Source organism: Mesoplodon densirostris, chromosome 17 (assembly GCF_025265405.1).
Source record: "Mesoplodon densirostris isolate mMesDen1 chromosome 17, mMesDen1 primary haplotype, whole genome shotgun sequence".
Classification (NCBI taxonomy): Eukaryota; Metazoa; Chordata; class Mammalia; order Artiodactyla; family Ziphiidae; genus Mesoplodon; species Mesoplodon densirostris.
The window spans coordinates 77,523,227-77,590,079 of record NC_082677.1 but is presented as its reverse complement, the minus strand read 5'-3'; the positions used below and the strand labels follow the sequence as shown (position 1 = coordinate 77,590,079).

General features: G+C 58.5%; 2 protein-coding genes across 2 annotated transcripts; both read right to left on the bottom strand.

The window, feature by feature from the left end:
* Positions 1–10,178: 10,178 nt before the first annotated feature.
* On the bottom strand, positions 10,179–42,219 carry TMEM255B (transmembrane protein 255B). The gene is made up of 9 exons (XM_060080243.1): positions 42,165–42,219; positions 35,829–35,971; positions 32,702–32,764; positions 25,679–25,768; positions 21,339–21,419; positions 19,460–19,545; positions 18,258–18,417; positions 15,004–15,147; positions 10,179–10,346 (listed from the first exon to the last, which is right to left on the bottom strand). The coding sequence occupies exons 1-9, from the start codon at positions 42,217–42,219 to the stop codon at positions 10,179–10,181; spliced, it is 990 nt and encodes a 329-aa protein (XP_059936226.1).
* Positions 42,220–52,643: 10,424 nt separating this feature from the next.
* GRK1 (G protein-coupled receptor kinase 1) lies at positions 52,644–63,928 on the bottom strand. Its single transcript, XM_060080142.1, has 7 exons — positions 63,230–63,928; positions 61,465–61,592; positions 59,397–59,554; positions 58,595–58,678; positions 56,099–56,223; positions 54,036–54,237; positions 52,644–52,942 (listed from the first exon to the last, which is right to left on the bottom strand). Exons 1-7 carry the CDS (start codon positions 63,926–63,928, stop codon positions 52,644–52,646), a joined length of 1,695 nt encoding a protein of 564 aa, XP_059936125.1.
* Between the last annotated feature and the right edge of the window lie 2,925 nt (positions 63,929–66,853).

The following is a 66,853-nucleotide window of genomic DNA, read 5'->3' as shown; positions in this document are numbered from 1 at the left end:
AGGCCCCAGGGCCCAGCAGGGCTGGCACGTGCAGCCGGGGTCGGCCCCTCCCATGGCCACCCATGTCCTCCTGCCAGCCTGAACCCACTTGTCTGCTGCCCGGCCTGCCTCAAACCGTGTGTGTGTGTGTGTGTGTGTGTGTGTGTGTGTGTGAGGCTGTGTGAGGGGCTGTGTGAGTGCAGGAGCACGCGTGTATGCGTCTGGACCCCTCCTCTGCCAGGCCAGCCGTGGGCACGCTGCACTCCTTCAGGTGACCCTGAACCTCAGTGGGCTGTGGGTGAGAGTTCTGCTGACTCAGGACTTCAGGAACTAGCCCGAGAGTTCTTCAAGTGATTTGCACAGAAGGGCTGGCAGGGAGGTCAGGGGACTCGGCAAGCCTGGGTCCTCGTGTAAAGTCCACCTCCAGCCAGCCTCTTCCCACAGCACCGTGGAGCCCTCCCCTCCATCCATGACCGGGGTGGACGTGTGGTCTGGCTCACAGCCTAAGTGGACCCCAACCCAGGCCCCTGTGCCAGCTCCAGGTTGGGGACTGGCCTGGTGGGCTGAACTGGTCAGGCTGGGGCCTGGAGCTGTAGGACGTGCCTCAGACTGTCCGTTGGGGGCTTGAGAGCCCAGTTCCTGGGGACTTTGATGTTGACCAGGAGGACCATGCACGGTGCCATCAGCTCAGGGAGCAAGGGTCTCACCGGCCGCCCATGGTCTCCCAGAGCCGCTGAGCACAGCTCTGAGAGATGGGGGACACACAGTCCTTCCCGCGACACCAGGAGACCCCCTGCTGCCCACCCTCTGGCTCCATGTGACCTCAGGAGCCCAAAGCCACTCTGGGGCCTGCTCTCAGCCCAGTCACCACAGCATTCCCGCCATCCTCCCTGGTTTTCGTCCACTCCGGAGGCAGGTCTGGAATGTTCTTACGGAATGCTCCCCAGGCCAGCCCCCACCCCCTCACAAAGGCCAGGACAGCCAGAGAACAGACAAGACACATGCTGAGCTCTGGGACTGGAAACTCTGGCCTCACGGACACACGGAGTCGAGGCCAGCTCTCAGGGGCTTTCTGACCACCTTGGGTTCATCTTCTCTCTGGGGAGAGCGAGGGCCACATCTGTTTCCTACTGTGGTTTCCATAGACTTCCACTGGGCGCCAGGGGTTATTCTAACTACTGCCAAGAAAAAGTTTATGGCCAGAGCAGAGCCAAAATCTGCAAGACATTCCCCAGCTGTACTGGCCAGATTGGCGTCCTTGCTGCTACCCAGTCCGGGCCAGACTGCACACGAGGCTGGGGCAGACGGAGAGTTGCATGTCTTCTGACTGTGCCATGGAGATGGAGCTGGGATGGGTCTGACTGTGCGCCATGGAGATGGAGCTGGGATGGGTCTGACTCTGCGCCAGGAAGGAGGAACTCAGGTGGATTATGCTGCTGCCACTTGTGGTCTGCGTTGATCTCAGAGTTTTGCTTTTTTTGTTTTAAATAGAAGAGCTGTATTATTTGTTTGTATTTAATTCTTTTGTTTGTTTTTCAGATACTATCGATTGATTGATAATGGTTCTTTGTGTGAAGGGCTGTTCTGTGCCTTTAGGGCATTTGGTGGCACCCCCGTCCTTGCTGCCAGTAGTCCCCCAAATGCACACACATAGACACACACACTTGAGACATCAAAACATCTCCAGACACTGCCACACGTCCCCTGGAGCAAATCATCCCTATTGAAATCTCTGCATTAAAGAAATAGGAAATTTGACCCCAGCTCACATGACACAAAAAATTAACTCTATGTACAGTATGTATTTAACTCTAAAGGTAATCTATAAAGCATTTAGAAGATAATGTAAAACTGTAGGCTGCGGGCCCAATGTGATGCACCCCTGTTCTTGTTAATAAAGCTTTATTGACACACGGTCACACCCGTTAACTTATGATTCTCTACAGCTTCTCTCCTGCTACAATGGCAGGGCTGAGCAGTGGCTTCACAGCTACGGACCCTCAAAACCTGAACATGTACTATCTGTTCCTTCACAGAGAAACTTTGCTGACCCCTGTGATAGAAGAGTATTTTCAAGAACTAGGGTAAAGAAATACTGCTTTAAAATAGAAAATAAAACAAAACGCTCTCATGATAAAGAAAAATATTTTAAAATTGGGCTGCATAAAATTAAGAACTTCAAGAAAACAAAGTTGGAGGAAGCTACCCGACTTCAAGTCCTGCTATGAAGCTACATCGGTCAGTACAGCCTGGTGTTGCCAGAAGAATAAACAAAGAGATAAATGAACAGAACAGAGAGCCCAGAAACAGACCCACAAAAATAGAGTCACCTGATCTTCGACAAAGGATCAAAGGTAACACAATGGAGCAAAGACAGTTTCTTCACAAATGAGGCTGGAACACCTGGACTCCACGTGCAAATAAACGAATCTAGACACAGACCTCACACCCTTCACAAAGTCAACTTAAAATGGATCTCAGATCTAAAGTAAAACACAAAACTATAAAACTCCTAGAAGATAGCACAGGAGAAAATATAGATGGCCTTGGATTTGGGATAACCTTTTAGATACAACACCAAAGGCAAAATCCATGAAAGAAATAATGGATAAGTTGGGCTTCATTAAAATGAAAACTTTCTGCTCCGCAAAGACACCATCAAGGGGATGAAAAACCAAGCCACAGATGAAGAAGAAATTTGCAGAAGACATATCTGATGAAGCACTGTTACCCCAAATATACAAAGAACTCTTAAAACTCAACTATAAGAAAATAAACAACCCAATTAAAAAATGGATCAAAGACCTTAACAGACACTTCACCAAAGATACACAGGTAGCAAATAAGCACATGAAAACGTGCTCATATGTCAGGGCGAACGCAAATTAAAACAATAGTAAGATGCCACAGCACACCTATTAGAACAGCCAGAATCCAGAACACAGACAACACCAAGTGCTGGTGAGGATGTGGAAAAGCAGGAACCCTCAGCATTGCTGGTAGGAACGCAGGATGGTGCAGCCACCATGGAAGATAGTTTCTTACAAAACTAAACATACTCTCGCCACGTGATTCAGCAATTGTGCTCCTGGGTACTTCCCCAAAGGCACTGAAAACTAATGTCCACATAAAAATGTACACACAAATGTTTATAGCAACTTTATTCATAATTACCAAAACTTGGAAGCAACTAAGATGCCCTTTAGCAGGTGAATGGATAAACAAACTGTGTTATGCTCAGACAACGGACCATTAGTCAGTGATAAAAAGAATGAGCTATCAAGTCATGAAAAGACATAGAAGAAACTTAAATGCATATTGCTAAGTGAAAAAAGCCAATCTGAAAAGGCTACGTAGTGTATGATTCCAGCTATCTGACACTCTGGAAAAGACAAAACTATGGAGATAGTACAGTAAATAGACCAGCGGTTAACGCGGGTTAGGGGAGGAGGCATGAGAGCGTGGAGCATGGGGGGTTTTTAGGGCAGCGAAGGTGCTCCACGTGAGACAGTCATGTGGACACGGGACATTAAACCTTTGTCCAAATCCACACAATGTACAACAACACTGAGTGACCCCGAATATAAACGACGGACTCTGGGTGACGGGGACCTGTCAGTGTAGGTTCATGGATGGTAACGAACGGCCCCTCGGGTGGGGGATGGTGATGATGGGGGAGGCTGCACCTGAGTGGGGCAGGGGGCCTGCGGGAACTCTCTCTCCCTTCCTCTCCATTCTGCTGTGAACTTAACCTGCTATAAAAACTAAAGTCTATTAAAAATAAACAAGCATATCCATCAGTAGATACATCAAGAACATCTGTTCACCAAGGTACCACAAAGAGGGTGACGAGACCAGCTCAGAACAGAAGTTACTGGGGACCACATGAACCCGCTAACATGGGTTAACCCAGAGGGGGAACGAGTTCTTCCTGCAAATCAGTGAGAGCAAGTAATGACCCAACGAAGAACGGGCAGAAGACCAGGAGGGCTCTGGACAGAACAGGAAACACCAGCGGACGATTTGTCTGTCCAGGGGGCCCCGCTTCACTAACAAGGAGGAAATGCGGGTCACAGACACCACAAGAAGAAACCACAAGGAGGACCCACTGCACCCACAGCTGTGAAAGGTTCTCAGATGGCGCAGGACCAGATCTTGGTGGGTTGGAGCAACCGGACGCCAGGTCCGCAGCTGAGACTGAGCTGGGCCAACCCCACTGACGCTGGCCGGGCGTCGTCCTCCAAAGTCCGCCATGTGCTCCAAATCCAAGCCAGGGGCCCCGCATACACACAGGGGCCCCGAGATCAACCGAGGCCTGCCCACAGCCAAAGGGGCAGTCACGGGTCCTGGGGTCAGAGGCAGAACCCCACGCGTGCATCTCACAAGCAGGAAGCTCAGTGGAGGCTGGGCACCTGGGCCTACAGAGGACAGTACAGCGGGAGAGTGGGCGCCGGGCGGAGGGAGGGCCAGCCCCGGGGCCGGGTGACTGCCTCGCTTTGCAAATAGTCACCACGTTACACCTTGGTCTCCAGCAGGCTTTCTGCACGTGTATTAAATTTCATAATTAAAAAGTTTTAGCAAATGGGAAAGGGAAATAGGCATGTAATGGTGCCACCCAAGAGCTGCTAACAGAGCGAGGCCTGCCCTGGCTCCTTTCCTCTGGGCTGGACGATGCTCGGCTGGGCACATCCCCTTAATCCAATGGGCACCTTTGCTCCGCCAGCTTTGTGCTCTCTCCCTACACCCAGAGGTGGCGGAGTCGGGCTGCAGAAGGACTGAGAAGGCGGGAGTGGGGAGGGCAGGGCAGTGCGGGTGAGCGCAGGCTGCTCGGACCAGACCAGACTGCTGCTGAGGGTCGTTCTTGTTAACCAAGCACGTACTATCCCCCGGCCCTGCCCTGAGTGTTTTTCCAGTGAGACCCAGTAACATACCATAATGTTCACCCCCTAACAGCGTGCAATTCAGCGGGTTTCAGCACCTTCACAGGGCTGTGCAACGTCACCACTGTCAGTTCCAGAACATTCCACCACGGCAGCAGGGAACCCTGTTCCCATCAGCAGCCTCCCTGACCCCTTCCACCCAACCAGCCTCCAGCCCGGTCCCCGGAGCACCGAGCTCAGTCTGTGACTGAGGATGAGGAAGGGCCGCTCAGCAGAGGGAGGGGCCGGGGGAGAGGCCCCACCAATCCCCACCCCGTGGTGGAGCCCGGCAGAGCTGCAGGGCCGGGCCTCACACACGTCAGGACGCGGGCGGAGCCTGGCCGGGTTCTGCTCTGGGGAGGGCATGGCAGAGAGGGGTCCCCAGGGAACGGCGCCCAGAGCACACTGAGGCCAGCCGGAGTTGGGGGGTCCCGGGGACTGGGGATGGGGGTGCCTGGAAGCCACCAGCAGGCTGGGAACTGAATTGTTCACATTCTTTGTGGCTGGGGTGAGGGATAAAGACATTTTTGTGGGCAGGAGCAAAGTTGTTGGCCTTGGAGTTTGATATTTTTTATCAGCTCCCGGCTCTCGGCGAGATGAAACGACCTGGCAGGGCAGACAGTGTGGGTCAGGCCACGCGGGTGTGGACGTCCGGGGAAACCCTGCGGCCCTGCAGACCCCACCCTGGGTTGTGCTCAGGGGTTGCAGGTCATCCCGCGTCCAGGCCTGCGACCGGCTTCCCTGCCACTTGCTCCGAAGGCAGTCATGGGCCTGCTGGGACCAGGGGCTGCGGCTTCACTCCCTGCAGCCCAGAGCCAAGGTCCCTCCTGGCCCGGGCGCTCGTGGGTCCGGGAGCCACCGAGGGGATCGACGTCTCGGACCACAGACCCCTGGCTCGGTTGGACGCTATGGGTCTTAAACTCTGGGCAGAAGAGGGACTTGCTGCGGGATCCCGGGCGGGTCAGTGGGCCGGTGGACATCCTGACCCTCAGGGTGCGGCTGGGCGTGCAGTCGTCCCTTTGTGCCTGCTGGCCCCGTCTGGTTTCCCCTCCTTGGACCGAGCGGACAGTAGCCTCGAGCCCCGCCGTCACGTGAGGAAAGCGGAGGCCGGGCACCTCAAGCCTTTGATGGACGAGGGGTTTCTGTCTCCAGGACACCCCAGTCCCGGGGCTCGCATCTGAGTGCAGAAACCGTAGGGGGGGCGCCCAGAGACGTGGAGGAAAGAGAATTTCCTCCTTGCTCTTGAGCACGGTCCAGCCTTGTGGATGCAGGGTTTCTGGTCAAGCGTGGAGCCCCCTCCCTCTGGTAGCTCCGAGCTGAGTGCCCACATGAGCAGCTCTGGGGCTCAGCCCCTACGTCCCGTTCAAGTCCCAGCCCCAGTTCCTTTCTCCTCTCCTGCTTTTGCTGGTACGGTTTGCACTGGGTTAAATGCCCCCTGAAGGGCAGGACGCCGAAGCCCCACGGAGCAGCAGCAGGGCCAGCACAGACACGGGGGAGGGCACGTCCTCCCCCCAGAGGCTCTAGCCCAGGGGCCGCAGGGGGTCCTGTGATCAGACAGTATCTCCACCTTGACCGACATTTCTAGGAGCAACAAAGGTGGCTGCGATGCGGGTCTGACCTGGTTGCGGGCAGAGGGCAAGGCCCACGGTCAGAGCCACGGCCCTGCTGCCAGAGGTTGTCCCCAAGCAACACGGCTGCGGGCATTTCAATGTCACGTGTCTTTGCCCGCTGAACCAAAAACACCAAGAACATAAAACCAAGGATCCACTGGAAAGTCACCCAGAGAAGGCAAAATCTCTCATAGATCCCATCAGACTAGGCTGAGGCTTCCCTGGCTGGAAGGGACGCTTGTCCATCCAGTACCGCGCGGCTTGGTTTGTGTCGTCTTTTGACGCATTCAGGGCGGGCATGCAGGGAAAGGCGGCTGGATGGGCAGGCGCTGGCCCCGACCAGGCCGGGCTGGGCACCTCACATGCGGAACCCTAAGTGCCTGTAGGGTCCACGCAGGTGTCCCCAGTAAATGTTGACAAAATCTGTGCCAGTGAGCTCGCATCTCCCAACAGACGCCGCGAGGGAGAAACGGGACTGGCAGGACCTTATCTGACGCAGCAAAATGAACAGATGATGATGTGACGAGGCTGGGAAGGCAGGTTTGGCGTCAAGTCCCCACACAGGGAGCTCTTGGTGGATTTCACCTGGATGAGCCTGAAGCCAGGCCTGGGCTTTGCCGCACCGGCAGGCAGGCTGGAAGGGGGGAAGCCGGGACGTGGTCTCACCCCACTCTGGTCACCTGATGGTTTGTGATTTGTACACTAATATCCTAACATAATTCTCAACATAAATAAGCATCTCAGTGACTCTTAAGTTCTTAGATTTTACGGAAAGTCCCTAAATTTATACGTGTAACTTTTGTAAAGTAATGAGTTTGCCTCTTTGCCTTTGTGATGAGGACTGGCTGTGTTTAGGGGGAGTACAGGAGCTTGTCCTGTTACCCGGCTCCAGTTGGTGTCCAGGCGGCCCCTTCCTGCCCCTGCCTGGCCCCCAGGCCACAGGGATGCCTGATGGGCCTCTAGCAAAGCTGAGGTCTCGAGTGGGCTGTAGAGGGTCCTCCGTGGGAAAGAGATCATCCTCCTTATGTAAAACAAGACCCATCTGGTTCTTACGAGCCTCAGAATGAAGAACCATCTTCCCTGTTCTCTGCACAATCCAGGCAGGGAACACAGTCAGTCACGTGAATTCTCCTTTCATACTCCATTGTTTTACATGATGTTCAAACTAGGTTTCTTTGGTGAAAGATGGTCTCCCCAAGTCGCAGAGCTGAGTTGGACTCGTCCTGCAAGAGCCTGCTTTGGGCACAGGGATGCTGGTCCTGTGGTCGCACTAGGCACCCCCCCACACCAGGTCCCAAATGCCTGCCACTGTGACGGCGAAGCCCCGAAAGGGAGAGCTTAGCCGCAGAGGCTACCAAGCAAAGCTGTGAGGAACTGGGACCCAGACTAGTGAGTCTGGTGACGGGGCGGACAGGTGGAGGGACAGCAAGACCATCGTGTCAAAATCGGGCTAAAAGGGAGACAAAGGATGCTTCAAAAACTAACTTCACGCTGCTTCTCAGTGTGGCCACGGGCTCCATCTCAGCCAATGGAATTACTCCTCCTAAATTCTGCTAGTTTTGTTATTTTTTACGATATGCCCAAAGCAAGTCAAACAATTAGGGAGGATTGGCCACTTGAGAGTTTGGCCTAAAATTCCAAATTGAGGAGGAGTGACTTTGCTGTGCTCGTGGCTTTTAGAGCTGAAGTTCCAGGACAACAGGAGGTGGGGCCACGCCCTGGCCACGGAGGCCATGGAGGCCACAGAGGCCAGGGCTACGCTGGGTCCAGCGGATCAGGCCAGCCTGGAAACACCGGGCTTGCGAGCCCACGTTTAACAAAACACAGTCACATCTCGTTTTACAAATACTGCTTTTTTTTTTTTTTTTTTTTTACAAATAAAGATTTGGGGCGGCCCTGTGCACAACGAGTCTGTCAGCATGTTTTCCTGGTAGCGTTTGCTCACTTCGTGTCTCTGCATCACATTTTCATAATTCTCATGATATTTCAGACTTTTTCATTATTATTATATTTGTAGGGTGATTCGTGACCAGTGATCTTTGATGTTACTCTTGTCACTGTTTTGGGTTTGTTTGTTTTTGGGGGGGGTACACGGGCCTCTCACCGCTGTGGCCTCTCCCGCTGTGGAGCACAGGCTCCGGATGCGCAGGTCCAGCGGCCACGGCTCACGGGCACAGCTGCTCCACGGCATGTGGGATCTTCCCGGACCAGGGCACAAACCCATGTCCCCTGCATTGGCAGGTGGACTCCCAACCACTGCGCCACCAGGGAAGCCCCCACTGTTTTGGTATGTTTTAGGAATGAAGTGTTTTTAATTAAGGCTGTGCATTGTTTCTTTAGCCATAATGCTACTGGCAACAGACTGCAGGATGGTGTAAACATCGCTTTCATGTGCCGGGAAACCAAGAATTCTGTGACTCCCCTCGTTGCGGTACTGGTGGGGGGCGTGGGGTGCTGCAGGGACCACAACAATCTGCATGCTCTGACCAGTGACCAGGTCCTTCCTGCCTCGTCTGCGACAAATAGCCTTCCCTAGGCCAAGGGGCCAGACGCATCCACGCGTGTCCTCCTCTCTAAGGAAACGGTCACATGCTCAGAAAATGCAGTGAGAAGTGGTTCTGAAAGTGAGGGCTGGGAGTATTCTGTCTGTTGGACACAATTGCGTTCCCAGCCAGCAGGGGGAGAGGAGACCGCGTCTCGTTTAGACTCAACCGCTTGCCTCCCTCCCTTCTCCCTTCCCCTCACCTCTCCTCCCTCCTGTCCCTGCTCCGCCATCTCTTTTCCCCAATGATCCATGACTGTAACTCTGTAACTCTGAGACAGACTCCGGTCTGTCTCTCGACCAGGATTTGAGTGGCTCCAAGGCCACGCTCACCTGCTTCCTCAGGTGTGTCTGGCAGTGGGCAGGTGCACATGGGGCCCCAGTTGGTAGCCATTGGTCTGTCCTGGGCACGGCTTCACCAAGGCCATGGCTGCTGGGCCACAGAGGCCCCCCCCCAGGGGTCTCTCAGCAGAGAGGCTGCATCTTAGGGGCACCTGCTCTGCGGGTGGGGTCCCACAGGGGGTGTCTCGCAGAACAGACCAGGCTCCCCTGGATTCTCCACAAAGGCTGACAGTCCGGGGCCCAGACACCGTACACAGGGCACATGCAGCTGCGGGACGCGATTGGAACAGAGTACACGCAGACCTCAGACCATTCGCAGGCCTTGGAAACAGCACTTATATTTGAGCTGGGACAAGTTTTCACTTGAGTGAATGGGTACCAGGAGGGCAGCACTGAGGGTGGCGACCCTGCCCTCACCAGGGACACACACATATAAATACAAACACAGCACGTTCCCTCACACGGGGGCACCTGCCACAGTCCCCTTGACCATCATAGTGATAATGAATTAGGAGGAAAATGAAACTGTTTTGTAAGTGATGCCACCAGAGCAAGGCGGCTCCAGAGGGCATTTTAGCACAGCTTGGTGTGTGGCTTCACACAGAGTGAGGTGGCCTTGACCACCAGGGCTCCCTGCCACGGTCCGGCCTCTCCTTGCCCAGATGTGCCCAGGGAGGGGAGGAGGGCTCGGACGTCTCCAGGAGGTTGGCCGCAGAAGCAGGGTTCGTAAAAGCTGCTCTGTTTTCTAACAAGCCAAAAACTAGTTTTCAATCTCCACCCTCTGCATCATGGCGCGTAGGGGGGAGGCTTCTCCCCGGGGAGGAAGTGGGTGAGGGTGAAGATGGGGGGGGCATTCGGGGGGGGCCGGCAGCTGGAGCCGGGCTGGGACGGAAGCTGCACATCCTCGGACAGAGAGAGGTCAGAGCCAGGTGAGGCCGGGAAGCCACCAGGGGGCTGCAACCAAACAGAAAAAGCCTCCTCAGCCGTTGGGAGCCCAGCACGACTGGCGCTCCTCAGAGCCCGCCCTGGCCCGAACCCCCAGACCCAGGCCCTCCTGGTGGGAACCGCTCCCTGATCACTGTGCGTTCCCAGGGGGCCGCAGGGAGGCCCCGATTCAGCCCCACTGGGCCCCCTTCTCGCCTGTGGGCACCGGTCTTGACATTCAGGAGGGTGGCTGGTGACCACCTGACACCGGGATGCACGGACGTGCAAACGCCGTCTAAGGAAAAGGCTGCCCAGCTCATCTGGGGTCCTGGGTTTACTCAACACTTCATATTTTACAGAAAAAACCAAGAACATCAACATTTTCCACATAGTGTGATGGTGAATTTTATGCATCAACTTGGCTAGACTACAGTGCCCAGACGTTTGCTCAAACTGCTGGATGTCATTTTGAAGGTGTTTGGTATCCATGATGAACATGTAGACCAGCAGATCACCCTCTCTGGTGTGGGTGGGCCTCGTCCAATCAGTTGAAGAGGAAAAGACTTAGGTTCCCAAGGGAGAGGGAATTCTGCCTCCAAACTGACTAGACTCAAACTGCAAAATCTGTTCTTCCTGGGACCTCTAGCCTGTGGACTGCCCTGCAGATTTTGGACTTTCTCCCTCTATATATCTCTATTTGTAGCATCTCCTTCTGTAAATATATCTCTACCTGTGTCTACTATGTGCACACATGCTATTGGTTCTGTTTCTCTGGAGAACCCACACTAATACACATAGACACAAAAAGTGATTCTGCAAAGAGAATGTTGGGGCATGCCACAGACTGTAAATTAATAAAATTTCCAGTTTTCCTCCACCTGCCAACAACCTCTTAAATTTCTTTCTTTTTTTTTTAACTTCTAGAGGTTAAAAATGCCTGCTTAAAACCAACATTAAATAAAGCAAGCAACCCCTCTGTGATGGGACACAGGTGAGTGTGTGCAGGCTCTCGTCTTCGGTGGGGCCAGGTGGTTCCTTGCTTTCTGCTCAGCAGGTGCCCAGGGACCAGGGATGCCAGCCTGCCTGCCCCCTCTCCCTGGAGGAACCCCGGACCTCAGGCTTTGAGAGAGAATTTCCTCACAAGTCAGGGCTCTAGGGATCCAAGGGCCCTGGGCCCCTGCACACCTCCATTGCTTTCTTTCTCTCAAACTCACACTTCTTTCTGACCTCAGGGGACAAAGGAAACCTCCAGAGAACATCCCTCAGATCTGCGGGTCCCCAGCTCCCACCAGGCATGTGTGTGGTCAGTTCTTTACCAGAAATGAGCAGCTGAGAGAACCAGGGAGTAAACCACACTGACCACGGAATAAACCAGTGGGAACCACAGAGGAGACAGCTGGAAATACACGGCAAACCAGCGAGGATTGCAGAATAAACCACCAGGAACCACAGAGTAAACCACCAGGAACCACAGGGTAAACCACCAGGAACCACGGAGTAAACCACCGGGAACCACAGAGTAAACCACCAGGAACCACGGAGTAAACCACCAGGAACCATGGGGCAAACCATCAGGAACCATGGAGGAAACCACCACAGACCACAGAGAGAACCACCAGGAACCACGGAGGAAACCACCAGGAACCACAGAGGAAACAACCAGGAACCACGGAGGAAACCACCACAGACCACAGAGCAAACTACCAGGAACCATGGAGAAAACCACCACAGACCACAGAGAAAACCACCAGGAACCACAGAGCAAACCACCACAGACCACAGAAAAAACCACCAGGAACCACAGAGCAAACTACCACAGACCACAGAGCAAACCACCAGGAACCATGGAGTAAACCACCATGGACCACAGAGCAAACCACCAGGAATCACGGAGGAAACTAGGCTCTGTCCACACAGGCAATCCCATTGGGGGCAGACGAAAAGCCTCTTAGTTACAGGATGCAAGGTCCTTAGTTACAGGATGCGAGGTCCTTAGTTACAGGATGTGAGTTAATCCTTGGCGTGTCCTTGTGCCTGCACTTCCTGACCAGGCAACTCTGGGAATAAGGAAGGTGGGTTTTCTTCTAAGGTGATTGTTCTTTTGACCAACTGCTCCAAACAGCCCCCAAGAGCTGCTCACTCCCTCTCTTATGTGGGAGTGTTTTCCGCTGCTAAGGACTGGACAGGACACTTGCAATATCCCTTTCCTCCTCTGATGGGAACAGAGTCAGAAACATCAATCTGTCGTTTCCCTCCTGACGAGACACATAGCATCATTGATTTGTCAGCTCCTCGAAATCTGATGATTGACGTGTGTGTAATTACGCTCCTACGTGTGCTGGTGATAAAAGCTGATCAGGCCCTTGTGGAGGGAGCCCAGGCCGCCCTTGGGAGGGAGAATTGGGCGCATCTGCTGTTTCTGACGAGCCAGAGGCCCAAAGGTGGATGAGGCTGGAGTACGACACCGGAACAGAGCCACGTGTTCACCAGCACCAGCGGTAAGGAGGGGAGACCGTGCCCGCCCCCTGCAGCCCCGTCTCCCGAAGGAACAGGAGCAGGACGGCTGCCAGTACCTCGGGTCAGGACCCAGAGCAGCAGGCGCCCGGATGAGGTGCTGTCCTCTCCGGGTCCTCCCTGTGGCCAAGCTTGCGGGAGGGTGGTAACAAACCAGCCAAACGCCGGGGCTCAGCCAGGAGGAAGGGCCCTGCGGGGATCGCCTCTGCCCCCAGCCACGTCCCAGAGCTGCCTGGAGTCCCCGTGTGTGGGCGTGACTGTGGGGTCTTGGGGGGGACGCTGGGAGGACTGGAGACAGCCGGCCCGTGGAGCATGCCCGTTCCTCGACGTCTGTGCATTTCCAAGCTGGTGTTTGAGACCACAGGTGGCCAGCCAGCCATGGGTCCAGCCCTCCCTCCAGCTGTGGGTCTCACGTTGTGGGTTCGGCAAACTAAGAAGATGAGGGGCAGAGTACAGCGCCCAGGACACAGGCCACGCCCAGACGATGTGGTCCTTCCCGTGCTGGGGACCAGGGAGGGTGGCCTGGAGGTGGGATGCAGGTGACGCTCCCAGGTAAGACGAGGGCTGCCAAGGACGGCACCTGGGTGTCGGGGAAGCTGACGTACCCGCCCTGAGAAGTGACGCTACCGGGGGTTACTGGCAACCAGCTCATCTCCTGACGCTTGGATAATTCCTTTCCGTGTCTTAGAAATGGGAAGACTCTCGAGCCAGGCCCCTCCCAGACTCAGGACTCAGCTTGCAGGTCCCCATGCGGCCAGGGCGCCTGCTCGGGACTGGTGGGACGGCTAAGGGGTCGGCTCTCATGGGCAGGAGAAGGCCTCCCATGGCACAGCCTCCTCTGGGAATTCCAAGGCCCTCGGAGCCCTGGGCGCACAGCCACCAGCTTCATGTTCGTGGCAAGCGGAAGGAGCCAGGTGCGGAGAGGCAGGGCTTGCGCCTCCACGGGGAGGTAGAATGGTCCCTGAATCCCCGCCCAGCGGGCCTGTCCCGGGCAGGATGGAGGCTCGCCACACCCACTGCGCCCTGGGGCCCAGAGAGCCCACACCCGCTTCCAGCCCCATGAGCTGCCGGGCCTGGGGAGGCCACCGTGGACCTCGCTGGCCGGGCTTGTGCCGCAGCCCCGGGCGACCAGCCGGGCCGAATCTGCGCGTTCCTCTGCGTCATAAGGGGCCGCGGAGAGGGACACCACGCTCTCCTCAGCCCCTCCTCAAGTCTGGCCGCCGCCTCTGTCCCTGAGCTGGTGGATACATACACCTGTCCTAAACAGCCGCTGGCCCTGAAAAGGTCTCACGTCCCGTCAACATCACTTCTCGGGCACTGGGACCCCGAGCTGCAGATGAAGATGTGCGACCTCACAGCAAACGGTCGGGGTCTCAGCACCCCACCTGCCCACACACACAGACGCAGCCCCTCCGGTACCTTGACCCTGCGAACTTCCCAGAACTGCTCAGGGGCTGTTGTCATTAACACAGACCAGAGAACGTGCCAAGGCCACCGTCCCGCCCCCGACAAAACAGAGGCCGACAGGCTGTCTGGGCCAGAGGTGCTCACCCCTGCTCCCCGAGGACACAGGGCAATATCTGGGGACGTCCTGGTCACCACAGTGGCAGCTCGTTGGGCGGGACGCTGCTCTATGAACAGGCTTCACCCCCACGTGCCCCCTTCCACAGCAGCCCCAAGGCCACCAGAGTTGTCCTCGGGTGAAGCCTGTGCACTTGCCGCTCTCGTGAGTGCTGGCAAGCCCTCGGTTGTATTCAGTGACTCTGCCTTGTCACAGGGGCCCGGCAGCTGGCACATCCCTGGTCGCTCTGGCCAGGAAACTGCAGCCAACTTGTGTGGGACCTGGTCACGGGTCAGAAAATCTCAAGGCCCCGAAAGACGTGGCTGGCTGGGTCACCAGGGCCACACGGAGCAGATGCCCCAAATGCCGCCGGGGATGCCGAAGGTCCAGTGCGGGGCCTGGGGTCACCCGCCACATCCCTCAGTCGTCCCACCCCCTTTGCTGGTCCACACCAGCTGCATCACCCCATTGTCTAAATCGGGAGGGGGAGCCATAGACCCCCCTTTTCCTTCAACCCAAGCCCCCACCCCCGTGTCCCACCCGAGCAGCACTCCCTGGATGACAGCTGCCTGGGACGTGAGCACCGCTCCGGCCCGGGGACGCTCGGCCTACCTGCAGGGGCAGCGGGTACGACGAGCAGGTGGGGACAGCCGGGGGCACCGGGCAGAAGCCTGTGTAGGCCAGGATCTGCTGGGCGGGGTTGTAGAGGACCTGAGGCGCTGTGGATGGGCCGTAGGCCAGCTGGGGCAGCGGGACCTGCCGCAAAGGATGGAGACATGTCAGCCGAGCCCTGCTCTGGGGAGCCCCGTCCGGCAGCCGCTCAGGAAGGTGGAGTCCCGAGGGAGAGATTCCGAGTCCTCCCACCAGCCTCTCTCTAACCAGAACTAAAGCCCAAAAGCTGGGTTTCTTCTTGCTTTTCCTTTTCCTGTTTGTTCCGGGATCTGCCGAGAGGCCCAGCTAGGCCCAGGCTCTATTGGGTTTTTTTGGAACAGTGAGGAAACCCCCATCTGTCTGCTCCAGGAGCGTGTGTCACGGGCATCTCCGAGGGGCGCTGATTCCAAAGATGCCCCCGGCTCTAGTCAGCAGGGCCCTCTCCCCACAGGGGCTCCGGGTGGCACAGGCGGGGGTAGGGCTCTGGCCGCAGGGATTTCTGGAGAAGCACAACCAAGACCAGAGCTTCCCAAACTCCTCGAACTCCGGCTTCCTTAGCTCATGGGAGGCTCTGATTCCCCAAAGGAAAACAGAATGTGGGCCCTGATTCTTGACCTCTCTCTCACCTGCCCCCAGAGAGGATGGGCTGTAGGACGGACCCTTCTCCAGCCGCAGGCCAGCCGCTCCCGACGGGGGTTCGGGGTTCCCAGACCAGAGGTGCATGCTCCCCTAAGAGCCCAGAACCTGGATCCCGCCTGACACCCATGGGGCAGAGTCGGGAGGGGCTGCGAGAGCACGGGCAGCAGCACAGACGGAGCGTCTGAAAACTCATCAAGCCCCGGAGGCGCCAGGGCAGCGTCCTGAGGAGGGGGGCCCGCAGCGAGGAGCGCACCAGGCGCCCCGCCCCAGAGGAGAGGGCCGGAGCGGGCAGAGAGCACCCCAGGGCTGCCTCGCCGCCCCTGCCCTCGGGACGCAGGCAGCCCAGGTAGGAGGAGGGCCATCGCGCTTCCGTCATCCCGCAGGCCCAGTGCTCCGCCCTTTCCTACCAGGAGCTCTGGTCTGCGCGTCGAGTCAGTTAAACTCCGAGGAGTGAACAGGCAGCTTGAAAGCAGGGAGAGGACGGAAAACTCAAGACGGGGCCCAAGCCCAGCCACCTCGATGCCTTGATGCCTTATTCACGAACAAGCACAGCTGAGGGCCGACTGTGTGCGCCCCGACGTGGCCCGGTACCACCGGAGCTGGGCCCCAGGGCTGCAGAGGGTGTTTCGGGCCTGAGGCCTGGCTAAGGGGATCCGGGCCAAGGGGGTTGGTGAGGGTTGTGGGTCAAGGGTCAAAAGGGCGTCATGGGCTGGAGAGGAGCTGCCTGGCCTGGCTCAGCATTTCGGGGCCTGGGGAGGATGGGGTGGAGGTGTAGGGGTCTCCCAGAGGCGGCCTCACTCTGGGAACTACGGCCACTCTGCGGGGGACGCTAGGCGCCTCCTCCGGCCTTGGCTGCCTACACTGCCTGGTCTTGCCCTGACCCCTCGTGCACCCTCTCACCTCCGAGCCTCCCAGGACGGCAAGGAGACCCCAGCTGGGCCAGCAGGACTGTCCACCTGCAGCTCTCATCCCTGAGGCCAACGCAGACCCTTCCGCACCCAGGCTGGGCTGTAAGCGTGGCCACGTTGCCAGGGCAACCCCACCTCGGGAGACCCTCTGCAGACACGAGACTCCACGTTCTGCGCACCCGCCCACCCGGCACCCCACGGGACGAGCTGTCTGTGACCGGCCCTCTGGAGCCCTGAGTGCCCAGAGCTTTGGGTGGCTAGTGACGTGTCTTCGTTCCTTAAGATAATTCTTAAATTATAAGATCCATTACCTTACAAGAGCATCTACTCGTAGGTGTAAAATTTTAAGGAAGCACCTTGCTTGCTTCTTACAACACCCCTGAGCTCTGGGTATGAGAAAGGAAACTCTCCAGAGCGGGGCTGACAGGTAACTCTGTGTCCCGTGTGACAAGCAGCCTTTCTGGGGCGTCGCTACGTTCCCGAGAGAAGCTCCAGAAGTTTTATTATAAACTCATGAGTACAGGGACCTCTTCTGGAAGAACCACCGGGCTGACGGCCATCCCTGGGGACAGCTCAACAGCCTCCACCCGGGCTCCCAGGGGCAGGACCCGAACAAAACACTCTGTGTAGCCATCGAGTCTAACCTCACTCTCCTTGGGAATCTGCCAAGAGAGAAAACTCTGACCTGGCCACAGCAGGAAAAGCCCCACCGAGGGAGCCCACAGACCGCACTGTGGGACCTGCAGACCCCAGGTGTCCCGGGGGCAGGCACCTCTCGTCCTTGAAGGACCGGATGCTTGTTGTGCACGCACGGAAAGACACCTTGCGACCGAGCAGGAGCTGGGCCTGGCGTCTGCACCACCAGAGTGGGAGTGGGGCGGGGGGTCGCCAGGGTCTCCCGTGGTGTCTAGGGCTTTGTCTGGGGTCAGGAAACCTCCAAGAAACATGTCACTGATCTCGGGAGGCTCCAGGTGAGGCTGAGAAGTGTGGCCAATGGCCACAGTCTCTGGGCAGAGGTAACAAGCACCCCTCGGCAGTGTGAGCTGTGGATGGGGTCTGGCCTGCGGGGTTGTCTGCACGTGCATTTGCACTGCCTCCTCGTTAAAACCGGGTGAGGGGCGGGTGGCTGCTGGTCTGTGGGCGGTTGTGAGCTCTTCCTGGCATTTGTGGCCTCACGTGCGGCACCTCCACGGATGAAGTGTCAGGTCCCAGAAGGTGCCATCTGAGCCCCGCGCGAGAACACGGCTTGGAACAGCTGGTCCCCTAGAGAGGACGCTGCCCACGGAGAGACTTGCAGGGTGGCCTCAGGCACGGGTCCTGCAGTGCGGTCCCTGCCCAGGACCGCCCAGATGCTGAAGCACGTTCTCGGGGCCTCACTTTGGAGTTACCTGACTTTGGGAAGCACGGGCCTGAGCCCCAGATCTACCGGATCGGAGGTGTTGGGGTTCTGTGCTCAGCGGGCCACCAAGGGATGGACGCGGCCGTCAGGCGCCAGGCTCGGTGCCCCTCTCTGCCGCTGAACTTGCGCTCCCTGGACCGGCTCAGGTGGCGCGAGCCTCGGGGAGGAGGGACTGAAGTGCCCCCAGGCTGTGGTCAGCTCGGCTGGCGGCTCCACAGGCCCATGTCACCATCGGTGAGTCTGCCCAGCGCGCGGCAGACGCTACTCACCATGTCCTTGAAGGCCCCCAGGACGGCCGCGGTGACGATGCCCAGGAACAGGCCTAGGACATTCAGTGCCGCCGAGGCCCAGAGCAGCCGATACAGGTGGAGCACGTCCTGGCAGCCGCGGACGCCCACGAACTCGTAGTAGGTGGGCGGGTGCTCGGCGCTGTGTGGGGAGGGGCCTCAGCGTCACCCGCGGCTGCAGGGGGGCCACCTCGCCGCCTGAGCCAGCGGGGCAGACGCTCCGTGTACTGACGGGCTGGGGGCTCTGCTGGGAGGGCCCAGGCCCCTCAGGCGGCAGAGGGGGGCCCTGGGGGCAGGGCTGTCCCAGGGAGCCCAGAATCCATCTGGGAGGGGGCCCAGGTCTCTGAGCAGGACAGCCTGCCCCAAACACGGGCCCGGCAGACAGATCCCCGACCCGGTCCCCTCAGAGCCGGCAGGGCTTAGCGGCTGCTGGCCGCTTTGGCAGGGAACACAGAGGGGTGAGCCTCAGAGGGGACTCGTCTTGGCCCTGTGGCCTGGGCCCCGTGGTCGTGGTCTGTGCAGGCTCTGGACACAGCCTTGGGTTGGAAATTGGGTGAATTCCTGCTCTGGGGGAAGGGTGTTGGCAGCCTCCACCCCTGGGTTTTTCAACTATTCAGGGAGGGGTCTCCAAGACACAAACACTAAACTTCCTGTTGGCTTTAATGTAGGTATTCAAGCTATTAACACAAAATTTAAAAGACAATGTGGGGAGGGTTCTGACTCCCAAGGCGCTGGGACCTTGCACTGGTCCAAACGACAGGTGAAAAGCTGGACAGACTGGATGGAGCAGCTCTTCTGGGCCCCATGGGAGGTGGGGGGACCCAGGGCAAACTGCCGCCCCCGTCCCCAGACCGGAGAGACCAGCAGGCAGAGACAGGGTCTCGGCCTTCCGGGGTGGAGACCCTGAGGGAACCAGCACCCGGGGAGGAAGAAACGGGTCACCTGTGACGGTCACAGCCCACAGCAGGACAGGGCTCCCCGAGAGGCCTCCCCTCCCCTCCACCTCCCGGCAGCCCTCAGCCTCGGTCTTCTCATCTGTGGAACGGAGCCCACGCCCTGGCCTCACAAGAACGTCTGAGGGCTGAATGAGACGTGGGTGCAGCGTGCAAGGACGGGGGTGCGGAGCGGGGGCAGGTACGTCCAGGGACGTGGGGTTCCCGGCTGTCGGGCTCCCCACCACTCACCTCTGGCAGTCGTAGAGGTCGCAGCAGTAGCAGGTGTTGCTCTTCACCTTCAGCTGGCACCGACCGTTCAGGGAGTGGCAGGTGACCTGTGAGCAGAGAGTGCGGTCAGGCGCCCCGTGTCTGCAGGCCGGAGCGGGCAGGGGCCTCCCTGGGGGTAAGGACCCACCACCCTGCCCCATCAGCCCGGCAGCTGCCTCTCCTGAGCCCACGTTTCTTGACCTTCCCTTTCCTCCACCCAGTCCAGGTGCAGCAGGGCTGGGGGGCGACAGGGCCCTCCCTGCAGGGACAGGTAGAGGACCAGGCGACCAAAGCTTGCTGGACGAGGTGAGGGAGGGGGAGACGTGCCCAGGAGCCTGCAGGTGGGGACCCCTCAGGTGGGAGACCCTTCCTGAGCTCCCAGAGGACAGCTCCCGGCCACCCAGTCTGACCAAGCCAGCCCTTCCCCAGGTCACACGGAGGCCTTCCCTCCTTCCCCCGGCGCTTTGTAACCACCCCCGTGTGGAAGGTAAGTGGGGCAGAGACCACCCAGCTGCAGAGAGAGGACGGGGGCCTTGGGGAGAAGGACTTGGAGGGAGGGCCGTGCACCAGTGAGGACAGAGGTTCCGAGCAGAGGCTTGGGGTCGCCTGAGAGGCCAGGCGCCCGGGGCAGGGCCTGACCCCAGAGGCCCTTGGGGCCCCCGTGAGGCCCCGGCCCCTTTAGCAGCACCTCAAGCCACCCTTGGGCATGTAGCCTTTCTTTCAAGGTTCTGTGGGTAACTCCCGAAAGCCACCCACATCAGGAGTGGGAGGGCTTGAGCAGGGGTCCTAGAAAGATTTATCTGGGAAAACAGTCCCGACGGGGCGGAGACCAGAGACAGGCTGCTGGGAGCCATGAAAGTGAGCCCATGTGACTCAGGCCTGGAAGGGGGCTGGGCGGACGGCCTGACAGGTGAGGACTGGAGGACACGGAGCGGGGCAGGGGAGCAGTCAGGGCAATGCCGGGCTCTGAGCCTGGCAACCAGCACATGGGAAGGTCAGAGCCACAGGACGGCGAGCTAGAGGTCGCGAGACCTAACCCTGACCCTGACCCTAGGTGCCCCCTCCTGGGAGGTGTCACCTCTGTGACCCCAGTACCGCACGGAACACACTGGGGTGAGCAAGAAGGAAGGACAGAGCGGCACGAGGGCCTGGGGGTGGGGCAAGGGGCACGTGGGAAGGGCCTGGAGGGCCCGGTGACCCCCACTGAACAGGACGAGTCCCCAGGGCTCCGTCCGGCCGGGAGAAAGAGCAGGAGCACAGGCCGGGCCTTCGGAGACGAGGTGTGCCGCCCCCTGTTGAGGGGCAGTTGCAGAGGCCCCTTCGCCCCCGCCGCCAGCCACGCGGCCTCAGCCACGGCGTCTGCTCCCCGCATTCTCCCCGCTGCCCGCCCTGCACCCCTCCTTCCTGACATTTGTGCGCAGTGTCCGAGGCCACGTTTAGTTAAACCGATCAATCTACACAGAGCTGAGTGAGACGCCAGGACAGAGGGAGCCACGCAGCCACCCGGGATGGTCCACGAGGGGACGCCGGCCACTCTTAGAAAGAGAAGTGACATCACCCTGCAGACATCCTCGGCCCAGGGACAGCCGGCGAGTTTGGGGCCAGTGTAAATGTAGCATCCTAGATTTTAGTGCACTAATTAACGTCAATAGAAAGCTCATCGTAAAAGCCCCACAGACTGGACCGCACAGACTGGACCGGTGGATCCGGGGCCGCATCAAAGGCAGTCGGCAGCTGTGACCCCGGAGTGAAGCACCTCACCAGGTGAGGGTGAGGACGACGTGAGGGCGTGCTGGGGCCCGAACAGTCAGATCTGGACCAGGGACACAGGTTAACAAGTGGGACCAGTGCTGGCACTTACCTCCGTCTGGTAGACGTCGTGCAGGTAGCCGACCCCACTGGAGTAAAACTGGCACCTTCCTGCGGTGAGGGGCCTGGGCTCCTAGAGACCAAGAAGCACAGATGGAATGGGACCGCTTTACCCCCATATCAGGAGGGACCGGAGGTGATTTCAGACCTGTCGCCACAGGCTCTGAGCCCAAAGGAGAGAGGCCAAGGCCAACGAACCCCTCCCAGGAGGAGTACAAAGAGCAGGAAATGCCAGGGCTCATCCCAGAGCAGCTGGGCTCCTGCAGCCCGTCCCACCGGCCAGGGGACACAGCTTCCCCATCGGTCAACGCAGGGCAGCTGAGGGAGGTGGTCATGCTCCTGTACAAGTCTCAACAAGGACACCCCTTGGCTCCTGCCTCTTTTCCTCAAAGCACAACAATTTTCCCACGAGGGAGGGAGCAAGGTGGATTTCAGCCTAATCCATTCATCCATCCAACCAGCCAGTCATCCACCTGATCACTTACTCATCTATGCATCCATCCTTCTATCCATCTCTCCATCCATCCATCCATCCAAGCATCCATCCGTCCATCCTTCTATCCATCCATCCATCCCCCTCCCTCCATGCACCCATCCACTCACCAGCCACCGGAGTGTACATTCACCTACGTGCCGATCCAACCATCCATCCATGAGTCTGTCCCCGACATTCATAGGGCACATGGTGCCAAACCATAAGGGCACCGGGTAAGACAAGTTCCTGCCCTTAGGGGATCAGTGAAGGAGAGAGACCAATAAACTGACAATTGCAGCATGCTTGTCATCTGCATGGTAGTGAACAGCAAGGGCACACGTGACATGCCATGAAGCTGCCTCGTCCGTAAGTTATGAGCCCGGGTCCCGATAACTGTATTTAGTGTTGTTACTCTGTCCGTCACATTTCTCAAAGCATTCCTGCTTCTGACCTGAGAAGGAAGCATGAAACTACCAGCGACAGAGGACGGTCCGGCAGCCCCTCCTCCAGGCAGCAGCCGGGCCTTTAGGGAGACACCGCAGTGAGGGAAGGGAGCTGGGTCTCCGTAGGGTGTAGGAGATGCGTGTGGAGCGTGGCGGGCGCTGGGAGGGGCTGTGGGACACGGGGACGGGGGCGCCGGGGAGGCCAGCGGGGCTGCCACACTCAGCCCGGCCCGTGACGGGGCCGGCTCCGCTGCGGCGGCCCCTCTGCCAGCGCCGTGCCAGCTTCCGCCCCTCCTGTCTCTTCACCGGCCCGGTCCACACACGGCCTTGGTGTCAGCGTCTGCTCCCCCGGGCGTGATTCGTGTGGGTGCCCCACATGCAGGTGACAAGCTTCAGGTTCACACCCCATCCTTCCTCATGCCTGCAGTCGGGCAGACACGCCTTTCAGACACTACAGGGACCCCCGGCCAAAAGAGTCCAGGTTCCCGGTGCCCAGAGGTCACCCTCACGCCCGCTCCGCAGGGCTGGGAGCCCACAGCATGTCACCACTGGTCCGTCTGCTCCGGCCGCCATAACAGACGCCACGGACGGGGCAGCTTAAACAGCAGCAGGGCGCTTCTCAGAGTCTGGAGGCCGGAGTCCAGGATCAAGGTGCCGCATGGCCGGTCTGGGGGTGCTCCTCCTGCCTCGCTGCCCTCCTCCTGCTCTCAGGACACGAATCCCTCGTGACCTCAGCTCACCCTCATCACCTCCCAGAGGCCCCACCTCCAGACACCATCGCGTTGGGGGTTAGGGCTCCGATGTATGGACCTGGGGACATTCCACCCAAAGCAATGAAGACTTGGTGCAAATCTTGGACATTTAGTGAATCCTGGTCCTAACACAGTGGCACCAGTGGTTTGCTTTCAGTTTCTGTCTAATCTTTACTCTTCGATCGGGGTGAAAGAATTCTTATTAGTTTGCGCTGAATAAAATTATAACCGATTTTAGCCCTAGGGAAATCACACAAACTTAGTTTTTGAATTCGTGATGAAACAGGAAGTTGTCCTCCGGGGATAATTCTGCTCTCCTGTGGGGCTGGATAGAGCCCAGCGGGGTGCCCTGTGGCTCAGGACGCGGGCGCCTCGCTCAGGGAGGCCTCGTCACGGGTGTTTCTTCACCGTGCCACAGCAACAAAAGCCGAGGCAATCAGCACACTGGTCATCAGACTGCAGTCATTAAAGCTCAGGGAAGATCCCGTGTGTCTCCTGCAGTGCTGGGGAGCCACGGCCCTTGGGCCAAGCCCAGACCCCTGCCTGGTCTTGTAAATAAAGTCTTATCGGCACATTTGCCTGCGTGTCTTCTGTGGCTATTTTGTGCTGTGACAGCAGAGCTGTGACACAGGCCACGCGGCCACAGCCTAACATTTGAGTTCCTGGCCCTTCCAGAGAGGCCAGTGGCCCCGGTGCACAGGAAGGGCCTGGTCAGCGGCTGAGGGACAAACGCAGGAACAGGACTGGCCTGGAGGCAAGAGGACGCTGTGCCGGGTGTGGGTGCCCCTGAGCAGCCGCTCAATAGAAGCACGGGGGCGACACAGCGGCCCCTCCGTCTGGGGGTGAGCCGGTGCGCTAACTCCCGACAGATCTCCTGACGGGAGGGCCTCCTGGCTCTGGAGCTGGGAAGGGGGTGCCTGCAGGCTGTGAGTCTTCACCTGCAGGGGTGCCACTTCAGGCGTCCTGTGCAGCCCTGAAACAAGGCAGGGCCATTCTCGCTCCTACAGAAAGACGGGGAGGCTCTTCCACCCGGGAAGCCAGTGCGTTCGAAGGGAGGGCTGAGGGTGCGGAGGCCCGAGAGAGCCGCCCACATGGCTGAGACCCCACCTCTGTTGCCCACAGCAAGGCGGGGCTCCCTAAGGCTGCCTCCCAGACGCGGGCCCTCATCCTCCTCGGGTCAGTTGGTTACAGGAAGAAAGGAGGGCCTGGTCCAGACAGAGACTGAGCCCAGAGGCTGGAATCGACCAGAAGGGCAACACGCCGGCGGGCACGGGCTCACAGGCCCCTGAGGGTCGGGTTCGTCGTGGATTCTCATGAAGTCTTCCTGGGCCCTGCTGGGTGCCAGCCTGCAGGACGCCATCACACCCGACACGTCCACAGCTCGCCTGCCCTGGGGGCGCCCTCCACACATTTTTCTATCCCAGCTGTTGGCATCTTAAAGCTGTAATCTCGGGAAGTGCCGACAGCCAGTTACAAGCTGCAGAAAAGGGCATTTTTAATTGATTCTCCATACTTCAAGCACAGCCATCTCCCTGCAGCTTCAGGCTATGTGTTTTCAACCTGGAAACTCAGCCCCTCTGTTCACGTCCAAGTTCCTGATTGGGAGGCCCAGCCTTTGCGGGGGGGCGGCCAATCCTGGGCACACTGGCCACATGCAGCCAGAGGAAGCTGGAAACCCATCTAAGGAATAAAGAAAGAAAAGCGCAGGGGCGTGGGGACGGAGCTCCACACCCTACACCCCAGACAGGGGGTGTTCATCACACCTGAGGCTCCAGGGAGGCTGCGGGAATCAAGCGTACCTGCCTCTTTAGTTGTAAAACCTGACTGGGAGGGTGAAACTGCGCCTTCCTTGGCCCTTCACCTCTCCTGGAGAGGAATCGGTAAGGATTCCCAGGGCCAGCACTCTGTAAGCCTTTTATTTGGAAATAATTTCAAACTGACCGAATAGTCCCAAGAATAGCGACTGTAAAGCTTAGCCTAACATTCCCACCAGGGCCGGCACTTTTTATAACCTAAGAGAGTTCAGTGTTAATCGACGTGAACGAGTGCACGTAAAGCCCTGAGCTCATGTCGCATTCCCACCTCACACACGACCCGTTGGGGCCGCAGAGAAATGCCGGCGGGTCCTTCCCGGCCCGGACGGGGCGCCAGGTGGACAGAGCAGCAGCGCCCGGCCCTTCCTTCTGAGCAGGTCCCGGCCACCGCCCCACGGTTCCAAAGCACGAGTGTCTGACGTGGCTTGTCCTCCCCCGGCTTCCCCACCGTTAGGATGACAGAGGCAGAGGGACCTCATGGGCACAGGGTCCAGTGAGGAGGTCCCAACGCATGTATTTGAGTGAAAAGCCTGGGAAGTCGTGGGGCACTGGCCCCGGGACATCTTTCATCTTATTGATTAAAGAGGGGCCTGAGGAGTGTCGCTGGGAAGTTGAGGACTTTGGTTCTAATGATGTGACGGCTGGGGTAAGGGCTGCGTGTTGAGTCAGTTTTGGAGGAAACGAGGGGAGGGGCAGGAGGAGAGACTGCGATTGGCCAACACAGTCTGTGTTTGTCAGACTGTGAAGGTCACCGAGCTGCGTCCTGCAAGAGGAAGTTGAACTTCTGAAGATTCCTTAAACCCACAGAGCAACTGAGAACAGAATGAGGGAGACTGGGAAGAACTCACGATGTGCCGCGCAGCGAACACGCCGTCCACGATGGCGCAGCAGAAGGCGGCCACCACGCCGAAGCTGACGAACACGATGGCCGCCACCAGCTGGAAGCAGAGACAGGAGAGGCTCAGTCTCGTCAGAAACCTTCCCCGAGCGCCCACCCACTCGAGGCCCCCTGCCCCGACCCCCGAGGTTGCTCTGCAGGGTCCTCACTTCCCACCATGGCCTCTCCAGACACCCTCCACGATGGCCGGGGCGGCGCCCCAGGCCCAATCCCACTGAGCAAGGCCCATCCTGGTTGCTTTGTTTACTTCACAGAGCAGGAGGCAGGAGCTTGTGGATGGGGAGTTGTGCCCCCCCCCCACGGCCTTGTGGGTAACTGCGGGCCTCCCAGGGTATTTAAACGGTTTGCAATCTCTTGCTTTGACAGACTCTGCTACAAAGACCCTAACTACATTCTACATAAAAGTCTGGGCTCACACACATGTGTTTCTGCAGGACCCTCTCCTGGAACACACAGGGACCCAAGCTTGCCAACAGGACAAGGTGGGGGGTCTCTGCACGTCAGAATCTGAGGGGACATGCGTTTCGCTCCCGCACCCCACAGCCAGACGCCCACCCCCTGAGGCCCCAAAGGACAGGGCTGGCTGTTCGTTCCTCGGTTCTGCCATCTGACGGCAGAAAGCCTCACTGTCACTGCATGTGCATTTCTCTGTTATTATCAAGGCTGAGAACCTGTTCTTACGTCTGTTTGGCCATTTCTTTAAACTTTTTTCTCTCTCTCGGGGAACAATTTCAGGTTTACCAAAACAGATAGCAAAAGTGGCACCAAAATTCCTGTATGTCCTGCCGCTGGCGACACCGAGTGTCCACCCCGCCAACCACGGCAGGACCCCCGTGGCAGCCACGAGCCATGGCGTCAGTGCATTTACTCCGTCCTAGAAGGTGTGTACAGTAACCGGGATTTCCAACCCAGACCTTGTGAACAACGAGCTGCGAGCTAGAGCACGATGCGTGCGTGCAGGCCGTCTGCCTTCAGCTTGGAGAACACGGCCAGCAGCTGCCTCCCACCACCCGCGCCCCTTGGTTGCCTCTTGCCCCGCGGCCGAGTCAGGCTCCGGGGCTACTGACCTGCCTCGCCCTCCCACCCTCAGCAGCCTGAGGGATTTGTTTCTTCAACAAAGCACAGGGACTGGCATGAAACGTGGGCTGGTTTGACAGACTGCAACTTTGAGTTCCGTTTTGACGTGAGACTCCCAGTGGCTACTCAAGGGACAGAATGGGCGGGAGGGCCACACAAGGCTGTCCCAAGGGGGAGGGTGGCCGGGCTCCCTCCTCGCAGCCCACAGGCCTGAGGCCCAGCCCCACATGTTGCTTCCAAGTGAAACCTGTCCCCTGACACCGCACGTCAGAGCTGTCGCCCAGCCTTGCGGGGGTCTCTGCCCTGCTGATCCCTTTGGTCCTGTGTCCCCATCCGGAGAAAGAGCCGTGCGGCTGACCTCTCCATGCGTCAGATCCATGCCCTGCAGGTGCTGTGTGGATGCAGGTGTGACAAGCCCGGCTGCTGCCGTTGGCCCTTCCCCCCATGTGACACGTCTGACAGCCATGGAGAATTGAACAGAAAGGACCCTGGGGACGCCCTGTGGGGAGCCACGCAGAGAACCGTGCCTGCTTCTGAGCAGTGGCAGCGACCTCGCCTTGCGGCTCTGCGGGGCCCCGGTCAGACCCACGGTCCGCCCAGGTGCTCTAGGTCCACGGGGCAGGAGCTGCCCTGAGACACGACGGGGGGTCCCACCCCAGCAGGGCCTCGATGCCGAGCAGGGAGGCCAGGGGCAGAGCCTCCCTCATTGCGGGGGAGGAAGACCGCGTGGTCCCTTCCCGTGAAGTTACTGCAAATAAATGCAACGCGGCTGGCTAAAGGGTGGTGGGAAAAATCACTGCAGAAACCACACCGAACCGAGCCTTCCCAGGCTTGTACTGCCTTGTGACAAACTACATGAAAACACATAAGAGACTCGGAAGGCACTTTTCCGCTGTCCCGGGGAGCCAGGCGGGCCCGCGTCTCCAGCGAATGAACGGCCTGCGTCTGCTCTGGCCGCCGCGTCCTCCCCGCTTCCTCCCCGGACCTTCCAGCCGCCCCCGGGCTCGCGCCCTTCGCACAGAGACGCTCAGCCCACGGTTCATGCTTCGTCGAGGCTGGAGCGCGAGGCCGCCCCGTCTCGTCTTAGCATCGGCCGGAGAGCAGGGCAGCTCCTGTGCCTCACCACAAGGCCCCCGGATGCCGTAGCCCGACGGGAAGGACGCGGTTCCTTCCGGCCAGAGGGGCCCAACACAGAGACACGACCTGAACAGCATCGCTTTGGAACCCCGGGTCCTTCAGCACACGGCACCCTTCTCATCCTGACGCCCCAGCCGTGTAGGGAGGGAAAGCCCCAGTTCTGACCTGGAATTCCCACCCAACCCTTACGGAGATGCCACAGCTACAGTCAAGTTCAGACGCAGCCCCGGCCCCTCCCAGACCCCCCAGTAGTTGTGACCTCAGCAAGGGAGGACGACTTGCAGGCACAAAAGCAACAGGAGAGCCAAACTGCTCCCCCAGCGCCTGCTTTGTCCCAGATGCCGGGCTGGCACCGGGTCCAGCCGTGCACTCGGTCCGGGATACCTGCTCCTGCAGACAGCCACGCAGCCTGCGGCCTGACACCCCTGGGATGGCACCGTTCCCCCTCCCCACCTCCCTCAGGGCTGCTGCCAGTGTCCCTAAGGAGTGGAGCTGTCCCCAGCAACGGCTCTCCTAGGACCAGTGGGTCTGCGGCTAGCCTGGTCCCCGGGACCTTGTCAGAAGTGGGTGTCTGCCCAGCCCCATGTGCTCCAGCACGGGTGCTGGTTCAGGAAGTCCAGTAAGCACTGCAGTCGCCTGAGACACTCCCAGAAGTGGCCCCTGAGGCCCTGTTGCTTCTCTCACCACCAGCGGGTGAGCAAAGCCATCGTCGGACCCGCTGCCCTGGTGAATCTTCCACGCACCAACTCAGTGCCTCAGAGGACGCCCTGCTCCACGCTGGCCAGTGGCCGGCTCCGACCCAACTGTGGCTCAGCCACAGTCTCGGCCGAGAGACCCTCACATCACACCTCCACCAGATTTCATCCAGGTCTCCACAGAAAGCACACAACTTCCGAAGTGTCTCCTAGCACGCAGGGCTGCCCGCGGCTGGGTGTGTAAACGTGTTCTGACCCGGTTTGCACACGTCCCCATGACCTGAACGTCCTCGTCAACCTTCCGCTGACTCTGCTTGGCTGCCCGTCCTCCCGCTGCCCTGGAAAAAGTCAAAGTCACGACCTCACACGTGGTAAACTCGGCCCTGGGGTGACCACACACGCGATATTGCCCGGGGACCACCAGGGTCCAGCTGACAGTGCTGGGAAAGACACTGGAAGTTCTCTCCTCCGACGCTTTGGGCTGGAAATAGGAAACGGGCCGGGACGAGCCGCTGCCTCTCGGCCAAGGCCTGCACGTCCTGGTTCCGGTCACAGCCGCCACGTCCTTTCCAGGCCTTGCTGCCCCTCAAGCAGCCTAGTGGTTTAGCAACGTTCGCGCAAGGACCCGCCCACGCCCCGAAGGCCGCTCTCTAATACGAGGGCTGCCGGACCCGACAGATGTTGCAGACAGGGTCTGTCTGTGACTCTAGCAACTAAGGAAGGCGCTAGATTAGGGTTGGGACTGTGTCTCCTTGTCCTGTCAGGGTCTCTTCTGGGGGAAGGTCATCTTCAGATCTCAGCTGGGCCCACAGAGTTTACTACATTCCAACAGGGGAAAGTGATTTTCAAAGACAAACACCAAACAGATAAGGGTGTGATAAGAAGGAGGCTGCCTGGAGCCAGAGGGACGGAAGAAAGTGGAGAGAGACGGGAGGGTCCAGGCAAGAGGCCACGCGGCTGAGCCAGGACCAGGGAAAGTGAGAGCTGTGGACACACACACCGAGGAGAAGGCGGTAACACCTTAGAGAACTAGAAGAGAAGAGCAAACTTAACCCAGAACCAGTAGAAGCAAAGGCACCAGGAGAGGCTTAAGCAGAGATAAAAGAAACAGAGAACAGAAAAGCAGCAAAGAGAATCGAGGCAACCACAGGTTGGTTCTTTGAAACTGTTAACACAATTGACGTGCCTTGTTTGGTGCTCGGCCTTATCTGCCGACAGCGTCCACCTTCCTGCCCCGGCCTGGGAAGAGGCCTTCCAGCCCTTCTCTGCCTTCACTGCCTCTCCCCTGTCCGCCCCAAGGGCCCCCCAGCTGCATGTACAGGTCGAAGCCCCATGAGTTCAGGGCCTCCCCCACCGCCCAGCCCCAGCCCCCAGCTCAGCATCGTGCAGCTGTTCCAGGAAGCATTCGGTGAAGAAAGAACTGGACGGTGTGCAGGCCCTTTGGTGGAGCACGGGGTTGGAGGTGGGACAGCGTGTGAACGTGGCCACCACCCTCCCACCCCTGCCTGCCAGGAACCCCGTCACTAGTGGGCCCTCACGGGGAAAGCCCAGCCCCCCCTGCACAGCCTCCACGTGGGTCACCGTGGACCTCGCAGGCTTCCTCCCCGATGGCCCTCGGATCCCCCAGCACCCCAATGTCTGCCTGCCCAGCCCTCGAGGTCTTGCTGTCTCAGCCCCGCCCAGCTCAGTCCTGGGCGGGGCAGAGACCAGCTTGGCTTCTACACAGGAAGGTGAACGGCCGAGGAGACTCCCGTGATGTCAAGACCCGGAGCAGGGGGTGCCGGAGGGCACAGCCAGGACCCTCTGGCACAGCACTCGAAGGAACAGAAGCCCAACAGATGGAGGCCGGCCCCCTGATCCTCTGCGGGAAACGCGCTTCTACCGCTAAGGGACATCCCATCAGTCCTTCTAGTTCAGGGGGTTTTAACTATGTTCCAGGAAGATTCCAGTGTCTGCGTCTGTGTGTGTATCTCTGTGTGTGTGTCTGTGTGTGTATATGTGTGTCTGTGTGTCTCTGTGTGTGTCCGTGTATGTGTCTCTTGTGTGTGCGTGTGTGCGTGTGTCCGTATGTGTGTCTCTTGTGTATGTGTGTGTCTGTGTGTGTGTCCGTGTATGTGTCTCTTGTGTGTGTGTGTGTGTGTCCGTGTATGTGTCTCTTGTGTGTGTGTGTGTGCATGCACGTACATATGGCTGGGGGTGGGTGGAGGCGGCCGTTAACAAGCTGCTTTAAGCCCTTAACTTCTGCATCCCCGGCCGTGGGGACCAAGCTAGACTGCAGAGCTGTTGGTGAAATCAGGGACTCTGATGTCTGGGCAAGAAGAAAGCGAGAACTCATTCGTCAATGGGAAAATATCAAAAGCTGACTCCGTTGAGGGCATTCTTTGGACATCACTGGAGACTAATGCCGTAACGGGCAGAGATCGTGGAGGAGCCATTTGTAATGATTAGATTCCACCCCTTAGCTTGAGGAGAGTAAAATGTTTACAGGCAAAATTATACCATGTCTGGGACTTGCTTCAAAATACCACTCAAGATCAGTCATGAGTCGACAATGGATGAAGTTGGGAGATGGATACAGAGGGTTTGTTATACTATTCTGTCCACTTCTGCATATATTTAAATTTTTTCTATTGCAAAAAATTAAAATAAAGAGAAAGCAAGGGCTTCCCTGGTGGCACAGTGGTTGAGAGTCCGCCTGCTGATGCAGGGGACACGGGTTCATGCCCCGGCCCGGGAAGATCCCACATGCCGCGGAGCGGCTGGACCCATGAGCCATGGCCGCTGAGCCTGCGCGTCCGGAGCCTGTGCTCCGCAACGGGAGGGGCCACAGCAGTGAGAGGCCCGCGTACCGCAAAAAATAAGAAGAAAAATAAAAATAAAAATAAAAATGGGCAAAGGACTTGAATACATGTTTCTCAATAACAACCAGAAACAGATATATAAAAAGCCAATCAGCACACGTAAAGAAGCTCAACATCATTAGTCATCAAGGAAATACAAATCCACGATGAGACCCCACTTCACACCCAACAGAATGGCCAGAGTAGAAACAGACGATAGCACACACTTTACCCATGGTAGGTCTACGTGTAACATTTTGAGGAGCTGCCAGACTGTTTTTCAAAGTGGCTGCACCATTTCACATTCCCGCCAGCTGTGTGCAAGTCTCCACCTTGTCCACATCTTCACACACCCGTGAAAGCCCAGGGCAGCCACTGTGATCCTGGTGATACATCAGGATGATGGCCGGTGCAGGTAGAGGCGAAACACCAGCGCAGTCTGATACGATGATTTGGAGATGAGACAGAAACAGCGTACGGTCCAACCGCATCCCCCCTGAACCCTCTCAGAGGTCAGCACTGGCGGCACAATGATTTGGCAAAGTTCATTATTGTGAATTAACTAAGAATTAACTATTCTTATAGCTCTCTTCCCCAAAGCACTGCATCAACAAGACAGATTCCAAATTGAAATGATCAATGAAAAGTCAGGTTTGTAACCTGACTGATCAAGGTTGGCCCTCATACGTCCCACAGACAAACAGTTGTAGACATGCCCTCTGCAAAGACCTCTGAACCACGGTTCTCCTGGTTTTCCACTGACCCCTTCTCTCTCTTCAGTCTGGGAGAGCCGTCGTCACACCCCAGACGTAGGAGGAGATGCCAGGCTCCTGACTCAAGGACAGATGTTCACACACGCATGTTTTTGCCTGAACCTTATACACCATGATTTAAACTAATTGCCAACTTTCCCAACCCACCCCATCCCCTAAACTTTTCTTCCCGTGGCCCAACCTTAGCTGCTAAGACACCACATGAGGTTGTAGACTGTACCCTACAATCCCAGGGGCAATGCTCACTGCCTAAGATGTGAATGGCACCCACTCAACCCTGAGTCCTGGGGTGGACCGTCCACAGCCTGGGAAGCTAGGCACTGACCCTGGGGGTGCTGGATTGGGGCAGGGGCTTTCCCAGGAACACCCACAGCTATAGGGGCAGCACTCCCCCCCGCCGCCGCGTACAGCCCCACGAACCCCATTTGAAAGAAACAATGCACATTCTTACCATTTGCTTTCTATTCTCCACCAGGTTGATGCCAATAATTCCTAAGAAAGATCCGAAGCCCAGCTGACACCAAAGGAAAACAAGGGAGAAAGCGCTCAGGTTACACGCCTGGCAGCCTAATGCCGACAGGGAACAGTGACCACCCACCTCAGGACATCCTATCAAAAAGCAAGGCCAGGGCCTCCCTGGTGGCGCAAGTGGTTGAGAGTCCGCCTGCCGATGCAGGGGATACGGGTTCGTGCCCCGGTCTGGGAGGATCCCATATGCCGCGGAGCGGCTGGGTCCGTGAGCCATGGCCGCTGAGCCTGCGCGTCCGGAGCCTGCGCGTCCGGAGCCTGTGCTCCACAACGGGGGAGGCCACAACAGTGAGAGGCCCGCATACCGCAAAAAAAAATTAAAAAAAAATTAAAAAAAAAAAAAAAAAAAAAAAGCAAGGCCAGCCATCCCCCCCTCACAGAGCCCGAAGCACTAAGTGGCAGGTAGGTTCATGCCCGTTGGGGTGGGCTTCTCGGGATCCATCAAAGCCAGTGATCGGAATAGAAGCTGCTGAAACAGACCTGTCTCATCTTCTGTGTTCAAATGTTTTAACTCCTACGTCAGTTTAACTCTCGATTCCGGGAAAAGAGTGTCACGTGCCCCCCACCCAGACAGCAGAACTTCCTCATGGTGACCCATCCTCCACGCCTGGTGGTCAGGGAGAGGCCCGCCTGAGAGCTTCTCCTGGGCCATCGTCGGAGGACGGCGGACCCCTCAGGGAGGATCATAGGAAGCTGGAACCAAGGGTGTTTCAGACACGGACATGGCTGACACCCCTTAGAAATGAGCTTTTGACTCAGGTGAGCAGGCAGACAGGTAATCTTGGGGCAGGAAGAGGTGGGACGGGGGCTCCAGCCCAGGCAGGAAGGGCACCCAGGGGCTCTTGAGAACCAGTCCTCGGCCTCAGCTCTCGGCCTGGGTGCAGGTGACACTGGGACATCGGAGAAACACCACGACTGTGCTCGTCTTGCATCACCCGAGTGTGCCCCGGGGTGCCGGTGGCCTCATCCCCCCACACCCACCTGGGAAGAACTCCTAAGCTTCCCCTCAGCCTGAAGAACAGAGTTCCAGCAACGCCAGGGGAGGCACCGCTCAAAGCAGCCGGTGACAAGCCCCTCTCAGAGGCACAGGGCTGCCCCGAGACCCCGCACGGGAGCCCGCCCAGTGGGTGACCCTCGCCTCTGCCCGGCCCGTCAGATTCTGAGTGACCACGCGAAGCAGGGGCAGCAGCCTGAGGACAGCCGAGCGACTGGCCCACACAGCTGTGGCATCTCTAACCATGGTGCCAGATGTAATGCACTAAAAATGAGACCTATTTATGTCCAAGGATGTCTTTACCTACAAGTATTATATCGACAGAGACGGACGTGAATGCACAGATGTGGTTTTCACCAATAATTTAAGAATTCTCAAGGAGTGAGGGAAGATGAGCATTTTCTTCAAAATATCACAATCCCACTCCAACATAAATGTATTAAAATATATCTATTAAGTTTCGCTAAGTTGCATTTTTTTGGATTTGAAAAAATTCCTCTTTCCAAAATGTTGAGGTGTTTGCATCTTCTCACCCAGTGTCTTCCTAAGACCCGCCCTTGCTGTAAGTCTCAAGGTCGGATGCCGTGTGTCCACAGAAGTGACTCTTATCCACATTTTCTTTGAGCAAACCTCATCTGTTATGTCCACTGTTTGCTTTCAGAACGGTTGAGCTGAAGCCAATTTCACTCTGGCTCTCACCCAGGAGTCAGGTTCTCTGCAGAGCGAGGCTCTGAGCACACCCAGGATGCTCTGAAGGTGACCTCCAGGTGAACTCCTGAACCAGTGACACGTAGAGAACACTGCAAAATCCTACTCAAGACTGACCTGCTCTGCAGGTCACCTGGGGGGATGCGTGCTCACAGCTGCCGGCCTCCACATCCCCGGCTCCCCTACTGTCCAGGACACAGGCCGGGAAGCAGAGTCTCACAAGAGTTCACTGAGAAAACTATCTGCACAGACACTATTTATGTAGGTTTACTCAGAAAGTATACACAGGAAGATAATGTAGATTTATAAAGCACAGATAAAATATAAAAACAAAGAAAATAGGGCTTCCCTGGTGGCGCAGTGGTTGGGAGTCCGCCTGCCGATGCAGGGGACACGGGTTCGTGCCCCGGTCCGGGAAGATCCCACATGCCGCGGAGCGACTAGGCCCGTGAGCCATGGCCGCTGAGCCTGCGCGTCCGGAGCCTGTGCTCCGCAGCGGGAGAGGCCACAGCAGTGAGAGGCCACGTACCGCACACACACAAAAAGAAAAATATAAAGAGAAAATGAATGATATTTGTAAAATATATTTTCATCCTTGCTAAAAATGTTCTCAACATCAGGCCTAATCTGGACGATACCTCTAGTGAGAGTAATGAGATTCAATAAGCTTCATTTTTTAAAGTCTTGGTTCAGCACTTTGTGACACAGCCCCTCAGGGCTCTGGCGCATTTGCAGGGCATCATATCCGATAAAAAGCAATTTCACAGACGCTCCCTGAGTGTGATGCAGATGCTTGTTGGAGCAAATTTTACTGCCCACAAATGGACATAATTCCACAGTTCAGAAGTCTGGATGATTCTGGATTTGGGGGCGGCTGTTGCCAGATCTGGCTGGGCTGTGGGTTTACCTCGTGGGGTTATTGCCCAGAAGCGGAAGTGAGGACCACGTCAGCTCGTTTTCCTGCTGATCCCATGCGGTCCCACGAACGCACCTGCTATCCAGGTTTCGTGGCATCTTTTAAAGCTCTGAGTCCAGTTTCCGAGGGGTGGTTTGCTCAGCTTGGTCTCATGGGGCTAAAATCCAGGTGTCACAGGGCTGGTTCTCCCCAGGCACTCTGGGGAGACTCTGGGCCAGGGCCTGTTGCGCCTCTTGGCTCCGACCCCTCTCCTTCCCCTCCCCCACCTCTCAGGACCCTGTGCCCCACTGGGCCACCTGAGCATGCAGGATAATCGCCCTAAACCTCCACCTCGGGGGACTGGGGTGGAGAGTGTCAGCAGCACACGGACATCTGTGTCCCCGTGGCCCCCAGGCCCCCCGACCGGCAGACCCCAGGAACCGCGCCACTCACAATGATCCCGGGGTAGTAGCCGCCCATGGTCACGTTCTCCGTCCTGGTGGTGGCAGCCAGGCCGACGGTCAGGATGGAGGTGGACACCACCAGCAGAGACCCCACAAACCACAGGGAAGTCTTCTTTCTTCTCGCAAACCCTTCTGGGGAGGACAAACAAGGAGCCAGCTGGTAAGGGGCTGGGCTTGGGGAGGGGGGCCCCAGGACCTCGAGCGCATCCCGGGTCAGCCTGGCTGTTTGCTGTAGCCCCGCTGCTCGCTGGCAGGAGCCTGGGACACACTCCCCAGGGACCACCACCGCCTGCTTCTTCCCCGCCCATCCCCGTCCTCAGAGCGGGACCCCTCGCCACCCCTGCACCCACCCTGAGGACTCACCATCGTCTCCTACAGGGCACCCAGACCCCGCCGGTAGCCCTGCACGGCCGCCCTCCCCTGTGGCTCCCACCGCACCCAGGGGTTTCCAGGGACTGTCACCACCCACACGTCCGGACGACGAGCCCCGTGAGGGTGGGCGGGGGCCCTACCACCTGAGACAGTGCCTGCGCCTAGCAGGTTCTCCGTAAATATCAGGGGCTGGCTGAGCCCTCCCCGGGTTCCAAGCCCCCCAACGGCCTCCGCCCTGGCTTCACCCCACACGGCAGCAGCCACGCCGGCCGCTTATGGAGCACCTGCTCCGCGCCTGGTCTTACTGAGCACTTTACCTGCATTACCAAGCACCCCTGGGCCTTGCCAAGTCCGCGACCCGGGGCCCTGCCCTACTCCACGACTGCACAGAGGACCTCTGCACCCTGCCCTGGGCCAGGCCAAGCAGGTCCCACACAGAGAGGGGGCACGCTTCCCTCTGGGATGGCCAGCACGTCCACGCCGCTCCGTGGGTGCACTTGTGCCGCCGTGTCCACACCGAGCCGTTCCCCGGAGGGCCGGCATCCTGCTGTTCTTCCACTCCTGTACCTGGCTCAGCGCCAAACACGTGGGTGATCAAATGGGAGGGGGTGGAAAGAAAGTATAAAATTGTGCAGAGCCCGCCGCTGCCCACCTGCACGTCCATGACCCTCTCCCCTTATCAACAGGCCCCAGTTATTGGATGCGGAAACACGCCAGCTGAAAGGTGGCATTTTCCAGCCTCTGCTCCAGCTGGGTGATTGTGTTCTCAGCAAATAATCCCCATCTCAACAAGGAATGTTGGGTGGGACCTACAGGAAATCTCTTAAAGGAGCCAGTCCCTTTGCCTTTCTCCCCTTCATCCTTCCCGCTGCCTGGAATGTGAACATCAAGGTGGAGCCCCTGCAGCCACTTTGCACCATGAGGGAACCTTGACAGTAGAAGTCGCTCACACAGAGACGCAGAGCAGAAAGACAGCCCTGGGGTGTCCACCTCCACACTTTGATCAGGAAACAGAATGGAATCTCCAGACTAGAAACCACTAGTTTGGATGTTGGTATCTGTAGCCAAACCTAATTTTAACTGTCACAGAACTCAAGAAAGCAAGAAAGGAAACCTTCCATCACTGGCACCTTCCTCCCTCAAGCCTTGACTTCTGGATTTTGTGTGAACCGTTCTTCCTCTCGTGTGTCTCAGGGAAGGCAAGGAAGCCTCACTTACAAGAACCGTAATTGTAATAATTATGACAGCTCTTCGATCTCAGATATGCCTGTTCCTATGTAGTCATCAGCAACCGCACAACGGACGCAGAGACACAGGCCAGGCAGAGGGCAGGACGAGACTCCACTCTGAACACAGCCATGCTGGTGTGTTTCGTTTGTTGGAAGGTTAACCATCTTCATCCCTGTGACCCCAAAACAAAACAGGATGAAAGAAAGACGTGGTGCTTCTTCCCACAACAAAGTTTTTACATTGACGTGTGTACGTGTGTGTGTGTGTGTGTTTGGTGCGGAAGCAGCTGCTCAGTTGACCTCAACCCCTGTCTCAGATGACCCCAGGCCCCCCGCCCAGACTGTGCCTTTGAAGATTTACACGCCCGTCCACAGTCTCGTCAGCAAAGTTTAACGGCAGGTCAAGGTCACGCCACCCAAGAAAGGGATTGTCACGCACTCAGAAATAAATTACACACAACTCTGAGTCAACGTGCTCACTCAGAATCACTTGGCCAGCCCGGCAACGCCGCTTCTACCCACTGGCCTGGCGAGGGCGAAGCTCTCAGGAAGGTCACTTCATTTCCTGCGAGGCCCTCACCTCCCTTCACCTGCCCTTTCATTGCTGTTTTCTCGTAGTTTTTACTGCAAATATATAAGAACTGTTGAGGGTGAACCATTTATAGGAGTGTCTACAGAAGCACAGCCACAGGTGCTAGGAGACGATTTACGCCTTTGGGACCCAGCAGCCCTGGGGTCCCCTTGGTGGGCTTTTCTCTTGTTCGCTATTATTCATGGCCTCTTACTTGCAAAGTCGTGTGCATGCAGACAGCAAACACTTATTTTCCTTGCATGTATTTAGAGCCTGAAACCGAGGATACAAGTACAAGTTGGTTTTCCCCAGAGTCAGAAAGATCAGCGGTTACAGCCGATCTGGGGTGTCTGTAGGGAAATGGGACAGAAATGGCAAAGCCACTTTGAAAATGAGTGCGTGAGAGGAAAAAAGAAGGCTCCCCTCAGGCGACATTCTGCTCTGGGTGATTAACTTTAGAAAGGCAGGTACATTGGAAAACAATGGACACAAAAGTTGAAAACACACCCTCTTCTATGTTTTGGAAGTTAGTGAAGCTGGTACCATGGAAGTTGATGAGACACTCACGCCAGGGTCCTCCGGCAGTCGTGGGGGGTGGCATTCCAGCCTCCGCCCCGCCCACCCGCCCCTCAGGGTCACCTCTCCCTTGTGCCGCCCGCCCTTCCAGCCCCCGAGCCCCTGCGGATGGACCCAGAGCAGCACCCCTCCTTATCAGCGGCTCTCCTCAACTGTTCTTCCTGAGGTTCCGTCCCCATCTCCGTTGCAAAATGTTTTTTAAGAGCAAGAAGGCAGGGGTTTCCCTGGTGGTGCAGTGGCTGAGAGTCTTCCTGCTAATGCGGGGGACGCGGGTTCGAGCCCTGCTCTGGGAGGATCCCACATGCCACGGAGCAACTGAGCCTGTGAGCCACAGCTACTGAGCCTGCGCGTCTGGAGCCTGTGCTCCGCAGCAAAAGAGGCCGCAATAGTGAGAGGCCCACGCACCGCGATGAAGAGTGGCCCCCGCTTGCCACAACTAGAGAAAGCCCTCGCACAGAAACGAAGACCCAACACAGCCATAAATAAATTAATTAATTAAAAAAGAGCAAGAAACTAAATTTTCTGGGACTAAGTATTTGAGAAAATTATCAAATGCCCTCCTCCTCAAAGGACTTTTTGCTATTTTCCCTAATTTAATGCATTACACGTCTATTTATGCTCAAAATAATTAATTGATGTCTCAGCACTTGCTTCAAACCACAGTTCCGGCCGCTGGGCTTTGTCTCTTAGCTCCTGTGGGCCCGTCTGGCAGACCCCCTGTGGCGATATTCTGGTTCTGAAGGTTCTTGGCTCCCCTTTGATATGTCCCTTTAGGTCGGTCGCGTGATGAGCGGGGACCTGAGGGGCCCCACCAGGCAAACGGTTTTGCTGGGACCTTGTCAAGTCCATTAGTGACATTCTGACAGGTTACGTCAAACATCTCCTTCGGGACCGTGTAAAGCTTCCTAGGAGCCATTTTCAGTATAAATTCACCATTTCACCAGGCTTTCCCTAGTATGACTTTCCCTCTGACACTTCTACATGACAAAAATCACAAGATGCAAGCTGTCCTCCTTGTCAGGATTCCTATTGCGAGTTCCGAGTTTACCGTGAGGTCTGGAGAGACAGGCAGGTGGGAAAGGAATGCTTCTGAGCGACCTCATCCCAATGACACAAACTGGAATATTTTGATTCCAGGTACAACAGGGATGACAAAGAGAAGAGTCCCAACCTTCAATAGTCTTTATAAATAGAGGGTTTTGCATAAAAAATAAGACAAGAAATAACCTCGAGAAAAGAAGGTAGGGTATCTTTCTAATTGCCGTAAGACATATGCATTTTTAGGTCAAGTTTTGGAGAAAACGGGGTCCACGTTGAAGGAAAAAAACAGAATTCCCTGCATTGCTCCCTCGGCCTTCCTGTCCCATTAGCAGGAGTCTTACTGTGTGTGTTGTTACAACTGAAGCATCCTTAAGGCGGTGCCCTGACTCCTAGTTAAAATCTCTACTATGAGGCTTATAGCACTGGTGGTAACTTACACGAACGCTGCCAGACCTGCTGAGTGATCGCGCGCAGCCCCCCCCCACCCGAGCCCTGCAGAAGGAGGACCTGAGAGCAGGGGCCCTGGGGACCTTGCTTGATGCCGGTCACCGAGCCTGTATCTCCTCCTGCTGAATGAATGAGGGAACCTCGGTTTCCTGATCTGCAAAGCGGGGGCATGACAACCCCATGCTTGCCTGCCTCTTCACTGTGATAGGATGCAGTGAGAGAACATCCGTGAAAATTCCAGATGCGCGTCTGTGCGCATAATGGACATATGGTCGCGGGTGGTGCTAGCGTTAAGGTGAAGCAGCACTGACTCCTACCCGGTGCTCTCCACCTGGGAGCGGAGGGGGCACGTCTGGGGCTGTGGGGCTGAGGCCAAATCTGCGTCTCACCTGCCTGCTCACTGTTCTCCTGACTCCAGCCTGTGCAGAATGTCGCTCCCCAGGAGCCCCGCCAGCTCCCTGCACCTGCCGCCTCCCCTCCCAGCCTCCTCTCAGCCTCTTCCCAACCTCCTTCCAGCCTCCCCTCCCAGCTTCGTCCCAATCTCCTCCCAGCCTCCCCTCTCAGCCTCCTCCCAGCCTCCTCCCAGCCTCCCTTCCCAGCCTCCTTCCAGCCTCCCTTCCCAGCCTCCTCCCAGCCTCCTCCCAGCCTCCCTTCCCAGCCTCCTTCCAGCCTCCCTTCCCAGCCTCCTCCCAGCCTCCTCCCAGCCTCCCCTCCCAGCCTCCTCCCAGCCTCCCCTCCCAGCCTCCTCCCAGCCTCCCCTCCCAGCCTCCCCTCCCAGCCTCCCCTCCCAGCCTCCCCTCCCAGCCTCCCTTCCCAGCTTCCTCCCAGCCTCCTCCCAGCCTCCTCCCAGCCTCCTCCCAGCCTCCCCTCCCAGCCTCCTCCCAGCCTCCCCTCCCAGCCTCCTCCCAGCCTCCCCTCCCAGCCTCCTCCCAGGGAAACAGACAAAGGCACAAGGACGTGCCCTCAGCCAACAATTTCCCTTTTATTTTGCTTTTACACAGAACACATCCCCCAGGGCATGAGTGCAGACATGTAAGGTAGAAGATACCCATAATCCTGTCCCAGCTACACTCCAGTTTAGTATTTTTAAATAAAAAACGAACTCTCAGTATTTTTTAAATTTAAAGTTCCTCCTCAGAAGAAAATTCTAAGTCAAAAATGCTATTTTTGAAATCAAGTCATTCTAATATAATGATGGTAATAATTGTAAGTAGTTAATAACTAGTCATAACAACTAGTTGTCATTATAATAAGTAATTGTTTTCCAGGAGGATGGTACACGTGTAGGTCAGTCTGTCACAGAGCATTTGGCTTTACAGGGCGGTGGGTATAGAATTGTTTCTTTTAGGAAGAAGCCGGATGCCTTGATTATCATTTAAAAATCAAGCAACATCACTAATCTGTTTTTTTAAGAGACTTTGCAAAGCCACTGCACACAGGGCTGGGAGGTGAACCCCTGCGTTCTCCACTGGACCCCCTGTGAAGCAGCGGCGAACCCCGAGGCATCACCACCCCTCCGCCCGTCCGTCAGAGCCCGGCTCGCCGTGGAACTACCTTCTCGTTTCTTGAAGCCTTCCCGGCCTCCCCGTCAGGCAAACACCCCCATTACTCCCCTCCCGGCCACTTCCCGGTAGAGAGACAAAGGCGCCGGCTTCCTGTGTCCCGCCGCCTGGCTTCAGCTGCATCGGGCTTGGTGGGAAATCCGCGAATTCGAGATTCCGTGAATTTACGGGGGAGAAGCCTGGGGAGGGCGCGGATGAGGCGGACAGCCGCGCGAAGAATGCCCTAAGGGCCTTGGTCACTTTCAAGCAGGAAGAAGCCACCTGGCCCCACGAAATGACCTTTTCCTAGAAATTTTTGGAGCCTGAAATGGGGTGGAAGAGATGGCAAAGGAGTGCGTTGTAAGGTTTTATACGGATCGTCGTCTATTGCTCGTAGTAAAGGACAGCGGAGAACGAGACCGGGAGAGACGGGCGCCAAGTCTGGACGCTCAGGAAAAAGCGGAGGGAGAGGGCCTGTGCCCGCGCCCAGGGGCCCCGGCGGAGCTCGGGCGCCGGAAGACCGGAGCCTGGCTCACCTGTGCGCTCACCTGTCGTGTCCAGCAGGGCCAGGGGCCCGGGCACCGGCGGCGGGAGCGGCTGCATCCCGGGGGCTGCTCCGGGTGGGAGGGGCTGCTTGCTCTCCCGCTGCGACAGCGACCGTGGGGCGCGGTGGCCGCGAGGACCAGATGCCCGAGCACCGCCCCTCCGGTCAGCGTCTGTCCGCTCGCCTCCTACCTGCGCCCCGCCCCTCGCCCCGCCCCCTGCCCGCCTCCCGGTTTTCCCGGAGCGCAAGCACCAGGGAAGGGAAGGCGGTGCAGCGGGGGACTGAGAGCCAGCTCCCACCCCCCGCCCCCCGCCCCGGGCTTGGCACTGGCAAACCTTTAAAGGTGGGACGGTAATAGTATTGAGAATCTGGGGGAAGGAACCCGCGTGCGCTGCTGGTGGGGTGACGCCCGCTGTGACCACAGCAGTGTTTGGGAAAGTCGAAGATGGGTCCCTACAAGCCAGCAATTCCCTGCTTAAGGACAAGCCCAAAACCTGTGGTTCCAGGCCCAGGCTGCCCTGAGAATCATCTAAAGACCCTCTTTTTAAAAATTACTGCTGTCCTGAGCCAACCCAGACCAGTCCAATCCGAATGTCTGGCAGTGAAGTAATTGTTAGGGGCCCCAGTCATTCTGAAGGGTCTCCATTGGGCAGAAAAACCCTGACGTGTGAGGTTTGCACGCAAAATATGCAACACAGCTCTGTGTGTAACGGCAAAGCAACGAACACCAGGACGAGGGATAGATTTACGTGTCCAGTGGTTCACTACGTGGTGAGGCTTCCCGCACCAGCAGGAAAAACTCGAACCCAGCGTGGAGCAAAACCGCAGTTCGTGGTGTCGAGGTGAGTATAACACCACCCGTGTACAGGCTTCAGGCGTGGAAAGCGGTACCATTTGCTCACAGTGGCCCTCCGCAGGCCGCGTTGGGCACCCACCCCACATGCTAGACACCGTGCCCTGCACTCGGGAAGGGCCGATGGACAGAGGTCCTGGTGCAGCGGGCACCCTTCGGAGAAGAGACAGTGGCCAATAAATACAATCACCGAGGAAAATGCGGGGGGTCGGGGGGCCTGAGACGGCCACACCTGCTGCTGCAGGAGGGAGTGACTCGGAGAGGAGGGCTCGGTCACTGGTCACCAGAGGAGACGTCCCGCCCGCCCAGGGGGCGTGAGGTGGGGCCGCTCGGCCGTCTGGGAAGGAGCCCCTGGGCAGACCGGGGGTGGGCCTGGCACGCAGTGGGCGGCAGGAGGTCTTACCGGCGACGCCAGGGCCCCAGGGGAGCCCACATCAGAAGGGTCACTGAGGGGGTTGTAGGGCAGCAGGATGGGAGCCAGGAGGCCGGAAAGGCGGTTAGGATCCAGGGAGAAGTGACCGTGGTGTAGAGCTGGCGGTGAGACATGGTCACACCAACCTCATACCGTGCAGACACACAGCGGGTGCCCCCTAAACACCTTGACTTCAGCCCAGTGAGCCGGAGTTTGGACTTCTGGCCCCAGAATTGCACGAGAATAAATTGTGTTGTTTTAACCACAATACACAGTGGTACGTGTGAGGCTTAAGGGCTCTAAACCAGAGTCTCCGTCCGTGGAGGGTGTTGGGGGGGGCCTGGGCTGCGGGGAGGGGGAATCAGCAGATCCCGCTGAGAACAGGCCTCGAGGCTGCGGCATCTCCTCCCCCAGCCCACCTTCAACAGGAAAGGCTGAAGGAAACCAGAACACGTCGCCCCGAAGTATGTGCCTCTCTGACATAAAAATTATTTGGAGCTGAAGGAGCAGAAAAAGTCCCCCCTTCTGCCAAAAACAGGAAATAAATTCTCCTTTACCGAGACCGACTCTCACCAGGCAAACGACAGCCCAGCGGCATCTGCCGGCCTCACCCTGTGCCTTCCCTCCTGTACCCACTGCCCTTGGAAGCCGCACCTGCTCCCCTGCGTCCTGCCCTGTCTGTCCGAATCTGCTGCTTTCCCTGGAGACGCTCCCCAAGCTGTGTGATAAGCTGCTTTTCTCTTGTTACTCTGCCTTCTGTGTGGGGGTCTGAGCCGAGAGCTCAGAGGGTGGAGGGAACGTCACTCCTCTCCCCCATGAGGCCCCCCCAGTGGTGCCGTCCCCACTGTGGATGATCCTCCGGGGCCCAAACAGAAGCGATGACGGAAACCATGACCAGCAAAGAGCAGCAGCAGTAAGAAACACCTCTGCAAACTCACAGGAGACCCCCCCCCCCTACATCGCGCATCGCCCAGGAGGCTGTAGAAGACCATCCAGAAGGGAGCGGTCGTCGTGGAGGCGCCTATTCGCCCATTTGTCGGAATTGAAGGGTAATTCATAACATTTTCTGCCAGGAGGCAAGTCTGATTCGGTTGGCTGCTTTGAAAACCAGACCCGACTCTGCCAACCGGAGCCCAGTGTGTGTTGGGAAGGAGAGCCACACGGGGTCCAAGTGCTATGTCCACACTCGGCCCTGCCAGCCCGGCCGCGGCCCACCGAGGCTCAGGGGGTGACACTCAGTAGGGTCACCCAGCCGTGCGTGGCCGAGCTCACGCCTGCACCCCAAGGGCAGCTGGGTGGGCTGGGCCTGTGTGTCGTTCCAAAGTGCACTGAAAATATCCTTTAAAAATGTGCATGTGTTGCCAGAAATGATACCCTTTTCCAACTAATACGTTTACCGCAGGAGATTTTAGATGCCAACTGGAGCTGGGCAGGTTTGGGGGAATTCTTTCAGGGCTCCGTGAGCAGGGGATCGTGAGAAGCATGGCAGGCGTTAGTGTGCCCACCCCCCCCACACGAGCTCCCCCTGCCCAGGTGAGGAAACCGAGGTCCAGGAGGCTAATCGCCGTGACTAGGGCAGACCCGGGGCTCCTCCAAAGCCTGCATGTGGACCTGGCACGGACATCTTTAGAAGTCACCCCCAGACACCCCCGCCAGGAGGCCCAGCAGCACAAGCACAGCGTAGGAGGCACGGGTTCTGAGGCTGATGACACCGACCGACACCTGACCCCCCCGCGGTGGCCTGAGCACGCCTGCATCCGGCCCAACTCTGCAGTGAGCCATAGTCGGGGGTCAGGGTATTTGTAAAACGTAATTTAATTTAGCTCTTGCAAAGGCAATTATGAGACGATGAGGAAATCTGTCTTCTATTGGTCTGACGAGGGGCAGAGGGTCTGGACCAATTATTACTGACGTTAAGAAGATAATTGATTAAACCAGTTATGAACCCTCGTGCCAAGTTCCTTCCTGCTCAGTGTAATATGTTTGAAGTATCGTAAGTCCCCTGCCTCCACTTCCCTCACCGGAACTCAAGTCCCCACTCCCCCCCAGAAACAGCCGCATCCCCTCAGAGGGTCTCACCCAGAGGTCCTGAATGGACCTGGATTCACCCTTCAGATGGGCGGGGCAGGTGGAGATGGGGACAAGGCTGACACTGGTCGAACACCTATCAGCCGCCTCGCCCTGTGATCACCGCTGCTCATGTCTGCCTTAGTTAATCGGGACAATGTTCTACCCATTTCACAGATGAGGAAACTGAGGCACTGAGAATTTAAATAATTTTTCTGAAGTGAAGTAGCTGGTCAGTGGCTGAAATAAGATATGAACCAGGTCAGTGCGATATCAAGGCATAATCACATCCTCCAAGCGGGAAGGCATGTATTTACTTCACTACAGACATTTAATTTGATCTTTCCTTCGTGCAGGCAACAAGCATTTATTGAATTTCCTCTATATGCAAGATACTAGGAGAGCCATGAAGATAAGTCATACAGACCTGCCCTTTAAGAGCTTTAAACGTGAGAAGTAGGAGAAATAAAGCACACTACCAAGTTAGAAAGCAGATGGTAACAGTAGCATCGGTGGGAGCAGTCACCGTGCTAGAGAAGGGACAGGGGTCCCCAGGGACGCGACCCGGCCCCTGCGGAGATCCAGGCCTCCTCGGTGACCTGCTCGGTGACCTTGCCTTGCACCGGAACCCCCTAGGGGCCATTAATAATCCCGGGGCCTGGACATTCGAACCAGGGTCTCTGGAGGGAAACGAACGTCTGAGGTGCCCAGGTGGTCCGTGAGCAGCAGGAATGGGAAGCAGGCTTTCAGGCCGAGAGGATGCGGAGGGGGGAGGTGTGCACGGTGTTGTGTCCGGCTGCCTGCGCGGGGAGCTAAGTAGGGGGGGCAGGCTTTCAGGGGCCCAGGAGCAGGGCTGTCGGGAGGGCAAGAAATCACCGTGAATCCGAGGATTCTGCACTGTGGGGTCTCCCTGCATCCTCCTCATGCCCGGGGCGGGGAGGGACTCTTCCCAGCATGAGGTCCAGCGTGACCCCAGCTGCCCCTGGAGACCCGTCCAGCACGGAGGAGCTGACAGGAGGGGCTGGCTCGGCCCCCACACTGCGAGAAGAGGGACTCATCTTCCCACAGGCCGCATCAGCCTGGCGTCCTCACAGGCCCCGCACGGCACAGGTGCACACACACCTGGCTGGCCCCCTGCTCCCGTCTGGGCTCCACTCTGTCACAGTGGCAGGTGAGGGTGTGGGCACATCTGGCTGTCGGTCCTTACAGCCTGCCCCCGGGGGCCCCTGCCAAGCTCAGATGGCCTTTGGTGGCTGGCGGCCAAGGCTGGCCGGGTGCCGACCCACCTCCCCTCGCCCTCCGGTCACTGCCTCCCAGTTACCTGGCTTAGTCTTCGGAGAAAGCAGAGACGGGAAGTGCCCCAGGGATTTCCGCCCGTCCACCCTGCCCGGCCTCCCTCCTCCGAGGATGAATCTCACAGGCTCCAGCTGGAACAGGGGAGAGGAAGAGGAGTCTAGAACTTAGTTTCTTAAATTACGATCAGGGTGACATAAAAGTACATGACCAGCTGCCCAAGAAGGGAGGCTCAGCCCTCGATCCTGTGCAGGCGCGGGTGGTGGGCAGGGCGACCCTGGAGCTCACTCGGTGCTGTTATGAAACTGAATTCATCACGGCCCTTCTTTTGTTCCCTGCTTAGAACCACGTCCCGCTCACGGCAGGCGCCCAGGAACACCTTACGGATGGAGACTGAACAAGCATGGCCCCCACCCCTCTCAGCACCTGCTCCCACCCAGGCAGGGGCCCCTGCTGGACGCACCCCTCTCCACGGGGTCCTCCCGGCCTGGCCCCCTCGAGGGGACCCGGGTGGAGGACCCTTCCCCCCAGCCTGTGTGAGCAGATAGGGGTCAGCAGCCTCTGAAACCAGGACCACCCTAAAAAGAGAGGGATTAAAAGACCCCTAGGAACCATCCAGGAAGCTCCTTTGTCAGCCACAGGCCAGGCGGGGTCCAGATCCAGGGCCCCTGGGCCCCTGCGCAGGCAGGACCCCTGTCCATTGCGGGAGCGCGTGAGAGTCTGGCCCTGCGGTAACCGAATACCCTGTGATGAGCCGGGAATGAATAATGCAGACCGGAGGCCAGGGAGACTCAGGGCCCCGCCTGCCTGTGCCCGGCGAGGCGGCCAGCCAGACGGGAGATGTTCTCAGGGACACAAACGGTGTAAATTGCAAACACTCCTGGGGCTTCACGGGAGGCCTGTAACCGTGATCTCCCGGCCCCCATAGTGAGCCCAAGCAGGGAGGCTCACCTTTCCAGGCTCTCAGTCCCCATGGGAAGCGGGAAGCCCCCCCACCAGCTGACTCCCCGGTGAGGAGGAGGCGCATTCCGGGCCTTGGATTGGCAACCACAGCTTGCCTGCCGTCCCCTGGGACGTGCAAGCCATCGCCCTGAGAGTGGGGCCTTGCCCCTCACAGGCCTGGCCTAGCACCCGCGCCCTCACCAATTCTGGTGTGTCGGGGAAAGGCGGCGCCCTGAGCGTCCAGGACCCACAGGGCTGAGCAAGGATCTGGGGCTGGGAGCCCCCAGGCTGGCCGCCCCCGTCGTCACACCCCGAGGCCCTGGACCTTGATAAGCTTTCTCCCCTCGGCCCTTCGTCTTGGACGTAAGGAGCCTGAACCTGGAAAAGCAGTGTTCTACAGTCACTGCGGGACTGAGGTTTGGTTTCGACAAAATCAGATGAAGGCTTCTTACCTCCATTTGACATTGTCTGGGTAAAGCCTGGGAGCCTGTCTCACGTTTATTTTAATCCCACGGCCTCTCACTCTTCTTCTCTTAGCCAGCAAAATGCCTGTAACGTGGACGCTGTATTTTCACTTGGGGCCCACAGAGTGTGTCTGAACACTTGCAGGAGGGGCTGGGCCCACCGTGAAATTAGAGAAGGTGACCTGAGCCTTTGCTGAGCTGAGGTCGGGTGATGATATTTTGCAGTTATGTTTAGTTAGTTATTGTGTTGACCAGAATCAGCCCATATCGCTTGAATCACCCCAGAAAACCCATGGGGCTGCCTCTCCCAGGCTGCAGCTCCACTCAAACAAGTGGAAGAAAGGGGGTTTCTATGTATAGACAGCAGGGCCTGACGGGCTACCAGGAGCAGCAGAACGAAGCCACACGGGACCCGGCCGGACGGGGAGCAGGGCAGAGCTGCAGACCCAGGGGCCACAGGGCTGTGCCAGCAACTCTCTGAGTGTGGAGGGAGATGGGGACAAAGTGTGTGCGTGTGTGTGTGCACGAGTGTGCATGTGTGTGCGTGTGCATGAGTGCATTGTGTTGTGTACGTGTATGTGTGTTCACGAGTGCATGTGTGTGCGTGTGCATGAGTGCATCGTGTTGTGTACGTGTATGTGTGCATGTGTGTGTGCATGTGCATTGTGTGCATGTATGAGTGCATGTGTGTGCGCATGAGTGCACTGTGTGCATGTGTGTGCGTGTGCATGAGTGCATCGTGTTGTGTACGTGTATGTGTGCATGAGTGCGTGTGCATGTGCATGAGTGCATTGTGTGCATGTATGAGTGCATGTGTGTGTGCATGAGTGCACTGTGTGCATGTGTGCATGTGTGTGCGTGTGCATGAGTGCATCGTGTTGTGTACGTGTATGTGTGCATGAGTGCATGTGTGTGCGTGTGCATGAGTGCATTGTGTGCATGTATGAGTGCATGTGTGCATGAGTGTGCACGCATGAATGCACTGTGTGCATGTGTGCACGTGTGTTATGTACATGTATGTGTGTGTATCTATGTGTGTGTATTATATGTGTGTACATGTGTGCACGTGTCCGTATGCATCTGCACACATGTGTATGTGATTTTTTAAAAACATCTTTATTGGAATATAATTGCTTTACAATGGGGTGTTAGTTTCTGCTTTATAACAAAGTGAATCAGCTATACGTATACATATATCCCCATAGCCCCTCCCTGTTGCGTCTCCCTCCCACCCTCCCTGTCCCACCCCTCTAGGTGGTCACAAAGCACCGAGCTGATCTCCCTGTGCTATGCGCCTGCTTCCCACTAGCTACCTATTTTACATTTGGGAGTGTATATATGTCCAGGACTCTCTCTCACTTTGTCCCAGCTTACCCTGCCCCCTCCTTGTGTCCTCACGTCCATTCTCTATGTCTGCATCTTTATTCCCGTCCTGCCCCTAAGTTCGTCAGAACCATTTTTTTTAGATTCCATATATATGTGTTAGCATATGGTATTTGTTTTTCTCTTTCTGACTTATTTCACTCTGTATGACAGACTCTAGGTCCATCCACCTCATTACAAATAAACCCAATTTCGCTTCTTTTTATGGCTGAGTAATGTGTGTATGTGATTTTGAAGGAGAGCGTGCACCAGAACCATATCACAATCTAGAGGGTCTGCCGTGTTTTTAAACTTTTATTTTTACCCTTTTCTACTTGGATGGAAATTGCATTTTTTGTCTTTTACAAAGGAAAAGTCGCAGTGAAGGTGTTTGCAGATTCTCCATAAGGAAATATGCGCTTGTGGGGGGCCCACATCCTCACCACAGTTCACGTTGGAAAGCACCAGGATGGAAAAGTGGGATCTCCTCTGGCTCCTGGCATGGGGACGACGGCAAGGGCCAAGTGCCTGAGCCCAGCACCCCTCGGGGATCCCGAGGCTTGTGCTCGGAGGATGAACGGGCCCAGGGACGAAGGCTTCTCCACAGAGGGCCCCCAGCTCTGGCCTGCGGGAGCGCCCGGGCAGACCCGTTATCCAGCCTGGATGGTGTGTCCCTTGCCCAGGGGAGCTGGGGGACAGCTGGAGTGACAGCAAGACCCCTCAGAGTATGCCCGGTCAGGGGGTCTGCACCCGAGACGTCCCACAGCAGAGGCCCCCGAAGCCCCATGAAGAAACCCCACAATGAAGAGTCACCATAAGCACCAACCCAGCAGCTGGGAACTGCTCTGTGCACCCTCCGGCCTCCCGGCCTTGCCCCCAGGCCCCAAGGCTGCGACTGGACGGGAGGGTGGAGACGTCCCTCCAGCCCAGCTGGGGAAGACTGGAGTGACTGGAGTCGCAGTTCTCCCGGTGGGGCATCTTAAGTTAGTGCTTTGGTTGCTGCCTAAAGTGGCCGCAGGGCGCCTCTGGGTCGGGGGTGACCAGCGGGGCACCGGCGCATCCAGGCTCCTGCACCTGTGGGGCAGTGTCCGTTTCACAGTGTGGGCGTTGACAATTCCTTTGTTTCTATGTGAAAATTTAAGTTTCAAAGTGTTTTAAAATGAAAGTGAAGTGACTCCACGACTTTTGCTGCCTGTGTGTAACTACAGGAGGCTGGCTTGAGTTTTACTGGGGAGCGGGGGGCACCCCTGAGCAGACCGCAAGAGGGAGGCAGCGGAAGTCACACGTAACTCGCTTTTGTGATCATATCCCCACAGACCTGCTAGTTCATGGAATAACCACTCATTCGTAGGTTGAGTGTATCATCTGCAACAGCTATGCCAGATTTAGCCAAAAACGTTGAATAAGTTTTTAGCGTTAAGTATGTCCCACGTACGAAAAAAGTTACTTGTTGTTTATCTGAAATTCAACTGTATCGATGCCCCGTCTCCTCTGGCCGTCCAGGCATAAGATGAAGGCAGAGGGGTCCCCGCCGGGGTTGCTGGTTCCACAGGAGGGGCTACACCTCAGGCGCCGTGGGCCCCGGGCAGGCACTGGGACGGCGGCCAAAGGCCAGGCCACACCCACCCCCTGAGGTTTAAATCACTCTGCTCAGGGCCATGGGGACCTAGAGCAGATTAAATGGGTTTAGAAAGACCAGAAGTGGTGTGTCTTGCACCTGAATGTAGTGAGGTGAGATTTACAGCCATTAGATAATCCATGTGTCTCATCCTAGGGCACAAAACCGGCGTCAGAGCCGACACAGCGATTGATCCTGCCGACAGCCCGGCCTCCCTTGGCCATGGGTCCCCATTTCAGCCTCCCAGGCGATGCTCAAGTGGCAGTTTCAGGTCACAGACCAAAAGCACTGGACGGCTCTTCAGGGCCCTTCCAGGACATTGTGGCTGCAGTGCACAGGAGAGAGGGTCGTCCTGCAGGTTTATTCACCAGGAAAGGGGCCTTAATGCCCTCGGTGCACAAGGGACCCGAAGATACACTTGAAACATCCCCACCACCAAGCCGGCCTCTTACACCTGATGGCTGTCTGAGACCACGGCAGCCCGGGGCCAGCCCCCTGCAGTGGCTCCAGGCCAGCGGGGCCACTGGTCCCAGGCGGCTGAGCCGCAGCCTCCAAGGTCGTGCCCCTCAGGGTTACTCCTCTCCCGAGGCTGCTGGGGGAGCAGATAGCAGGGGTGCTAGCCACACTCAGCATGACACCCTGAGGGCAGAGGTGCTCAAGAAAGGGAGGGGACCGCTCCCGGCCGTCAGACAGCAAACCCCACGCAGCAAGACCAGCCCAAAGCTGGCCCCAGGAGGGAGACCAGGAGAGGGCCAGGCCTTGCAGGCCAAGAGGCAGAGTCGGGGTGGGAAGCAGGTGCCGGGTGGGGGGAGACAGCTGCTGGCCCGTCCTGTCTGCCGGGGGTGGGCAGCTTGTGTCCAGCTGTCATCAACTGGAGATGGCCTCGGGATGAGGAGAAGCCAAGGGGGGTGACTGCCGCGGTCAGCGTCACCCCCGGGCCCCGGCCGGCAAGGGGACCCCGCTGGAGACTCAGCACCGGCAGACGTGCAGATGGCATCCCTAACATGCAGGCGGGGACCAGCCCGGCCCCGGCAGTGACCCGATGGCTAGGGGTGGGGCCGGGAGCTGGGCGCTAAGGGAAACCGGGCCTGGCGCACAGTCCGGGCCTCTCAGTGGAGTCCGCAAGCCCACAGGCCGGGGTTTGCCGACCTGTGAACCAGCCCAGAGAAGGCAGGGCCCGCGAAGCTGCATCTGAGGTGCCAGGGAACCCGAACTGAGCCTTCACTCCCGCCGCCCAAGCCGCCGCCAGCTTGCACGTCCGCTCCGGGTCCTGGAGAGCCACGCGCGCTGGTGCCTTCCGTCCCGGGACCACTGGATCCTTTTTGAGTGAAAGGGTGCAAACGAGGTGGACTATCTACTGCTGGCACTCCTGACCCTGCGCGGGAGTTACTTGTTGTCCTGAGCGCCGGGCCACAGCCATGCAGCGGCCTGGCAGGAGGGGCTCAGCTGACCCACGAGGCGCTGCAGCTGGTCTAGGAAACCAGACACAGCCCCGACTTAGACGAGGGGGCCGCCTGCTGCACGGAGACCCCCTTCATGTCGTCGGGCATCTGCCCGTCAGGCCGCCACACGTTCAGGTCCCCGAAGACGCCCTTCTCGATCATCTCCTCCTGCCAGGGGACGGGGCAGGTGCCGGTGGCGAATTCCTGGAAGAATTCGGTGTCCTCTTTGTCAAAGGCCACACCCCTGACTGTGGAAAAGGCACCCACGTCCTGGATGTTCTTTGCATAGACAGTCCTGGAGTCTGGGACGAAGGGGGGGGTCAGCATCCCTGTGAGAGGACGGGAGACGCGGGGCGTGACGGGCCAGCCAGCGGAAGGAGGCGCCGCACTCAGCCAGCAGGGCCGCCGTTCCGCATGCGGCCCTGGCGGTGACGAGGAGAGTGACACCCGCCACAGGGCGCTGAGCCAGGCTGGAGGCTCAGAGTCCGGTCTGGACACACGTCGCCAGAACCCAGCCCCCATCTGCGCCCCTCCGCCCCGGCCAGAAGCCCCGTCATGAGGGTCGGCGGGCCCTTGGCTGCACGGCCCCCGACACCGCTGTGCCCACCGTCTCTGCGGACCCCCCAGCCCCAGTGCCGGCCTCCCCGTCTGCAGGTCTACACCTCAATCACAACACGCTCCGAACTGAACTCCCCGTGCCTTCACCCCATCCCTCCTCGGCACAGACCCTGTGGCCGTGGGACTCAATCCGGCTCCGGCTTCCCGGGTCCTGACCGCTCGCTCGGGCTGCCTGACCTCCCTGGGCCTGGGGCTGGTCTGGGCAGCTCTCCCTGGCGCCCGGCACCTTCAGATCAGCCGGGGCTGCCATTGCCCTGACCCTTCCCCACCAAAGAAACTTCTCCTACTGGGGCGTCGGGCCGTGAGGTCACAGGCTCGCACTTCCTGGGTGTGGGTTCTGGTGGGTGTGGCGGGTGCCACGCTTCTCTCCCGCAGACACGCGTGCACACACACACTCACACACACTAGCTTGCACGAGACACGACAGCAGACGCTGGTGGAACGAGCGACGGCTGGAGAAATCCCGCCTCGACTTGGATCCCGGGCTCCTTCAAGGAAACGCCTGACAGCGGCTTCAGAGCTTCAGCTCACAGGCGTTTCCCACACACCCCATCCAACCCTCGCCGCCTCCTCGGGTCCCCAGGAGACCCACCCCGTGAACATCCAGTCCTGGGCGCGCTGGGATGAGCAGGGAACAGGGACGGTGGTGTCATCGGGGGCAGAGGATGCTCCGGGGGGGGCGGGGGTCCACCCAGGCCGCCCGCCCCCTGACCTCACGCTAAGCTGCTGGACGCCAATGGGGCAGGGCAGCCAGCGAGGGTCGTCTAGGGGCCCCCAGCCTCAGCTCCCACACGCGGACAGTACCGGCCTCCAGCTGCCTCCAGTTGATGTCTCGGAAGAGGGGGCTGGCGCGGAGCCCATCACAGGAGCCGTCCCTGAAGCCCAGGCGCCTCTCGGGGTCCTTCTGCAGCAGCGCCTCGCAGAAGTCCTTGCTGGCCTGGCTGAACTTGTCGGGGTAGGTGACCACCTCCTCCAGGACCCGCTGCTTCAGCTCCTTGTTCTCCACCTGCACGGCGGACACAGCACCGTCAGCCCACGTCAGTCACACCCCGGCCAGGCCCACCCGCGTCACCCCAGCTGCCGCGGCAGCTCCGGACACAGCAGCTCCGGACACGGCAGCTCCGCGGGTCCGGCCGGCCCTGTTCTCAGGGGTGCCTGACGCCACCCTCCCGCGTGTTAGCACTTAAGGGCTCAGTATCACTGGTCAGGGCGTGAGACCCTGAAGGTGGACACCTTGCACTCCCACAACCATCGCCCCCCAGCTTGCCCGGCGAGGTGGCAGAGGTTCGCCAAGGGCGGACGCCCACAGGGTCCATGGAGCCTTAGTCCAGACCAGCTTTCCCGAGCATGACTTCCAGCCCACAAAATTCACTTCCAGTGGGTCCATCCCCAGGGAGCTCCCCGACAATCAGCCCGGAAGTCTCCAGCCCCACCTCAACCAAACGCTGCCCATTTCCTCTCCCTGTCGGTCAGATTTGCCCTTCCTGAAACGTCCTAAAACTTCACGGAAGTGGGATCATCCAGAGTCTCTCTTCCGGGGCCAGATTCTTTCATTCACAGTGGTGGGTTTGAGACCTGTCCGTGTCATGGGTGTACCCGAGGTTCCTTCCCATCGAACACAGGGACCTCGGGTGGACCACAGAATGGAGGAACCACAGATGCACTGAAGATGGACCCCAGAATGCATGACCCAGAGACAGGCCATAGCATGAAGGGGCCACGGATGGACCATGGAATGGAGGGACCATGGATGGACAGACCACGACGGTTCACTTTCTCATGAAAGCGCCTCCTGCTCATTTTCACCAGAAAACAGGGATCCTGTCAGGGCTGTGGGCTCAGCCAGGGCTCTGAGGTGGAGCTCCTATGGTGGCCTGAGGCCAACGTGGACCCCACACTGTGTTGCTTTACTCTGCTCTTCCGAGCTGAGGTCGGGGAGAGACCCGTTGCTGGAGTCGAAGGCAGAGGTGCAGACGCACAGAGCGACCCTACGCGTTAGTCAGCGGAGGGGTTCTCACTCTTGGGGGACTGGACACCGGACTGTCCCCACGACTATCTCAGGAAAGGAGCGGAGACTGGGCGAGGGCCCTCAGGGAGGTCCAGCAGCAGAAACTGATGGCTGTGACCTCCAGGCAGGCCGAGGGGCCGTGGGCATGGACGAGCGAGGGGCCACGTCTAAAGTACGGTTCACCCCAGGCCTCCCTCCTCAGCCCCTCACGTCTGCCCCACAGACAGCCTCAGCTCCGAGCAGAGTCAGCATGGGGTCCAGGGAAGAGGCTGCTTTGCTCCTTCTGTTGTGAACAGTGATGGCGGCTCTGAACGACACATATTTGTGGTTCTGCTGGGCTGGCAGAGCTCCCCGGGGAGACGCGGAGCCGCCCCGCGGACAGGAGGCGGGGGGCACGGGAGGCAGGGCCCCAGCACGACCACCCCCGTCGCCCGCTGCCCCCAGGACGTCCAGGGAAGCCGCCGTGCCTGGAGCGGGGCCTGCAGCTCAGCATCCGGGGAGGCGAGCGCGTTGGCCTCTGGGAAGGGCAGGGAGGCCGCCGGGGGTGAGCCACGCCCCCCAGAGCGAGCGCCGCTCGTGGGGGCGGGGCTGGGGGGGTCCAGGCTCCTCTCCTCCCGACACACCCCTTGGATCACGGAGACCCAGGAGATGAGGTCACCATGTGCACCATGAGAAGCCTAGTGCTCCCCGAAAATAAGGTCACCAGGTCAGCTGGGGGACACTGCTCCTGTGACCCCAACAAGGAGGGTCACCAGATCCTGCGGGGACACTGCTCCTATGACACACACACACACACACGCACCACACACACGGAGCTGATGCCAGCTCAGCTGCAGGGACACCGCTGGCCACCTCCTACCTTCTCTCCGCGGGCTCGGAAGGGGCCTCTGGCCGCGATCATCTCATACAGCGTGACCCCCAGGGAGAAGTAATCCACGGCAAAGTCGTACTCCTCACCCCGCAAGAGCTCCGGGGCCATGAAGCCTGCGACGGGAGCACAGCGCGACTCAGAGACCAGCACACGGGCACGTACCTCCCGTCTCCCCGGAACCCAGCAGGGTCCTCACGCCGGGACACGCGGAGCTGCCCCGCGCCCACCCACTAGGGAGCGCTCCCTCGGTGTGAGTGTCCCCTTGGGTACAGCCATCCCTGGTGGGAGCCCCCTCCACCCAGGGTGGGTCTCACCCCCACTGTGGTGCCCATGGCGGACAGAGCCAGTGTCTGAGACTCACACAGGACCTGTGGTCAGAGGCAGGCGCTCAGACCCGAAAGGGCACAAAAGGAGAGGCTGAAGCCCCGACGCTCCTAAGAGCGGTCCGGACGCCCAGTGGCCCGTGCGCTCCACTTCTGGGGAGTCGGGGCCACGTGCTGGGCCCTGCAGGCTGAAGGGGACATCCCCGAGAGCCAGCTCCGGCCTCCATCCCTTTGTGCCCCGTGCAGAGGCCAGCCCAGGGCGTGGGAAGGGTAGACGGGCAGCACCTGGGACCCGTGGTCCATTCCCCCGGGGCTGGGTAGGCCGTTGAGGCTAGGCGCCAGGGTGGCTTCTGTGCTCGGATGACTAGACATCCCCCCAAAGGCAAAGTTGAGCATGTCCTTTTGTCTCCAGCCCCGCCTGGCCTTCAGCGTTCACCTGCGTTCGTGGCAAGTTCCCAGGAGGGACATGGCTGGATAACACGGGCCACACTGCTGTGGCCACAGGACATTCTCCCGGAGGTTACAGGAGCCAAGTTCCAAAGAACCCCCTGGCCCTGAACACAGCCTCTTTTCAGGGATTACAGTGCTGGCCAGACGGCCCAGACTCTGGAGAAAGACACGTTCCACCAACCACAACTTCTCCATGAAAACGGGCCCGAGAGGAGGGCCCGCCGACCACAGAGACGCAACATCCCTGCAGCAAATAGCCCGCTGGCCCCTCCAGTCTGCTCCACCCGCTGGGACCCAATGACACGTCTGCTTCCCGGGGTCTCACATGGCGACGATGAATCTCCTTCGTGGGAAAGACGGCACGACCAGGCAGTGGGTGAGTGCACGCAGCCTCAGTCTAGGCGCCAGCTCCTCCTCGCCCCCACCCCCCAGCCCCGCGGTGCTGGCACAGCGTGTGCCCCTTTGGGTGGACTGCGGCTGAACCGGGGGCGGAGGCTCGGCTCTGGGGACCGGGGCCGGAGGGAGCAGGGGGGGCCAGGGGAGAGGGTACGGAGGGCTCCCCGAGCCTTCGCTGGACGCCCCACCTTCTAACTCACACCGACCCCAGCCTCCGCTGCCACTGCTTGAGGCCCCCGCGCCCGCCTGACCCCAAACGCACAGGTCAGCACAGCCCGCGGGCAGAGCCACGCCGTCCAGGGCTCAGAGCCGCTCGGTGGCCGCGGCAAAGCCTGGGCGCCCTCTAGCGGCCGGTGGGGCGCCGTGCAAGCAGGGCCGGTGACACCCCAGGTCCACCGACTCCAACCCTGGACCCGATCAGCCAGGAATAGGCGAGCGGCATTTCGCTCACACGCTCACGCCCTGGAGAGGAACCTCAGAGGATCCAGAAAATTCACGACAGGACCTCCTCCTAAATAAAGCCGCAGATAAGACAGACCCACCGTGGCAACAGGCACAACCCCAAAAGGAGCCCAAAGCGCAGGATGGGGGCTTCGGGGACAAAGCAAGACCCGAACGGCCCAAGTCCCAGGAACAGCTCTTTCTCCCCAAAGCCGGACAAACAGGGAAGAAGCAGATCTGCTAAGAAGTCCTACAGAAAACCCGGGCCATCAGGAGGGCAGAGTGCTCGGAGCGTCTGCTGCACTGTGTGTGAGCCTGAGCCTGGCTGTCACCCCAGGCCCCTGCGGTGAGCACCGACGCCCCACCCACCATCTCCCGCTCAGATGCCTCTTCTCTGCGCCCACCTGCCTGGGGGTGAGAGGAGATGAGGTGGGGACAGGAGGCGCCTTGCACACACATGCACACAGACACACACATGCACACGTGCACAGTCACACACACAGACACACGCACAGTCCAGGGGCCATCTCACAGCTGAGCACCTGCCAGGCCCTGTCCCACCCACCCTGCCTCTGTGCTGCTTCCCTCAGCGCAGACCCCCAGGCTCTGCCCGTGGCCGGCGCTGGGGAGCTTCCGTCACAGAGGGCACGCGTGGCAAGCAAGGAGTGATTGTTCAGGGGGTCGGGGGTCGTCCCTGCGTGGGTGCCAGTCCCCCAGTCTCACCCTGAGAGGGGAGGGATGAGGGAGCATCTTCCCAACAAGCCCCAGCCCTCACCGTGACGCCCATCCCAGGCCACGGGACCCCAGGACCCCGGGCCTCGTCCCCTTTGCTCCCACAGAGGCTGTGCCCTCCCCCCGGCCCTCAGGCCCTCACCTGGCGTCCCCGCGAAGCCCTTGGTCTTGGTCTGCCCTTCCCTCAGCTCCACGGCCAGCCCAAGGTCAGAAATTCGGATGTTGCCTGGAGAACAAACATGGGCTCAGGTCACACGCGGCTCTGCAAACAAAGGCCCCTGGGGTTCCTGGACACACGCACGGGCACAAGCATGGCGCACACACAGGGGCACAAGCGTGGCGCACACAAAGGGGCCGCCGCTCCCCGCTCAGACTGCGGAGGGACCGAGGGTCCCAGCAGCGCTCGCAGCTGGAATCTGGGGCATAATCCCCCTAAAGCCAGCCTCCTCGTGGCTCTGTTTTCCCCGAGCTCTGCAGCAATGGCCTTTGGGGCACCAGTGTGTCTGTCTGACCTGTGATGGGGAGGGAAGGGGGGCTCTAAAGGGACTTACGGGAGCCTCAATCTTGGGGAATATTTCCTGATGAGAATCCCAGTTTGACTCCTCACGAAGACAGCAAACAAAGGGATCGAGTGGGGACTCGGCCATAACCGTTAGCTGTTTACTAACAGTTCCACACACTCCGGCATCCTGGACTAACTCCCTGTTGCCCTGGGCGCCTAGTCATGTACCAGATTTCACCAAAGTCCATTAATAATCTCCACTCGGGGATAATGCCATGTGGTTGCCAAATAGCTGAACAAACAGTAAACAAACTTGAGGTGTGTCTTGGTGCCGTAAAACTGTAACGAGCATTTGTCAAAGCGGGTCCCTCCCCTCCCGATGTCCAGTCAGGCTACAGAGGTGAGCAGGGCGAGGGGAGGCCGCGAGGGGAGGCCGCCTCACCGTCGTCGTCCAGGAGCACGTTCTCGGGCTTGAGGTCTCGGTAGATGATGGCCCGCTGGTGCAGGTGCTCCAGGCCGCTGACGATCTGGGCCGTGTAGAAGATGGCACGCGGCTCCGGCAAGCCCGGATTCTCCTCGTCCACGTTGTAGATGTGGTACCTGGGGGCAGACCACATGGAGCCTGTGCTTCTCTGGCACAAACAGAAGCCACGTGCCCACGGAAGTAAAATCTCGGGAAAGCGTTGAGGCCTCCGAATCCCACGTTGTGTCGGCAAAGCATCCGTCATTTCAGCCTCGGCGTCTAGCCTTAGGGGCCCGCGGCAGAGCCTGGACCGCCGGCCGCTGGTGTCTGTGTCCTCACAGCCCCTCAGTACAGCTCTTACAGGGGAAAGGCAGGGCAGCTCTCCCCACCCCACCTCCCCTGCCCCGGCCCACGGGGAGGGAACAGGGAAACAGGCCTCAAAGCCACTTTACAGCCACCAGTGAAGGAGCCAGGCAGAGGGAGGCGAAGGCGGGCCGCGGGACCAGCCCAAGCCCCATCCAAAGTGAGCAGCTGACGCAGAGCCCAGGAGGCATGTGGGCCATTTCCCCAGAGACACACAGACTCCCCGGTGGGCCCCCGGAGGACTCCCCCCAGCCTCCCGGACTCTCCTACCTCCCGTTTCCCTGTCACGTTGTACAGAGACAAAAAACCTAACAAGCAAAGTATTTAAACTAGAGAACAACCAGAGAGAGGAGAGGCAGGCCAGTAATCTTGAAGCAAACAAGAGAGAAACCCTCACGTCGGCCGGAGCAACAGCATGAATGGCTTTTATGCTACGTGTACATTTTACTACAGTGGCCTGTAGTACAGTGCGGGGTAGTACACTGTGTGCGGTCCAGTATCACGCACAGTGTGCTATATGGTGCCGTGTAGTATAGGACGGGACAACGTAGCGCAGCCTGGTGCCGCGTGGTACACTGTAGTGCAGGGCAGTGCAGCATCGCTACAATGTAGTGTGTATGCTGCAGTGGAATATAGTGGCATGTACGGCATAGCGCAGTGTAACACAGCACAGCATCGCGGCCCAGCACCGCGCAGGGCGGGGTAGGCGAGCGAAGCGCCACGATCCCTCCGCTCTCCAGCTCGTGCTGTTTGCGCTTCCCAGACCCTGCGCTCCTCCTCCGCGAACTTGCACAGGTGGCTCAGTCAGGGCCTCAGAGCCTCACCTGGAAAATGGGGCCAACAAGCTCACCTGACAGAGTTTCGGTGCAGGTGAGCCCAGGCCCGAGAACGGAGGCGCAGCGACGGCCCCCTCGTGTGAGGGCCGTGTGAGTCGTCTAAGTGTCTCAGGTGTGTTAGCTAACCCTCCACAGCAACCTCGGGACACCAGTATTTCACCTCTGTCCCCATTTTACAGACCAGCATGCTGGGGCAAGAGCGGCCGTGTTCCCCAGCTGGCAAGTGGGTCTTTTCCCCTCTGAGAGCCAGTGATCCGACTTCTCCCGGGAGCCCAGGGCCGGGCCCTCAGGTCTCCGGCAAACCCAGGCCCCGTACGGCGACGACGCCCTCTGGCTCTCCCTGCGGCGGATGGCCAAGCCTCAGTTCCCGAAGTCGGCCACACGGTGCTTCCGCTCTGCCACCACCCCCAGAGCGCGTCGTGGAGGAAGTTTGTCTTCGTTTGCCATCCCTCTTAAAGCACGGCCCTCACCCCCTTGAGGCCCCTCCCACCCCTTTATCCGCCCGTCCAACTAGCACTCGATTCGCAGCTCCACACGCCCTGCTGCCCACCCTGCTCACCCCGCCGTCCGCATGAGCCCGAGGCCCACAGGACGGGCCCGTGACTAGAGAGCTTAGGCCTCCTGCCCCGGGGTTCCTGCGCTCCACTGGGACTGAGGACACATCGTTTCGAGGACCAGCAATCCGAAGACACAGAGGAGGACTCAGATGGGGACAGGGCTTCTTGCCTTTCTCACCACGTTCTCGGCACGTGGGAAGCAGCCCCACGGGGCCCCAGAGGAGCCGCTCTGCACACTCGGCCGCGGGAGTCCCCCCATCCTGCTCCCACGCCGGAGAGACAGGCGCGTACCTTATGTCGCCTCCATTCATGATGGTCATCACCAGACAGAGGTCGGTTTTGGTTTCGAAGGCATAGGCCAGAGACACGATGAACCTGCTGTGGACCTTGGCGAGAATCTTCTTCTCCACCATCGCGCCCTGGAAAACAGGGTAAGCGCCCAGGGTTGGGCGGGAAAGGAATAGCGCCCAAAACGGCCGAGTTCCACAAACCAGAAAATGTCACGATGAAACAGAATCAGGGTTGCCGGTATAGTTTAAAAGTGGCTGTACAGAGCAATTGCAAATAACTTAGAGACGTGCCTCACAGGCCCCGTTCCACAGAGACAAGGTAGGGCCTGGGAACCTGTCACGTGCAGAGGTCTTCGGGGTTCCTGGGCCGCCAGCAAGGGGGTTCCTGCCAACCAGCCTTAGAAATGCGGCTGAGGGTCCCGGCAGGTCCCCAGGCAGCCTGTCGGCACTGACCTTCCCTTCCAGCTCTTCCTGCTGCAATCCCAGCCCTTCTCTTCCCATCCGGGCCTCTGAACAGCACCTTTTTAAGCCACCCTGCATCCCTGTTCATTTTCTATATTTATTTTAAGGCCCCATGAAGTCCATTTAATGTGTTTTTGAAAGCTGTACTGGGTAAGAAGAAAGAGCCTTTTTCTTTTTTTTTTTTTTTTGCGGTACACGGGCCTCTCACTGTTGTGGCCTCTCCCATTGTGGAGCACAGGCTCCAGACACGCAGGCTCAGCGGCCATGGCTCACGGGCCCAGCCGCTCTGCAGCATGTGGGATCTTCCCGGACCGGGGCACGAACCCGTGTCCCCTGCATCGGCAGGCGGACTCTCAACCACTGCGCCACCAGGGAAGCCCGAAAGAGCCCTTTTGAAAGAGGAGTTCTTGATGATGAGAAGCCCTTTCTACCCACTGCGTGGGAAGATTTTAGGTGGATTTTACTTTGTAAAAGTTTGATAAGTTTCCTGAACTTGGGAGAAGAGAGGCTTAATACCCTAACAGTTGGATTCAAATTGCAGGTAGATGGCCCTGAGGGTAACTGCTGCCCCCAAAGGCCATCAGGCAGAGCACCATCGAGGGACCCCGGGGTGGGGTGCTCTGGGGTAGCTGCTGTTTGCCCCCAGCACGATCTGTTCTGTGCAGGGGGAACGGGAAGGAAGCCCACGCAGGCAGAACGCGCGGCTGGAGATTAAGCAGCTTTGGCTGATCCCGCCCGAACGGGGCCTGATGCCAGAGGGAGGGTGGGCGCCCCTCAGAGCAGCTGCTTCCACCCCCCCCAACCCCCAGCCCAGACAGCACTGCATGCGGGCACTTCGGGGCCTCCCCACACCAGCCCCGGGGAGACTCCCCGTGCAGCCTCCTCCCAGCACAAGCCAGGGAAAGTTCCAGAAAGTCAGAGTAAAGAATCTGGAGACGCCTCCCAGCAGCCTCCCTGACACGGGCCGCTCCACTGTGGCGCACCGGTGACAAGCCGAGAAGCGCGGTGCTGTGTGGCACAGGACCCACGCCAGCCACGCAGAGGCCACTCTGCAAGGGGGGACGCGGCGTTCCCCGCCGGCCCCGGGCACCGAGGCTGGTGGTTTCGAGCGGCTGGACAAGCCGAGCACCCGAGCACCACCGGCGCCGAGCCAGGGGCTTGGTCGCCAGGCAGACAGGCGGACTCGACGAGGGGCGCGGGTCACTGACCCCGCCCAGGGCCGCACGGCGGGAGCGCCCACCACGGGGTGAGCCGGCCAGGACGCCCAGCCCCTACCCGCTCCCCGGAGTGCCTCGGCGGCCCACCTTGTACCCCTTCCTCTTCTTCAGCCGCTTCTTGTTCAGCTTTTTGCACGCGTACATCTTCCCGGTGGCCTTCATCTGGCAGGCAGACACCTCCCCAAAGCCTCCCCGCCCCAGGACCCTGAAGTCCAGGAACCAGTCCTCGCCCACAGGCTGGGCCTCCAACCACTTCCACTGCAGGAAGCGCTGGAAGTACAGGCTGTCCAGGTACTGCTGGAAGGGGGCCTGGCTCAGGTGCTCCAGGGTGGCCCGCAGGAGGGGCTGAAAGAGCCCGTCCCCGGCCCCCGCCGGCCCCTCCCGGACCTGCGCCGCCATCTCCTTGTCCAGGAAGCCGCAGAAGAGCTTGGCCTGGGGGTCCAGGTACTTGGCACGGATGGCCTGGGCCTTCTGCGGCCGGAGGTCGTCATCGGCGGTGTCGTAGTCCTCGATGTCCCTCCAGAGCTCCAGGGCCGGCACGTGCTGCTCGTGGGCCTGCAGGAACTGCTGGAAGAGCCGCTTGCCGATGGGCTGCTCCGAGCACACGCTCTCGAAGCCCAGGTCCAGGCTCTCCCGGAGCGCCTCGCACTTGGACAGCGGGGGCAGCTTGAGCCGGGCCAGGTACTTCCTGTCCCGGGAGGTCGGGCCGCTGCTTGCGTCGAAGCTGGCTCGGGCCGCGATGAAAGCCGAGTTGGCCACCACCGTCTCCAGGGACCCGAAATCCATCCCGGCGCCGGCCTCCCTCCGCGTCCGGCTCCCACGTCCCAAGCCGGCCTCACCCACTGCCCTTGGCCTGTGGCCCGTTCCCGCCCTCTGGGGACAGGAGGATAGCTGGGCACCGGGAGCCCCAGGAAGCCCGCTGACACAGCTCAGGCGAAATCCCGGCCGGAGTGGAGGACGCACAGGGCGGGAGCGGGTGCCAGAAAAAGACAATCCCTAAGCCGCTCGCAGACGGATTAGACGGGCCACCCTGCCCGGCTCCTTCCCACGGGGAAGGACACGCCTGGCCCCAGGCCCAGCGCACAGGAGCCCCGAGCCTCCCCGTCTGGCCCGCTGGCCCAAGCAGAGGAGCTGGACCCTCCGCCTGTTTCCTGGTGGGGACACGGGGCCCAGGTGAAGGGAGGGGGCCCAGGAGAAACCTTAATTCACAAAGATGGCTGGTGTTTTCCCCACTATGTGTCATGGTTTTCTTTAGAAAACCCGCGAGTGAGAATAAAACCAGCTGATGATAGGAGTTTAGGACTAGGCTTTCTGGGCGTCCACGGGTGAGACCCCTGGCCAGGGGACTGGTCACTATGTGAGGACCAACATTTGCCCTGACCTGACACTGAGAGCAGCTGTGTCATGCTGGTGGGTCTGATGGCCTAAGGTAACCCCGGCCCTTGCCGAGGGATCAGCCCCCTGCCCTCACCTGGGCTGTGCTGGCTGGTGAAGGAGAAACGCCAAGAGAAAGGTTCAGGTGAAATTAGGACGGGGATGCAGGAGACCCGAGCTACACCCAGGCTGAGGTCCCACACAGAGAGAGGCACGAGAGAGAAGGGAACGAAGAGGCCAGGGACACACCAGGGGCACACCTGAGACACACCTGGGGGACACCTGAGGGACACCTCGGACACACCTGGGGCTCACCTGAGACTCACCGGGGGCACACCTAAGACACACCTGGGACATAGCCGGGGCACAGCTGGGACACAGCTGGAGGACACCTGGGACACAGCTGAGGCACACCTGGGGCACACCTGGGTATGGCCTTGTCTGCCTTGTTCTAGTACACAGTAGGTGCTTGGTACATGTATGGGAAAGAATGACAAGGAAGTGATGGGGGTTGGTTACAGTTTAGAGAGGAAGAGAAGAGCCACGGAAATGAAGAACACCCCAGCCAGAAGCGGCCAGGTGAGCAGCTCCACGCGGGGAGGAGGGGGTCGAGAGGGCAGTGAGAGTCTGCCAGTGGGTATGAGGAGACAGGCGGACTCTGTGTAGCAGCCGGAGAAGCAGAAACAAGAACTTGCAGCTGAGCAGGTGGGTTGGTGCGTCCAGCCTGGCACTTACTAGCAGGCGACCTTGAGCTGATCTCTTCAAACTCTTCCTGCCTTTTCTTTAACCCATCAGTGTTCAGACGAGTCAGCGGCTGTGGCTCCAACGTGTGTTGTGGACTGGAGCCCCTTCTACGCTGTCTCTCACCGTGTGTCCCCAGACAGCGCCTCCCAGCAGTACCGGGGACTCGAATCGCCTGGAGAAATAAAGATCTGCTTCAGTGGGCCTGGCACCCAGATCAGGAACCCCTGCGAGAGGCTGTGTCTGAGGACGGCAACTCCCACTGGATTAACGCTGAGCTGAGCTACGTCCTGGGGAAGTGGGAAGCGTTCAGATAAACAGTGTTAAACATGTTTCCGATCACGGGACTCAGAGATTGAGGAGTGAACTTGGCTCTCTAAGAGGGGTCAAGTATGCAGAGCTTCCCAAACTCATTTGGCCCTTTTTAAAAAGTTTTTATTTAGAGTAATTGTAGATTCATGTGCAGTTATAAGAAATAACCCCGAGACCCCTGCACCCCTCACCCAATCCCCCAGTGGTAGCATCTCCCCAAACTGTAGCTCGGGATCGCAGCGCGGATACTGATGCCAACACAGCAAACGCTCAGGATCCCCCGACACCACACGGTCCCCCTTTATAGACAGCCGCCTCCCTCCCACCCCAAACCCTGTCCTGAACCCTGGCAACCGCTAATCTGTTCTCGATTTCCATAAAGTTGTCATTTCAAGAATGTTTTATAAGTGGATTCACACAGTATGTCACTTTGGGGATTGGCTCTTTTCACTCAGCACGACGCCCTGGATTCATCCAGGCGGTTACACGTACCTGTAGGTTCACTGCTGAGTAGTATTCCATGGTGTGAATGGACCACGGTTGGTTTAACCATTCACTTGTTGAAGGACATCCAGGTTGATTCCAGTCTGGGCTATCATGAATAAAGCTGCTAAAAACATACAGATATTCGTGCAGATATAAATTTCAATTTCTCTGGGATTAAAGCCCAAGAGCATATTTGCTGATCGTATGGTATTTGCATGTTCAATTTTTTAAGAAGCTGGCAAACTGTTTTCCAGATGGCTCTGCCATTTTATATTCCCACCAGCAACATACGAGTGATCCAGTTTCTCAGCATCCTCACCAACACTTGGAGTTGTCACTATTTTTTATTTTAGCTCTTGTGATAGGTGGTACCCCATTGTGTTTTTAATTTGCATTTCCCTACTGGCTAATGATGTTGAACATTTTTCCTTGTGTTTGTCATCTGTGAATCCTCTTCAGTGAAATATCCCATTATGTCTTTTGACCATGTTCTAACTGGACTGCTTGCTTTTTTGCTGTTGAGTTGGAGGTCCAATTTTTCAATTTTCTCTTTTATGGATTGTGCTTCTGGTGTCAGGTCTAAGAACTCTCTGCCTAACCCTAGTTCTTGAAGATTTTCTCCCATGTAGTTTTCCAAAATTTTTATACTTTTACATTTAAATCCATGACCATTTTGAGGTAACTTTTTTGCAAGGTGTGAGTCTTAGGTCAGGGTTCATGGATGTCCAGTTGTTCCACCTCCATGTGTTGAAAAGGCCGTCTTTGCTTCATTGAATTTCTTTGGCACCTTTGTCAAAA

Bases quoted from the DNA above. Each gene is read 5' to 3' on its own strand.
- TMEM255B (XM_060080243.1), bottom strand. From the start codon at position 42,219: ATGCAGCCGCTCCCGCCGCCGGTGCCCGGGCCCCTGGCCCTGCTGGAC. The intron at 32,765-35,828 runs GTGAGTGGCGCG...CTTTGGTGTCAG, and splicing joins GCTACTACCCCGGGATCATT to CTGGGCTTCGGATCTTTCTT. The intron at 18,418-19,459 runs GTGAGTGGTGGG...CTCCCCACACAG, and splicing joins GACCTCTACGACTGCCAGAG to CGCCGAGCACCCGCCCACCT.
- GRK1 (XM_060080142.1), bottom strand. From the start codon at position 63,928: ATGGATTTCGGGTCCCTGGAGACGGTGGTGGCCAACTCGGCTTTCATC. The intron at 61,593-63,229 runs GTGGGCCGCCGA...CCTGTTTTCCAG, and splicing joins AGAAGAGGAAGGGGTACAAG to GGCGCGATGGTGGAGAAGAA. The intron at 59,555-61,464 runs GTACGCGCCTGT...GTCTGCCCCCAG, and splicing joins ATGAATGGAGGCGACATAAG to GTACCACATCTACAACGTGG.